This window comes from Miscanthus floridulus, chromosome 7 (assembly GCF_019320115.1).
Source record: "Miscanthus floridulus cultivar M001 chromosome 7, ASM1932011v1, whole genome shotgun sequence".
Classification (NCBI taxonomy): Eukaryota; Viridiplantae; Streptophyta; class Magnoliopsida; order Poales; family Poaceae; genus Miscanthus; species Miscanthus floridulus.
Window position 1 is genome coordinate 120,736,194 of NC_089586.1, and position 60,948 is coordinate 120,797,141.

The window sequence follows — 60,948 nt, forward strand, 5'->3', positions numbered from 1 at the left end:
TCAAGACACTTAGTGAGTGTGATCACATTTAGGATACATAGCCGTACTATTAAGAGGAGTGAAACTCGTATCAAAATGCGGTTATCAAAGTGCCACTAGATGCTCTATTTCATTGCATATGCATTTAGGATCTAGTAGAGTGCTAACACCCTTGAAAATGTTTGTGAAAATATGCTAACACATGTGCACAAGGTGATACACTTGGTGGTTGGCACATTTGAGCAAGGGTAAGATACTTCACCGGCGCCCTAGATAGAAAAGTTGGAGGTCATTGTAAGTGACCGGACGCTGGATCTAAATTGACCGGACGCTGGAAGTCTGGGTCCGGTCGAACTGACGGGTCAGCACAGTATCCAGGGTTTTGCAATCGGACGCTAAGGTGTGTCGGTCGAGGTGGACCGGACGCGTCCGGTCGAAGTTCGAAGAACCTGATTTGGAAGCTTACTGGAAACGACCGGACGCTGGGGGTTCAGGCGTCCGGGCTCCACTTATGACGGAAGCGTTCCGGTCGCTACTTAGCCGTTGCGATTCGAGTGGTTCCTCTTGAATGGACAATCGACACGTGGCTTACAATTTTTTTTCGGGGGTTGAGCCGACACGCTGGTGGGTCTAGAGTCCGGTCAGTCTGACCGGAGCGTCCGGTCAGCCCGCGTTGTGCCCAGTGAAGGGGTACAACGGCTCTATTTAATGGGGCTTCTATTTAAAGCCCCATGGCCGGCTCAAGCTCTAACTCTTGCACATTTTCATTGACATAGCAACCTTGTGAGCTTAGCCAAAGCACTCCCACTCATCTCCATCATTGATCCATCATCTTTGTGAGATTGGGAGAGAATCCAAGTGCATTGCTTGAGTGATTGCATCTAGAGGCACTTGGTATTCGTGTTGCGCTGCGGATTTCGCTTGTTACTCTTGGTGGTTGCCACCACCTAGACGGCTCGGTGCAGCGGTGGAGGATCGGCACGAGTTGGTGATTGTTCGTGGCCGCCTTCGGTGATTGTGAGGGGAGTTGTACCTTCCCCGGTGGAGTGTCGAAAGGTAACTCTAGTAAATTGCTCGTGTCATTGAGTTACCTCACTTGTGGGTAGGTTCTTGCGGTGTCCAATCGTGTGGACGAGGCTTGTGAAACACCTCTTAGCCGCCGAACCACCAAGTGTTGGTCGACACAACGGGGACTAGCGTGTTGGCAAGCACGTGAACCTCGGGAGAAAAATCGGTTGTCTCTTGTCGTTTGCATTCTCCTGGTGATTGGCTTAATCTTCATCTTGTGATTGGTTCATCCCCTACACGGCGGTATAATCACCCTACTCACTTATTTACATTCTTGCAAACTAGTTGATACAAGCTCTTTAGTGTAATTAGAATTGAGAGCTTGCTTTATTGTTTACATTCATCTAGTTGAGCTCTTTAGAGTAGCAAGTTTGAGAGCTCTTTGTGAGTAGTTACATAGCAAGTTTGGGTGCCTAAGTAATCATTGCAACTAGAATTGTTGGATAGGTGGCTTGCAACCCTTGTAGAGCTAGAGCAAGTTTGCATTACGCTATTTGTCATACTAATCAAATTGCTCTAGTTGATTTGTAGATTTTTAAATAGACTATTCACCCCCCTCTAACCATATTAGGACCTTTCACCGTCCACGCCCAATCCAACGGAAGCACGACGTCTTGGTTTCTCTCGGAGGCGTAGAGTTTAGTCCCACCTCGGCGACGCAACCAGGTGCAAGCGAACGAGCCCTATATAATTAAGCTCGGACCATCGTTGATCCATACTTACCTGGACGGGGTCGATGGGCGCTCATGAAGGCCCATGGCCTAGATCAGTGGGTGCGCTAGTCTACCATCTCCCCACCTCCAACTGGAGTGGGAGATTGGACGTCATAATTTGTGGTAGAGTGGGGCATACGTTCGCGCGGTTCCTGCCAGTTTTAAGTAATAAAAATGAATAAACAATCAAATTTGTGGTAGAGAGGGGCACACCTTCGCGCGGTCCCTGCCAATTTTAAGTAATAAAAATGAATAAACAGTCAAATTTGTGGTAGAGGGGGGCACACGTTCACACGGTCCCTGCCAGTTATAAGTAATAAAAATGAATAAACAGTCAATGAGGTGCATGACAAGTTCCTACCAGGCTGCCATCAACAGCTTGCAGCTCTGAAGCTGACCAGCTGATAAGTTCTGAAACTGATTTGTTGTGAGAGAAAAATATTATACCATGATAAACCAGGCTGATGGTTCTCTCGGCGACAAATGCTTCCATTTGCAAGCGTGCGTCCCAATACGTACGCTGGCTGATGGTTCTCTCGGCGACAAATGCTTCCATTTGCAAGCGTGCGTCCCAATACGTACGCTGGCTGTTTAGGAGGACTGGCACTTCGAACTTTCGAAGTGACAGGGGAGCCATTTGCAACTCTTAAGGGCTCCTTTGGACATAGGGAAGAAAAATTATGTGAATATGAGAAACATAGGAATATGGTAGGGTTGTAGATAACATAGGAATATGGTAGGGTTGTAGACCGCTCTTTGGATAGGTCATGGGAAAATCATAGGAATCCTAAAGGATTTTTAGCCATAATAAAGTTTTATGTTAACTAGCTGATCAGACATGGCATTTCTTCTAGATACAAGGACCGCCATTATCTAGCAGTAGCAGCACTGAGCTTCTCGTTCTTCATGCACAGGAATTATACCAAGAGCTCGGATGGGATGCTAGGAATCCTTTGGAATCAGCATACAAAGGAGTACATTCCTATAAACACTATTCATGTTTCCTGCGAACCAAACGATAGATAGGAACTAATCCTGCATGAACAGTATTCCTACAAAAAACCTTTACAAAACCTACAAGCCAAAGGAGCCTTAACTAGTTAACTAGCATAGAATTGGTCAGGACTGGAAGATCATCCAAACTTGGAAGATATGCGTGAATGCATATGAGAGTGACATACCTGTTCAGCTGGTATTAAAGTTGGCTGATAAGCCGACCTTGACTGATTTGTTGTGAGAGAAAAATACTGTAGATTCTAGTTGATAAGTTCAAGCGAACAGCCCTTATCAGTCATATTCAGGACTAATTCTACAGTGTGCTGTACTCAGTGTACTGCTGCCTGGGCAGCACGTATGTGCATATATCAGGCTATCGGATACAATGTTTGTGCATATGTTTCTGTCTTTCTGTTTCTGGCATCTTGTCAGTTGTATCTTTCGAACTGTCATCAGAGATCAGAGGGACGGCGATCCTGGCTACTTTGGCGCATCACCAGTCCCAGTGGCTCTGCACTACAAGCTGAGGCGATAGCTTGCCATGACCATGAGGGCCTGAAGCTGGCGTTGGAATGGGCAGTCTCTTTGCAGTTGACCCAGTCTGGCAAATGGTAAATGCCGAAGAGCTTTCATTAACATCGCCATTTGCCAACGGATGAAAGGTCACGGTATACACACATTTACAAAGAGATAAGGACCTGCATGAACCTAAGTCCGGACTGTACTGTGAGTATCATTTCCAGGTAATATTTGGAGCCGGGTTTTGGCACGACCAAATTAAAGCTCCTCGCCACACTGTGGTTCAGATTCAGATTTCGCAATCCATGTGAACGTGATCACGGTAAGTTGAATTCGAACTTCTTGACTCATGGTTAGAATCAGGAATTCAGGATGAAACCAGAGAGTTTTCCTGTTGTTGTATTTAGATTAGAACCGTGTGAACAACAAGAGTGAGATGCAAATAGGTAGAGTGAGATAGACTCTCTTTTTTTTTATAAGGACCGACGTATTAAACCTTAAAACAGAGTACAAAGATTTGGGAACGTTGGTCCCAAAGAACTGATTTGTAGCAACCTAGCTACGACAGGAGAGTCAACATAGTGAGATAGACTGACGGACGAAAGAACGGAGGAGTCATTTTTTTATTTTAATTTAATATATATATCCGGTGTGTATATGTGCACTCTTTTTTTTTGGATGCATTAGAAGAAAGTGCAATTAATAGAATAGCGCACGAAATTAGCTCGGCTATCAAAGCGTTTTATGTGCAAATTGTGCGATGGAAAGCAAATGCCCCGACTCGTATCTGATTGTAATCCTAACTTTTATTATTAATGAAAAAGCACCCTCCTCTCACCGGGAACCCTCCCATGTGCAAATTGAAACGTAGGCCCTGTTCGGCTTACCCTATATTCGGCTTGTTCAGTTTCTTTTTTCAGCTGAAATAGTGTTTTCTCTCACAATAATTCAGCCAGAACAGTGTTTTCAGCCAGTTTCAGCCAAGTTTCAGACCAGCGAACGGGCCGTAGCGTTTTGTTTCTTCTGCTTGAGCATTATGTTTAAGTATATATACAAGGTCTCCTTTCCTATTTCTATTTAGACAGTGGAGGCTAAAAAAAACCCAGCAAACTACCTATCAGACTATCTAAATTTGTTGACCCAACAAATCAGGCTTCCTCGGCGCGGGATGTGGCCATGCCGGCGCAGAAGGCGGCATGCGTTCCTCGGCGCGTTGGCAACCTCTGCACTGGCGTTCCCCGGCCACCTCTGCTCCGGCGTTCCCCGGCGCGCGGGAGGTCTTCCGCGAGCTCCCGACTAACTCTGCTCCAGCCATCTCTGTTCCGTTGAGAACACTGAAGAGGATGACATATGGGACCCACATGTATTCTCTACTATGACTAGTTTGTGTAGTCTGTCTTAGATGGCACTGATAGAGTTGGGAGCAAAATATAGGTACCAAGCAGACAAATAGGTAGTCTATTTTCGATAGTTCTGCTGGAGATGCTCTAAGGTCTCCTACCTGATTTGTTTGAAAAATATATATGTATTAAAATAAATAAAGATTATACACCTTGAAAGCTAGATTATCATGATAAAACCCAAGTTAAGGTTTATCAGGTCGAGCATATATTTTGGCATTGAATTAGATTAGGACGTCATGGATAATTCCGCTCCCAAATAGGCCTGAATGGAAAAACTCGTAACTTGCTAGCTCACTCGACTCGCTTGTTCGTGGCTCGGCTCGAGCTCAACTCGTTTGAATTTCGGTTAACTAGCAAGCCAGCTTGCGAGCCAAGATAATTCAAATGGCGACAATTAAAATAAGTTCATATATCTCTCGGTCTAGCCCAATACAGTAAAACCCTGAACAATACACCAGTCCACTCCCATTAAAAAAACATCCCATCCCCGCCGCCCCCTTCTGCGGAGCCGCACGCGCACGCACCAACACCGCACGGCGCGCCAGTCTACCTCGCCGCACGCAGCTCCTCTCCGTCTCTCCGAAGCTGCACGCTGCCGGGGCAAGCAACAACTCGCCATCTGCCTGGGTTGGACGGCGCCGGTGCAAGCTGCTGCCCGCTAGCTTCCTGGCGTCTCGTGCGGGGGCAGCATGCCCTGTGCTATGGTGCACACCTAGATCCAGCCAATGAAATTACACCATCGACGGTGAGCCTGGACTCGATGGATTGGGGATTAATTTCTTTATTGGATTTTGTATGTATTTTCTTTGGAACGGGGATTAGCGACTATTTTTTATTGGATTCTTATAACGACTAGTATATTGTCTGTGCTAACGCTACGGCGACATTTAGGGTAACTCATATTAAACATTCATTCATCAAACATGGTAAACAACCTATTATTACGAATTTGAAAAATATGGTAAATCTAAATCAATCTATTATACTTGATCAATGGTTATTGTCACCCTTTTGCTACAGCCATTTTCTGGTCACGGCTAGCAGGCCATTGATCTGACCAATTTCATCACGGCCATCTTCTGGTCACGGCTAGCAGGTCCCTCAAAAAAGCATCAATGGCCCCGTTCGCTTCGCTGAAAAAACAAGCCGAAACACTGTTCCGGCTGAATTGTTGTGAGAGAAAAAGCATTGTTCCGACTGAAAAAATAAACTGAAAAAAACGGATTATAAGAGAAGCGAACAGGGCCATTGATCTGACCAATTTCATGAACAATCACGGGTGGCTCATATGGCCAAGATGGGGGACAAACTGATTGTCGGCTTCAGGTTTCATGGAATGCATGTTACAACATGCTTTGTAGTATTTTTTCAAAAGTAAAACAGTGCCAAACAGAGAAGAAACCACCAAGGAGGTTGATGAATTCCATTGCAGAATCTGTTTTCTTTTCTCCAAGTCCAGCACTACGTCGTCCACCACCAACCTCCCTCCTCTCAGAAGTGCCATGTTGGTAGCATTCCCTTTCATAAATTCAAAAATTGAATTTAGCACAATACAAGAATGGAAGTACTATCATAAAAACTGAATCCGTAGTATCAGGATTTTTTTTAAAGGCATGCAAACAATCATGAAGGAACCTAATCGCAAACCAAAAATCACAAAACAAAAAAAAACATGAAGGAACCTAATTACAAGAATGGAAGTACTATCATAAAAAATAAATTCATAGTATCATGATTTTTTTGAAAGACGTGCAAACAATCATGAAAGAACTAATCGCAAAAAAAATCATGAAGGAGCCTAAGCCAGCAAACAAAGGAAATTAGCTAAACATGCAATCATTTAACTCAAGAGAGTGCCTTAACAGAAGGCAACAACTTGCTGTTCGTAACCTCTCAGAAACAAGTCTAAGCATCTCCAAAAATTTTCAAATATCCAGAACTCAAATAATTACTGTCCAAATAGATCTATGGAAAGCTAACCTAAATTGCTCTCCAAAATTTTCATATATACACTCAAATCAACAAAGAAAAGAGACCAACTCACCATGCTTTGCTTCTTAATCGCTGGACCAGGGCACCTATGTCTCATTCACCAAGACAATAACAAACATTTGTCCAGGTGAATTTCTATCTATTGGATAGGCTATGAGTGTGTGTTCGTTGACTGGTCAGCTACTGTTGCTTATTATGCTAAAAAAAGCTACTGTTGCTTATTGAAATAGGCATATACTTTCAGTCAAATGCATGTCAAAATTTTTATGGAATATTATGGCTGCTGCTATATTAGTTCATTGGAACTTAGAAATTGTATTATCTGGCAACTTAGAGATAAAAATCAAAGGCTTAACCAATGCTAGAGAATGTTCAGTAATCCAGACAGGAAACATGCCACACCATTCTAGTTTATTGTTTTGCCCAACTTTATATAAGGAATTACAATCAACAAGAATGCCCCTTGCAATAAGAATGTTTGTTATTCATCTTACAAATATGTGATACCTGAAGGTTTTCTGGTGTCAAAATGGCAACTGTGCTCATACAAAGCTCCAAGAAAACAGCCTATAAATACATGAAGCACGAAGCAGTGAAAAAAAAGATTAGTATCATTACCCACCTTGTATGTTTTTGCGACAAGCTAGATTGATGCCAGTGCTTAAGGGATACAAAGTGTCATCAAGATCTGAAAATGAAATACGAAAAAACATCATTATTTGATTGTACCACAAGATGAAGAAATAAACGCAGCAACAAATTTCTCTGGATTTTTAAGAGCAGGGAACACACCAAACAGCAAGCACTCATTAGTTTGGTCTTTCAAGAATAGCCTCCATTATCAACCTTCAAAATCCGCTCCTTTGGTACACCAACCTTCATAAAAGAACAAATATAGAATCTATCACTCATACTGCAAAGCTACTGCTTATATATAATAAAAAGGGAACAAATATCTTTCTTAGGTCCAGCATCTCCAGTGTTACAAAATATAGCCATTGCATCTCCAGAAGAGTATGCATGCTTTGACAGTTAAAGATGATTAATGAATCAGAAGATTATCTACTCCTGCTTCTACTACAGTTCACTGTTATTGTTACTCCCTGCCTCCCTCCCTCCTTCCCTCACTCCCCTCTAATTGTGCACGGCGCTCTTGTACTCCTAGCCTAGGTTGGCAGTGAAATATGGTTGAAGACATTTATAAACTTTAGATTTAGATAGCTGACCTCATTGTGCCAGATGTTGAATGCTTCATTGTCATCTTCAAAAAACACTAATCCACAACCTTTCTGCAGGTAATCCGTACCTAAATAAAACAGAATGAAAAATATATACTCAAACCTTGTAAAATCAAACAACTAAATACAGATGGGTAAATACAATTCGAGTCTGAAAGTCATGACTCTATTGATCTGGTCGTACAGCGAGTACATCCTCCTGCTCACACCCGCATCCCAAAAGAAAAACACTTTCAGTATAGATAACCTTTTAGACATGACTGAAGTTGCAGAACAAATCAATCAGCTGAAAGGTAAGTACATCTACACACAGCAATGAGAATCACATGTATTATAAATTTAGTGTGCCTGCATTTCTTTTCAACGAATGACATTTCTTCGATATTGATAAGGCACTATCATAACTATAGTAAATTTTAACAACCAGACCCAAAAGGGTCCTTGACCAGGACATATAACCAATCTCTCAAATTGTACAAAGGATGCAGTTGTCAGATTAATATATTGTACATGATACTTGTATCTATCATGCCTTCTGTCAAATCTCATGAGCAAATAAAAGTTGTTCATAACATAAAAAAATAGAGAAAATATTAGTGGCACCAGAGCAGGGTGTACCGTCGTAGTAGGGGACATGGTCAGAAGAGTTTATTGGCACTCATTCCTTTTCTGACTAACGACACTCATGTCGTCATGAGTTTGTAAGGCAAATCAGCAATAAACAAATAGGCATTTGATGAACATAGTGTAATATTGTCGTGTGTTTAGTTGCTTGTTTCTCTAGAAGCAAAGCTAATTAACTGGATGTATTCAGAGATATGACCAACAAAGAAAATAGAGATAGAAATTGAGTCACCATATTATAATATAACTACTATCTCAGTATTTTGCAACATACATCTAGAAAACATGAATAACCATGTAAAATGGCAACCAGCCCATCAGCTTCTTCAACAAAAATAGTGAAGCATTGAAACAACCAGAGATGCCGAGCAACCATGAACCCCGACAAGATGAAATTCATCCATAGGATAAGTAGCCATGAACCCCGACAATTATTGGTAGACAATATAAGGCAATGGTTTAGGGAGGCGAGGTTATTGAGAGTTTTCTGCTTTTGTTTCGATTAACCTAGCGAGGTTATTGATAGTTTTCTGCTTTTGTTTCGATTAACCATAGTCAATTTGGGTAAAAAGTATCCAGTTTATTCTAATATAAATTATTTTACTAAAATATTGCAGCAAATTAATGGAAATGGACATGCCAGAGGCTTACCTCTCAACTTCATCTATTATAGATAGCAGCATCATAGGTGTATCTTGATTGGTAGACTCCGTCAATTTTGATTGGAAAACTAATCCACGTAATGAGAAGGATCAACAAACACATAATACATCTGCTAATAAAATATCATATTAGCACTCAAGTTGTGTTAGATAAGGTAAGGCCATAGGAATCAGATTAATCTATAGTGTAAAACACTGGCAAGCGATGGAGACAAAGACCACTGCATTGTTTACCTGAAAAGGGCATCCGCTGCGTCAAAGGAATCTGACAATTCAAAGATTAATTTACCTAGCAGTTCACTAAACACAAGGGGAGATGGAGGAAGGAAGACGGTTGTCTCACATGGTAGAGGATGTTGATCTCGAGTGGTTGCGTGACGTCGAAAGCGCGTGTCGTCGTGGGCAGTTGTGGCGGCCGCCACCGTGGCCTTGTCCTCCACAAAGCTCAAGCCACCAACGCCCTCCTGAGCCCACGCCGCCGCCTGCTGAGCCTGCGCCGCCACATCCCGCACCGTTGCCGCATCTAGGGCCGGCGTCTGCCGTGCTGGCGGCCGGAGGCCGGCGGCCTCGCCTGGTGGCCGGCGCCCGGCTTGCCCTGGTGGGCGGCGTGGGGAGTGTGGGAGAGGAGGGATATTTAACTTTTTACCACTCTTATAGCCGACGGTACGATTTCAACGGTGGAGAGAAATAAGCTACAAAAATATCATTTTTCTCCCTAGCATGCCACTCACGCAAGCCACGATGGCGCTGAGTCATCAGCCAATGCAAAAAGACAATGCTGCCCTTCCCCTCTTACTTTCGCCTAGGCCACAGATTAAAGAATGGACGGCTCAGGATAGCTGCTGGTTGATATACGTATACTTGTATTTTCAAGACATTTCTTCTTTAATTTTCAAAGGGAAAAAGAGTGCATATGACGTCATCACGATGTCATGGCTAAGAGCAGAGTACGACGTGTGTACGATTCAGGCCAGCGTTCGGCATGCTCGTACGAGGCCGGTGAGGGGCTCCTCAGAGCCATGATCTTCCGCAGCGTGGCGGTGTTCGTGCTTCTGCTCATCGCCCCGCTGTCTTCGACGTTTTCTGCAGGTCGGCCTGCTCCGGAAGCCCACGGCGGAGCACCCCGACTATGCCCTGCCGCCGCAAGCCCTGGGGACCGGGACGCCCTCGTCGACGTATGTGGCAGAACCACCCGAAATAGCGTACTTACGAAGGCGCTCGTCTTCCATCAGACACTAAGCACCCCGAAAGTAACTACAGCGAGCGGTGTCCGTCGGGCACACCCTAAGGGAGAACCCGAAAGATCCACATTTTTCCCAAGGATCCAATAATGAAAACGAGTTACAACACAAGTCTATCTCATACATTAGAGTTTCTTGAAAAGTACATTATTACAATACCAAATACAGAGTGCGAAATAATAAACAACGGAATATTAAAAGATAACATCTAGCGATAAGATAACGAGGATTCCGTCTGAGCCCACCAGATGGATCCTCCACACAAGGAACTCTTCAAGCGTCACCTGCAACAGGGGTAAATAAACCCTGAGTACACAATGTACTCGCAAGACTTATCCGATAGTGGGAATACTTTCCCGACTCCAAGGAATATGCTAGGCTTTATGGTTTGCTGGTTCTCTTTTAGCAAAAGCAATACTAATAGTGAGTCCTTATTGATACATTATTATCATCAGCCGTATTAAGTTTTCATCTAGTCAATCTATATAAGCCTGTTCTACTTTCAAGCAAGAGTTGAGCAATCAGTTCCATTTCTTCTCCTTTCAACTTTCAATTCTTACTACGGTGCTAAACCGCAGACAAGCCGTACCGGATAACCCGGCGATTCGCGAATCAATGTGCCCAGCTGGGTGCCCCGAAGACACACGCCCTGCTTGTACCCCAGGCACAAGCAGGACTAACCCACCACTCTCCTGTCCCGGGTGTCCAGGTCCCCGTCCAAACTTGGACTCCAAGCCCCCACATCCTGAGTCCCGGACTCAGTGCGGTGCAAGGACCTCCACCACCTCCTCTTCCCATCAGTCGGTCCGGAAAGAGCCGGATCCGCGACAAGAGAGCAGCAAGCCTTCCCTGCGCCCATACCCAAGTATGTGCTCGGGACAATAATCTGTGACTTGCCTAGAGTCATATGCAACGACCGGTCCTTAATCGACACAGACAGGGAAAAAGTGTAACCGGGCTATGCCCTGTTGGCCGCAGGACACAACCCCTCACACCCACCAGTACCAAATCCACATCCCTGTCCGGTCACCATTTTCCTTTCCATTATTTCATCATGATATCATAGTTTAATCACCTATTTGCGAGTAACGACAGGTTACTCACGCTACCGACATCCTGAGCATAGCAGCTACTCGACCTGTACTAGTAGGACTCATGGTGGATATATTTATGCATGTAGCTTCCATAAAATGCCTGTAACGTAAATGCATATCATATAAATATATTCAGTGATCATTTAAAAATAGGGGTTATGCACCGGGGCTTGCCTTGGGCAGGCGCGGTGTCAGCAAAGTCAGTGACGTGCGGCTCCAGAACGTCCTCCTGCACGAGGATCTCCTCGTACTCTTCGACGACTTCGTCGTACTCATGCTCGTCGAAGGTCACGATCTCCAGTGGCTCGTCCTCTATATGCATGCAGTGATGATGATACAATAATTAATATATAGGCAACCGCAACTCTTAAAATAAGAATACATCTACCAAGCTACTAAGCTAACTCTAATGACTAATACGCAAAGTTACCTATTATTCCCACTAAACAAGTATGAAATATTTCATGTATTATCTTAGCAACTAAAGGCATCCTTATTGTTAATATCAATTTACTATATATATAATAAAACAAGGTGCACTAGCTACCATGCATCATAAAAATTCATTCTCTAAATAACCATAACGAGCATTTCAAAATAATAAAGTAATCCTAAAGGTATCACTGAACTATATGAACTAATTACACTAACAGATAGATCATGAATTTAGGAATCTAACAAAATTTATTTCACAATCAATAAATAAATTCAAATGAGCTCTAGAGATGAAGAAAATGATATTATTGGAGGAGGTTAATCACGCAATTGAACTTGTTGACTTGCACATGACTGTGGGTCTAGAATTACTAGATGAGACCGCGAGTCAAGAAAATAAGAAGAAGAATGAAGGAATTCTTACAGGCTAGCTACCTCAGAATTGAATGAAGTGCCACTTACGGTGATCGATGTGCGGAGGCAATGCAAGAGGAGAGACACCAGGGAGCTTAGCAAATGCTTGCCCTGCGTGGAGCGGAGCAGAGCCATATATAGCACTGATCGTGGGTGGTCATGAGTAGTCAGGAAGCATGAAACGAGTTGACAGGGTTGTCCTCTGGCTCCGTGCCGTGTGCGGTGGTGAGGTCTTGGTCATGAGAGAATTAATTCAATGATGGACTTTGAGTGATCTAGGACTTACGAGCACATCAGGACTGGAGTGAGCTTTGGGCTGAACGTGCTTGACGGTGGGGTGCTGGTTCATTCATGCAGGTCAAGGAATTAATGGGGAAGGAGACCACAGGTTAAGGAAACATTAGAGAATGAAAAGATCGATTATAGACTAGCTACCTCAGCTGATTATTGCAGCTCAGGAGAAATCGATAGACGCAGCTTTCACGGGTAAGAACAGAGAAACTTGATTCGAGAGAAGCAAGTGAGCAGCGGAGCGAAATAGCTCGACGTATCCTTTTAAAGACAGGAGATGCAGGAATGGAGAAGCAAAGACGCGACAGCGACGCGTCATAAGGTTAGTGGCTAAACTAGCTTGCTTAAAGATAATAAAGCGCCGCGGGAACGACGTGCTGCATGGATAAACAGCATTTTCCACCGGCTACGGTGATTGTTCCGTGGGTGAACAGTAACTTCTGCTCGTGAACAGTGGTTCCACGCGTGATCAGTGGTTTCCACGCGTGAACAGTGTTTCCTGCACTGCTACAGTGCCGACATATGGAAAATCTTCGCTGCTCCAGTTCTGACGTGAGGAAACTCTTCACTGCTACAGCTGACGTGAGGAAAGGGTGCGTGCACTGATAATTTAGCAAGGCGATTAGCAAGCGAAGTAAAGGCGGGATAATTAGAACAACGATAGATGACAGTGGCGCGTCGCGAGATTGATGGAGATATAAATCTTGCCAAGTGGTATGATAATAATTAGTGAATGACAATAATTTATCATTTGACTTTGTGGCTAAGGAGCTCTCACGTGGAGAGAGATGACGTGCTGGAAGGACAACTTGGACAAGGAATAAATTAGAGCTCAATTTGAGAATTAGTGCAATAAAATTTAATTTCTCATTTACCACATGCAATAATACATAAACATGATGCTCATGACATGGTTTAATATTTTGATTAAGGCGTAACACCGAGGGTGTTACAAATCTACCCCCCTAAAACAAAATCTCGACCCGAGATTCATGTGCCTAGTGTGAGAACAAGGTAGGAAATACATTTCGACGTAGCAACTAACTATCAGAACCATTAAGGAGATGGGGGTAATGCTTCAATAGGTAACTTTCTTGTTCCCACGTGGCTTCAGCCTCAGAATGATTTTGCCATTGTACCTTGTAAAACTTTATCACCCTGTTCCTGGTCACTCTCTCCTTCTCATCCAAAATTTTTATAGGATGCTCCACATAAGACAGATCAGGTTGGAGCAGAAGTCCTTCTATTTCTACAGATTCTTCAGGAACTCGTAGGCATTTCTTCAGTTGCGAGACGTAAATACATTGTGAACTGCCGAGAGAATTTCAGGGAGTTGGAGACGATAAGCAACGGGACCACACTGCTGCAACACCTTGTATGGACCCACATACCGAGGGGCTAACTTGCCATGGACACCAAACCGATGTACCCCTCTCAAAGGAGATACCTTGAGATACACATAATCTCCAGCTGCAAATTCCAAAGGTCTTCTTCGTTTGTCTGCGTAAGCCTTCTGTCGACTCTAAGCTGACTTCAAGTGTTCACGAATTATATTTACTTTCTCTCGAGCCTCCTTTATGAAATCCGGCCTGAAGTACCCATGGTCTCCTACCTCAACCCAGTTTAGTGGCGTCCTACACTTCTGTCCATATAAAGCTTCAAATGGTGCCATACGGATACTCTCCTGATAGCTGTTATTATAAGAAAATTCGGCTAGCTTCAAACACTGATCCCACTTCTCAAGAAAAGAGATGGTACAAGCCCGCAGCATATCCTCGAGCACCTGGTTCACCCTTTCAGTTTGACCATCAGTCTGGGGATGGTATGCCGAGCTTCTGAGAAGACGAGTACCCAAACACTCCTGGAGTTTCTCCCAAAAACGAGAGACAAAAACTGATCCTCTATCAGAGATGATGGTGAGAGGAACTCCATGTAGGGTCACAATCCGATCAAAGTATAACTCTGCATACTTCTTAGCATTGTATCTAGTGTCCACCGAAAGGAAGTGGGCAGACTTGGTGAGACGGTCCACAATGACCCAAATAGAATCAAAGCCCGAGGAGGTGCGGGGTAAACCCACAATGAAATCCAGGGAAATATCCTCCCATTTCCAAACAGGAATGGGCAAGGGCTGCAGATATCCAGGAGTACGCATATGATCTGCCTTGACTCTACCACAAGTGTCACACTCCGCAACGAACTGGGTGATATCTTGCTTCATGTAAGACCACCAGTACAGTTGGCATAGATCATGGTACATCTTGTTGCTACCAGGGTGGATAGATAGCTTGGAATGATGGGCTTCTTTTAAAATCTTTCTTTTCAGCTCTTCATTGGATGGAACCACCAGCCTATCCTTGTATCTCAAGACTCCCAGCTCATCAATGCTAAAATGAGGTCCACGTCCTTCAGCTAGCAACTTCTTAATGTGAGGAATCTCTTCGAGGTCTTCCTTTTGTTCCCGAATAATTTGCTCCAGCAGCTCTGAGGTCAAAGCAATCTGAGCTAGCACCTCTGTGTGGTGAAGTGACAAGGGTATATCCTCAACCTGATGCGACTTACGACTTAAGGCATCAGCTACCACATTGGCTTTTCCTGGATGATAGTGGACTTCCAAATTATAATCCTTGATCAACTCTAACCATCTCCTTTGCCTCATGTTTAACTCAGACTAAGTAAAAATATACTTAAGGCTCTTGTGGTCAGTGAAGATATGCACTTTGTTGCCCAACAAATAATGCCTCCAAATCTTCAGAGAGTGAACTACAGCAGCTAGCTCTAAATCATGGGTAGGGTAGTTCACCTTGTGCTTCTTCAGTTGGCGCAAAGCATAAGCTATCACACGCCCCTCTTGCATAAGCACACACCCCAATCCCGTCTTTGAGGCATCACAGTAAACATCAAAGGGCCTCTCAATATCAGGTTGAGCCAATACAGGAGCAGTGGTCAGAAAAGTCTTCAGGGACTGAAAAGCTTCTTCACAAGCTGGACCCCAAACAAACTTAGCTTCTTTCTGGAGCAGCTTAGTCATGGGCTGGGCTATCTTGGAGAAATCGGGGATGAAACGTCGATAGTATCCAGCTAGCCCAAGGAACTGACGGATCTGGTGCACAGACCTAGGAGACTTCCAATCTAACACATCTTGCACCTTGCTGGGATCTACAGAAACGCCCTCAGGTGTCAACACATGTCCCAAAAACTGCACTCGATCTAACCAAAACTCGCACTTGCTGAATTTAGCATATAGCTGGTGCTCTCTGAGTCGAGTCAGGACTATCCGGAGGTGACAGGTATGCTCTTCATCATTCTTGGAGTAGATCAAAATATCATCAATGAACACTACCACAAACTTATCCAACTCTGTCATGAAGACTGAGTTCATTAGGTACATGAAGAAAGCCGAGGCATTGGTGAGACCGAAAGACATCACTAGGTACTCATACAACCCATACCTAGTAGAGAAAGCTGTCCTTGGTATATCCTGTGGCATGATCTTGATCTGATGGTAGCCCGATCGGAGATCTATCTTCGAGAACACCTTGGCACCAGCTAACTGATCAAACAAAGCATCTATGTGGGGCAAAGGATACTTGTTCTTAACTGTTACCGCATTGAGGGGGCGGTAATCCACACACATCCGTGGAGTACCATCCTTCTTCTTCACGAAAATCGCTGGACAACCCCATGGTGAAGAACTTGGGCGGATGAAACCCTTGTCCATCAACTCCTCCAGTTGCTTCTTCATTTCTGCCAGTTCTCTCGGAGCCATGCGGTACGGACGCCTGGAGATAGGAGCAGTACCAGGCTCTAGCTCAATGGAGAATTCTACCTCACAGTCCGGTGGCAATCCAGGAAGATCTTCAGGGAAAACATCTGGAAACTCACATACTACTGGAATGGAGGTAAGATCAGGAACGGCTTCAGCATGGGCAGCAACAGGTAAGACCGGTTCTGAGGGTATGATGAGAGACATCCTATCCTCAGAAAATGGAAGCCATAACTCTACACTTCTTTTCTTCATATCCAATACTACCCCATACAACCGCAACCAGTTCATTCCAAGAATAGCATCAATGCCTTGCCCAGGCATTATCATGAACTGTAGACGGTAAGTGTGGGTGGCTAATACCAAACTTACTGTATTCATGCGGGTATTGATGAACATCTGAGAACCCGCAGTATGGATCTTATAGGCATACGGTATAGCCAATAGTGATAAGTTGTGCCGCTCTACAAACCCCATGCTCATAAAGGAATGCGATGCACCAGAATCGAACAACACCAAAGCTGGATGGGATTCGATGGTAAACATACCAGCCATAACTGTCTCCTGCTGCACAGCTTGCTGAGCATCCGTGAAGTGCACCTGACCAGATCTGCTGGGCAACTTCCTCTTGATGAAAGTCCTCTTAATCAGCCTGGAATTTGCAGACGGCTGAGCTGTCTGCTGCTGAGGACACTCCCTGGCATAGTGGCCATCCTTGCCACACTTGAAACAAGCACCAGGCTTGTTCCCGAATCCCTGACGAGGTGGAACCAGCTGTCCCTGAGTCTGCTGGGGCTACACCTGCTGCTGAGGTGCCTTGTACTGAGTAGCAGAAGTCTGTGATCTCTGCTGGGGTGACCGGTACGGAGGCCTGCCGGATGGTTGATAGGGCCCCCGCCTAACAATCTGCACCTTCTGAGTATGGGGATGGCTGGAGGATCCAGCTGCCACCCGCTTCCACTTCCAATCCGCTTGAGATGCCCGCTGGAAACCCTCAAGAGCAATGGCGGCGTTCATCAGAGCCCCAAAGGTCTGATAGTTCCCCAGGTACAGTTTCTCCTGAAGAGCAGGAGTGAGACCGTGAAAGAAGCGATCCCTCTTCTTGTCATCCGTGTCCACCTGACTACCAGCATACTGAGCCAAGTGGTTAAACTAGGTCACATACTCCATTACTATCCTGCTCCCCTGACGTAGCTCCATGAACTCGGTCACCTTCTGGTGGATAACACCAGCAGGTATGAAGAACTCGCGGAAAGCGGTGGAAAACTCCTGCCACGTCGTCGGGTGATCCGGCAGCTCTGCGGCCTGGAAAGTCTCCCACCAGGCACCTATGGACCCCAAAAGCAGCTGGGACGCAAAGTGCATCTTCTGCTCGTTGGCCACTCCGAGCAGCCGAAACTTCTGCTCCAGCGTGCGAAGCCAGTGCTCCGCCTCCAACGGATCGTCCGACGGTGTGAACGTGGGTGGGTGGGTTTTGAGGAAGTCCTGGTAAGAGGACTGTCCCTCAGGACGATGAGCACCACCCCCATTCCCACCGTTGCCTCTAGGGCCTCCACGGGCGAGACCCGCGAGGGCCTGTGCCATAATCTCCATGGCACGAGCTGTCTCCTGACGAGCAGCGGCTGACTCCTGGCGAGCAGCCAACAACTCCACCATGACCTCCGCGGCGGACAGCGGCGGAGGCGGTGGTGGAAAAGGCTGAGGAACCAAGGGTGGAACCTCCCGAGCTCCCTCGTTGCCACGCTCAAAGGCCTGAGCACTGTCACCATGGCCCTCGTTGGCCGCTTCCGAACTGGTGCTCCCACGTCCGGACCTCAGATTCATCTATAAGAGAGACGAACCATCCATTAGGACACCTTCTCGATCAGGATCCAGGGATTAAAGAAATGGCAGCACATTTTTTTAAGGCATTCATTAAGTTAGTCCTACCACTTTACTACTTTCATTATACGTGAAGGGGGATTCCTAGTTCAAGTAAGATGCTATTATATGATGCATGCTTCGACCTATACGTTCACTCAAGCCGGAATATAACGGCGTTCGTAAAATTTTCGGCACATCGCACACTCACTTTCCGTATACTAAGCGATTTCTTACGTCATGTAAGTCAGTGTACCTGCAGAAACTGATTAGATAAAACCAGTGCCGCTATCCTAGATATACCATATAGCTAGGGCTTATACTTAACTTAATCGTAGCCTACTTTTCGCAAAACTTTTGTTGGTCCACTTTTAGTTTTGTAAAAGAGTAAGGAACTCGTGACCATTATTGGCTCCGGTACCAACTGTGGCAGAACCACCCGAAATAGCGTACTTACGAAGGCGCTCGTCTTCCATCAGACACTAAGCACCCCGAAAGTAACTACAGCGAGCGGTGTCCGTCGGGCACACCCTAAGGGAGAACCCGAAAGATCCACATTTTTCCCAAGGATCCAATAATGAAAACGAGTTACAACACAAGTCTATCTCATACATTAGAGTTTCTTGAAAAGTACATTATTACAATACCAAATACAGAGTGCGAAATAATAAACAGCGGAATATTAAAAGATAACATCTAGCGATAAGATAACGAGGATTCCGTCTGAGCCCACCAGATGGATCCTCCACACAAGGAACTCTTTAAGCGTCACCTGCAACAGGGGTAAATAAACCCTGAGTACACAATGTACTCGCAAGACTTATCCGATAGTGGGAATACTTTCCCGACTCCAAGGAATATGCTAGGCTTTATGGTTTGCTGGTTCTCTTCTAGCAAAAGCAATACTAATAGTGAGTCCTTATTGATACATTATTATCATCAGCCGTATTAAGTTTTCATCTAGTCAATCTATATAAGCCTGTTCTACTTTCAAGCAAGAGTTGAGCAATCAGTTCCATTTCTTCTCCTTTCAACTTTCAGTTCTTACTACGGTGCTAAACCGCAGACAAGCCGTACCGGATAACCCGGCGATTCGCGAATCAATGTGCCCAGCTGGGTGCCCCGAAGACACACGCCCTGCTTGTACCCCAGGCACAAGCAGGACTAACCCACCACTCTCCTGTCCCGGGTGTCCAGGTCCCCGTCCAAACTTGGACTCCAAGCCCCCACATCCTGAGTCCCGGACTCAGTGCGGTGCAAGGACCTCCACCATCTCCTCTTCCCATCAGTCGGTCCGGAAAGAGCCGGATCCGCGACAAGAGAGCAGCAAGCCTTCCCTGCGCCCATACCCAAGTATGTGCTCGGGACAATAATCTGTGACTTGCCTAGAGTCATATGCAACGACCGGTCCTTAATCGACACAGACAGGGAAAAAGTGTAACCGGGCTATGCCCTGTTGGCCGCAGGACACAACCCCTCACACCCACCAGTACCAAATCCACATCCCTGTCCGGTCACCATTTTCCTTTCCATTATTTCATCATGATATCATAGTTTAATCACCTATTTGCGAGTAACGACAGGTTACTCACGCTACCGACATCCTGAGCATAGCAGCTACTCGACCTGTACTAGTAGGACTCATGGTGGATATATTTATGCATGTAGCTTCCATAAAATGCCTGTAACGTAAATGCATATCATATAAATATATTCAGTGATCATTTAAAAATAGGGGTTATGCACCGGGGCTTGCCTTGGGCAGGCGCGGTGTCAGCAAAGTCAGTGACGTGCGGCTCCAGAACGTCCTCCTGCACGAGGATCTCCTCGTACTCTTCGACGACTTCGTCGTACTCATGCTCGTCGAAGGTCACGATCTCCAGTGGCTCGTCCTCTATATGCATGCAGTGATGATGATACAATAATTAATATATAGGCAACCGCAACTCTTAAAATAAGAATACATCTACCAAGCTACTAAGCTAACTCTAATGACTAATACGCAAAGTTACCTATTATTCCCACTAAACAAGTATGAAATATTTCATGTATTATCTTAGCAACTAAAGGCATCCTTATTGTTAATATCAATTTACTATATATATAATAAAACAAGGTGCACTAGCTACCATGCATCATAAAAATTCATTCTCTAAATAACCATAACGAGCATTTCAAAATAATAAAGTAATCCTAAAGGTATCACTGAACTATACGAACTAATTACACTAACAGATAGATCATGAATTTAGGAATCTAACAAAATTTATTTCACAATCAATAAATAAATTCAAATGAGCTCTAGAGATGAAGAAAATGATATTATTGGAGGAGGTTAATCACGCAATTGAACTTGTTGACTTGCACATGACTGTGGGTCTAGAATTACTAGATGAGACCGCGAGTCAAGAAAATAAGAAGAATGAAGGAATTCTTACAGGCTAGCTACCTCAGAATTGAATGAAGTGCCACTTACGGTGATCGATGTGCGGAGGCAATGCAAGAGGAGAGACACCAGGGAGCTTAGCAAATGCTTGCCCTGCGTGGAGCGGAGCAGAGCCATATATAGCACTGATCGTGGGTGGTCATGAGTAGTCAGGAAGCATGAAACGAGTTGACAGGGTTGTCCTCTGGCTCCGTGCCGTGTGCGGTGGTGAGGTCTTGGTCATGAGAGAATTAATTCAATGATGGACTTTGAGTGATCTAGGACTTACGAGCACATCAGGACTGGAGTGAGCTTTGGGCTGAACGTGCTTGACGGTGGGGTGCTGGTTCATTCATGCAGGTCAAGGAATTAATGGGGAAGGAGACCACAGGTCAAGGAAACATTAGAGAATGAAAAGATCGATTATAGACTAGCTACCTCAGCTGATTATTGCAGCTCAGGAGAAATCGATAGACGCAGCTTTCACGGGTAAGAACAGAGAAACTTGATTCGAGAGAAGCAAGTGAGCAGCGGAGCGAAATAGCTCGACGTATCCTTTTAAAGACAGGAGATGCAGGAATGGAGAAGCAAAGACGCGACAGCGACGCGTCATAAGGTTAGTGGCTAAACTAGCTTGCTTAAAGATAATAAAGCGCCGCGGGAACGACGTGCTGCATGGATAAACAGCATTTTCCACCGGCTACGGTGATTGTTCCGTGGGTGAACAGTAACTTCTTCTCGTGAACAGTGGTTCCACGCGTGATCAGTGGTTTCCACGCGTGAACAGTGTTTCCTGCACTGCTACAGTGCCGACATATGGAAAATCTTCGCTGCTCCAGTTCTGACGTGAGGAAACTCTTCACTGCTACAGCTGACGTGAGGAAAGGGTGCGTGCACTGATAATTTAGCAAGGCGATTAGCAAGCGAAGTAAAGGCGGGATAATTAGAACAACGATAGATGACAGTGGCGCGTCGCGAGATTGATGGAGATATAAATCTTGCCAAGTGGTATGATAATAATTAGTGAATGACAATAATTTATCATTTGACTTTGTGGCTAAGGAGCTCTCACGTGGAGAGAGATGACGTGCTGGAAGGACAACTTGGACAAGGAATAAATTAGAGCTCAATTTGAGAATTAGTGCAATAAAATTTAATTTCTCATTTACCACATGCAATAATACATAAACATGATGCTCATGACATGGTTTAATATTTTGATTAAGGCGTAACACCGAGGGTGTTACAACGTACCCCTTGCCGAGATCGTCACGTCTGCCAGCTTCGCGGCGCACGTGGCCGCCGCGCTAGGTAGCGAGGCAGCCCTGGGGCGCACGTGCTCGAAGGCGTTCTGGAAGGATGAGAGCGAGCTTGGCCATAAGTCGACGGCAAGACCATCGAGTGGCTGCTGCAGCAGGCGCAGCCGGTCATCCTTGTGGCCACTGGCACCGGCATGCCCGCCGAAGCCGGCCGCGCTCGCCGAAGCCGAGGAAGGGCGGCGGAGCTTGGTCACACCCGCCAGAGCCGGAGATGGGCGGCGTGCCAGATCCGGACTGCAGCGCCTTCGTCGGAGGACGAGCCTGAGCCGTGGCCGAGCGTATATGACATGGCTCAAGAGCAAATCACGGCGTACGGATCGCCGAGATCATGGAGCCGCCCCGGTGCGCGACCACCATGCTAGTCTTGGGCGTCGGCGTCCTCAGGCAGCATGATGGGCGATGGCGGCCTAGAGAGGAGCAGGAAACGCGTGACGTTCCAGGACCTGAAGCCCGTGCGCGAGGAGGTCGAGGCCGCATAGCTCGGCGGCGCATGGCTGGCAATGGCGATGGTGTCGATCATCCGGTTGGAGCGCAGCATCTCTATGGCCCCCGCCGTGTCCTTGGCGGGTTCGTGGTCGACCCTGAGCGCTGGCACCACGTACTGCAAGGACGACGCCTACAAGGCTCGACTTCGAGGCGCACCACGCCGTCGAGGGCGCGGGGCTCTCCGTGTCTACGGCCGCGGCGAAGACGACAAGCACGCGGCGAGCACTGCGCGTCGCCGTGGACGGCAGCCCGGCGCACCGCGGCGTGGCCGAGCTCATCCCCTTCCCTGGTTGCGTGGTGATGGTTGAAGGTTGAAGGAGAATCTGACTTGTGGGTCCCGTGTGTCAGTGATGGGGGGAGGGAGAAGGGGGAGAACAGAGAAGCTAGGGGCCTGAGTGGTCATTTTACCTGAGGTTGCTGACTCGGATTCAAGCTGGATTGTGGTGCTAGTGTGCCACATAAGCAAAAGCGGCAAATGTGTATCGATTTTCTCTCTCTGCTGCTAAAACCGTATCGTCAATCCTTAGAATGTTATATGAGGAATCGTCATCCGTTATAATGGTAAAAAGTTAAATATCCCGGGGGAGGAGGGGTCGGGACCTCAAGGGAGATGATTTTTTTAAAATAATATTTTTTAATAATTAATTATAAATATAGCATTTGATTAAAAAAATATAAATGTAGAGGCCTATCTCGGCTTCTAGAATGTCGACACGTCCCTATCGACAATTCAGCTGCCGATAAGGTTCTAGAGAGGGCTGGCTCGTACGATAAAATGGGCCACACTGGATGGGGGCGATGAGACCCTGTCGGCTATGGGCTGGCTGATAGGCCACCGCCGCAATCCGTCCAGAGCGCCGCCGGAGAAGAGAATGATGCATTTAATTAGTGGCAGCAGAATGTGTCGTATCTGGCAGCGGCGGGTTGCGCGGTTTGGTAGGGAAGGTTCATTTGAGTATTTGCTCTTGCATCAAGCTTCTCTGCTTCTCTGTCCATGAAAGGCAAATTTCCGGGTTCTGGTCATCTTTTAGTGCTGTACAGAAGCAGTTTTTCTGTTAAGAAATCGAGATTCAACCTATTGGAAAATTTCTCCTGTACTACATCCATCCATATTTATGATTCTAGAAAAAACAAATTCTAGTTTTTCTATGGCAGTTTAGCTATAGCTGTCCTGTCACACCATCATATAAAAAACTGAAGACCATATATATATACAAGGCGAGCTTTGACCTAGTCAGAGTAACACAAATCTAGTGGAAATGCACGTGCGACTGAAAAATTCATATATATATATATATAGACTGCGCTAATTAACACCCAGGATACTAAATATTATTCAGTAACCGAGGCCATCCTGCTGCCCACGTTCGCGCAGATAGGAGGGCGCTGGTCGATTTTTTTTCCTTCTGTGCTCGTTTCCGACCGGTTTTATTTGCTTCCGTCTTTTTTTTTTTTTGCCTGTTTTTTCAGCCAATTTTTTTCTGAGTTTATGGCCGATTTTTTTCTTTTGCGTCTATTGCCCTCTCGCGCTGGTTACGGCAATTTTTTTCTATTTCCGATCAATTTCTTTTTGTTTCTGGCCGATTTTTTTTTGTTATCATTTTTTTCGCTAGGCCTCCAGGGATGCATATATTTGGCCATATTTTATTGCTATATACCAGGTTCCCTATAATGAATTACTTGTCAAAAATAACAATTAATTATGTAAACTATAAATAGTATTTCAATTTGATCAATACAAACATATCTTGTCAACAATAATAGTCTATGCTGCAAATCAAAAATAGTACTATTTCGTCTATCATAGTTACAAAGAATCTGTAGGCCTACTCTTTGGGACAACTTGAACAAAAAATCTATAGCAAAGAGGCAAGAAAGGAGATGCTTTATGAATTCCACAGCTTGATTCATATAAAAAATAAATAAATAAAAAACTCCACAGCTTGATCATGTCGAGGACACCTCTGGACGAGGGAGCCGGACAGATGAATAACTCTCAGTGGTAAGTCGCAGAGTGGATTCTAGTTCCTTGAGAAATTTAATTCCTTAACTCCTATGTCACTAACATCCACCTTTGTGTCCCGCACTTCACTATACCATGTCGCCTGCTCGCGTGACCGACTGTTAGTTGAGGGAGGGCTGCTGCATGTCCTCCGCTACACTTCCCTGCTTCATTCTGTCCTCCTCCCTGTTGAGTCCTGACCGATTTCCTCCATCATCCTACCAACCGCTATGTTGTCTATTTTCCCACCAAATTTGTATGACTGGCCAAGAGGAAACACAGGTTATGTTACAACATATATGTTCATTGAAATATACTCAAATTTAAAAGTCAGATACATGAGCACATTTAATTTGGGTATACAGAAAGCTCAATGGGAGATACTAAAATGCTAGGCAAGATTAAGACGAAGGCATAATTTGCATGTAAATAAGCTGCTAATCTGACTCAGTGGAATATGATAGATAGTTGCAAGGAAAAATAGCTTTGAATTTGCAAGTATTATTCAAGTGGCACCTCAGGTTTAGTTCTGAAAAAAAATATGTGTAGCAAATTAGCAATTGTCAGCACAGAAATCTTCTCTAGCCTCTGGATCAAGAACAATAAAATACACGCAGAGTCAGTATAAACCAAAAAGCTAAAAGGTTCATAAGATCGTGACTTGCAAGGAAACATCTTGAATCAGTGAAAAATAATGTTGAGTACCCATTGGCTTGGAAGTGAAGCGAGCACTTCAACTACGGTTGGCCACAAAATTTGGGCAAGCAAAATTTGAAATACATGTATGTTAATTTGTTCTCTAATTCTGTGTCAAGACATCAGTTCATATACATATAATTTTTAGAAAAAAAACCATACTCAAGCTTAGATTAGCTGTAAATGAATGTCTATAATTTTGTCAGGTCATTTTGAAAATACTAATTCCAGATTGCAAGAGATTAACATTATAGTACAGCCATAATCCCCTTTGCACCTCTGTTCTGTGGAGCCGGCGCAGAAGGTCGACCTGGTTAGGAGGGTAACCTCTGGTTGTAAAGGAACCTCGTACCTAAATGCGGAATCATCACATTAACATTCTAGACCTAGAGAGGAAAGCAGCTCCTAAACATAAAAAAGGCCACTAAAAATTGCAATCATGTACTGAACATTGTTATATGCTCTCAAATACAACCCTTTTTGGGTTGTTAGGCATCTTATCGACCAACTCCAACCCGAAACTGAAGGCATTGAGTAAGAATCTATTTAGAATACCGCATTTCAACTATCAATAGCTTAAATTTACAAGATGCACGAGAAATGGATTAAGGCTAGCTTAAATTTACAAGATGCACGAGAAAGGGATTAAGGCGAGTATAGGGGACCTGACGTACCGGAGGACTCCATCTGAGTAAGGCAAGCTTGGCATTCGACATGTGTGCAATCAAGATGTGGCAGCCCAGCAACCGGGCATTGCGCGTCCAAAAACAGAGCATAAAAAGTGAAAATAGAGGGTAAGTACCATTAGGGTACCACAAATTGTACAAATAAGGAAAAAAAGGAATTATCTTCAATACAACAAGAACACAGGGCGCATATAGATTACACACCAATGTTTCCGAAATAGTTGTCCCAAACAACAACCAGTCCACCACTGAAGGCTCTAACACCACAGGCATACACAGAAATGGCTTCTAGATATTCGGCATTGCATATAGAAAAAGAAAGGCATTGAAAGAACATGATAAATCAAAATTGGAGGGACCGGAAAGGAAAAGTAGTGATGAACAAATGAAGGCTAACTATTATATTTGCATGACAAAGGTAAGTTCAGATTTATTTATAACCTTTCCTATCATTACAGTGCTGCTTAAGCAATAATTCCATGGCTCTGAGATGTTTACTTATTTTAGAAAGATTAGTGAACTGGATTGATTAAAGAGCAAATTACTATTGTATGTATGATTCTTTATTCTAAAAATAGAAAGCGCGAGAAAACAGAGGATAGTTAGGAGATAACAACAACATGAATAACACACTAGCAACCCATTAGATTAAACAAGCAAAAGAAGAATAGAAAACTGGACAGGTGGACAGGTGTCAGAAATGTTGACTGTGAAAATAAAAAACGAGTAAGATGCATAACTGAACTGGTAAGAAAAATATTAGGCAAAAAGGTCCCTTACAGTAATCTGTAAATGATAGACACAAATAAGCTATATCTAGTAAGCTAAACAGCCGTCAGGCTCAATTCGTGCAACAAGGAAGAAAGAGAATTACCCAGGGGAGCAGACCATAGATCCATTTAATGGCAGATGAGATAATGCCGTGTTGCTGCAGCAGTGCTATACTGCTGTTTTGCATTGCATCTTCGTGCAAATATATTCCAGATCCATGAGCAAAAAATATCAGAATCAGACAATCTTCTTTAGGGTCTTCGATCTACACACAACAGGGTAAAGTCAGATCCCCATCCCCAACATTAAAAGGGACCAAAATTGGGGCATCGAATGTGAGTCTGGATGGATGGGTACCATACCACGGAATGGTTGGGGTGAGCGATTCTGCTCGTACGATCGTCGCGTTGCACGCCTGAAGGAGATGATGCCGATGGCGTCGCCTGAAATTGATCCACCATGGGCAGCGTTCTATGAGGCTGCGGATTAGGTGAGGCCGCCGCCGCCGCCACCGAATCAAAGCAGAGGGGCTCTGTCGACGGACGCTGTGGATGCCGTGGATACGACGCCGAATCCTCAAGTATGGCGAGGACGCCGCCGACGCCGAATCCCTCAGGCATGGTAGCTGCGGATAAGGCGCTACCACCGCCGCAGATTCACTCAACATAGGGATTGGAACAAGGTGAAGAGGTGGAGACGAGAAGACACTGCTGCCAGCTCGAGGCAACAAGATGGGTAGCAGCCGCGGGCCCAGGTGTAGCGGGCTCACCGGCGCCGAACAAGGGAGCAGGGGCGGCGGCGAGCTGAGGTCGTGCGGCGGGGACGGGGATGGGGACGGGGGCGGGGGCGAGCTCAGGCCGTGCGGCGGCGAGCTGGGCTCGTGCTGCTGCGGTGGTGGCGATCTAGGTTTGTGCGAAGAAACCGGCGTCTCCCATGATCTAAAAGTGGAACCAAAAAATAAAATTATTATTAATTAATAAATAAAAAACGGTGGTGGGTGCAGTACAAGAAAAAAAAGAGGGGGATGACGGACCAGCGCCCACCGATTGGGTGGCTCGGGGTCGGAGCGGGTGCGTCGGGCGGGCTAGGGTACTGATTATTATTCAGCACCCAGGGCAATATATATCATAGCTATATATATATATATATATATATATATATATATATAAAGAATACAAATATTGGACTTAGATCTTAAAATAAATATATAGACTAATAAAAGTTATCAAACCATAAATTTATTAATAGTCTAATAAATATATATCAAATCATGGTATGACGAACGGTCAATTTAACATAATATTTTCAAGATGCATTTTCTATAATTGTGAACGTTTTTTCTTTATTAATGTAATGCAAACTATTGATACAACACAACATAGAGTATATTTCTCTCCTACATAGCCTTGCATGTTCAACGCAGTCCAAATTATCATGCTTCGAATAGCTGTCGTTTCTTGCATAAAATCAAAGACTTAAAACATATATAAACCACAGGTTAGAAACATATAGATTACTGGTAGTATTGTTGTTTTCGCCCAATCACAATCTTCACTCGTAACCTCATGAATGACAACTCACATCTGATGCAACCACCTAGTTGCAGAGTTTCCATGAAATCAGCTCCGGATAATTAATATGTCGTTACAAATAATCGAAGCAATGGCCAGCCCTACGTCATCCTCCTGGTGAGAAATTAAACAAGAGAAGAAAGGAAGCAACCAACCCTATATTATATCATGTTGGCGGTGCTTTGCTGGGGACCAAAACTCAGTCACCTGCCTCTTGCCCCTTGTTTAACCGGCGATCTGATGTCCCGTTCCATCCACAACGCATAGCAAGAATATGATGGTGGCTCGTCTGAAAACCATTACAAATTAGTTAGTATTTATTAAATAAGAAATCAATCAAGCATTATTTTTTTAATCATTCCACGGGTCAGTAACATATAGATTACCGGTAGTATTGTTGCTTTTTCCAAATCACAATCTTCACTCGGTAGCCTGGTGAACAACAACTCACATCTGAAGCAACCACCTGGTTGCAGAGATTCAACGAAATCAACTCCTAATAATTAATATGCCAAACCATTTAGCATTACAAATAATTGAAGCAATGGTGAGCCCTACGTCATCCTCCTGGTGATAGCTAATAATGCAGAAATTAAATAAGAGAAGCAAGGAAGCAACCAACCCATTAATGTCATGTTGGCGGTGCTTTGTTGGGGATCAAAACTTGGTCACCTGCCTCTTGCCCATTGTTTAACCGGCGATCTGATGTCCTATTCCATCCACAACGTAGCAAGCATGTGATGACGGCTCAAATTAGTTAGCATTTATTCAATTTAAAAATCGATCAAGCATTATTTTTTATTAATAATCATTATATAGTTATTTATCAAGCTAAACCAAGATAACGAAGATCAAATTATTTTCACAAATACTTGACTCGTTCAAAAAATTCCATGCCTCGATGTTTTTCTCGTGTCAAACCAGTTCAAAGCTCAGTCTCACTGCAGCATGAGAGATTAGTCATGATGTCACCACTCACCACATAAGAAGAGACCGAAACGTTACTAATAAAAGGATGAAACGTTTGATCAAAGATGTATGTTATTAGGACTATAGGAGGATAGCATCTATTATTCTAATCAAGGGTTATTAGATAGAACACGGCATGACACACACTGCAGAGTTTAACAAAACAGGGTTGATTAACTGAAAGCAACGTACATGGAAGATAGAAAGTAACATGCATGGAAGATAGAACTATAGAAGGGACCTGCCCCGGAGCACGTCTTGCAGCTTCTAGTTCGTACGTTCCTGGTAGGCAAACATCATTTTCATGGCGGCAGCTTCTACTCTCCAGGCCAGCAGCAGCAAGGCGACACGCAAAGTAGCATCGGACTTCCCACATGAGGCGGTGCATGCACTTGGCATGGAAGGCTGGCATGACGGACGGATGAGCAGAAAACGAACATGAGGCGATGAGTCAGAGAGACAAAGGGAAGATGCAGGGAGGCTCACCAACGACCGGACAACGGCAGGAGCGGCAGATGGACATTGAGGTCGGTTGGGTCTTCACGTGCGATGGCGCTCTCTGGCTATGGCAGACGCGATCTCGCCGGGACCGTGTTCTCCACGTCACGGTGATACTCCTAGTGGCGCTGGCTTCCATCGGCAGCGTCATGGTGCGGGGGCCTGAGGCGGCGAAACTTCCTGGCCGTGTGAAGTGTGCGGCGGCGCGTTATTGCTTGCAGGTTGTGACGGCTTGATCATCTCAGACGCTGGACCGCAAAGCAAAGGAGTGGTGGCCTGACCGGTGTCGCAGAAGATGCCGGCTCGGCTTCGTCAAGGAGGCACGAAAAAAAAATACGTCGGCGGCGGCAAGGGCCGGCTCGCCCTCCACTAGGGAGACAGAAGGATGGAGAAGGAGGCGCCAGTTTTTTTCATTCATGGCCTCAACTTGCGCAGGCCCGGATTTAAAGAAGAGAACGTTTTCATTTAAGGCCCACGGGTCGTGGGCCTAAGGGGGGGAAGAGGCCTGGATGAAAAGGAAGAGAACGTAAAACTTGCTTCGGATAGTGCTTGAACGATTGTCAGTTCGTCAGTTACCGTCGCAGGTAATCTCCGCGCCGCACCTGTCAGCCACAGGCACCACCTATCCGATTCCCGTAGCCCCCTGCCCGGGCTCATCTCGACGCGGTAGCGTCACGCCGGCGTCGCCGCGATGCTCCTCCTCCCGGGGCGTCCAGTCCTCCCCTCGCCGGCGCTGCCATACTCCCCCTCGCCGTCCCCATCCCGTTTCCGCCCCCTCCCCTGCACCAGCAACGCCCCCACCTCGGCTTCCACCGCCGCGTCCGCCGACGCCACCGCCCCCTCGTCCTTCTCCGTCGAAGACTACCTCGTGAACAGGTGCAACCTCTACCCCAACGTGGCCGCGCGAGTGGCGCCGGAGCTCTCCGCCATCAGGTCTTCCTCGAAGCCCGACACCGTGCTCGCCTTCCTCGCCGACGCGCTCGAGCTCTCCCCGCCGCTCATTGCCGTCGCAGTGGCCCGCGACCCGACGATACTCACCTGCAGCGTGCCAAGGACGCTCGCGCCGCGCGCGGACGAGCTCCGCGCGCTCGGGTTCACCACGTACCAGATGGGCCTTTTCGTCGTGCGCTGCGGCGCGGCCGCGTTCCGCTCACGCGCGCTCGTCCCCAGTGTCCAGTTCTGGCTCCCGTATCTGCGTGGTCGCGTCGACAAGCTAGTCGCCGCGCTCAAGGGCAACCCGGGCCTCCTCACCGCCGACCTCCGGACGGTCAAGTCCACCATCGCGCTGCTCCAAGAGGAAGGCACCCTCACGGATGGCGACGTCGGCTGGTTCGCCATCTCCTACTGCTCCAAGCTGCTTGTCGCGAGCCCGGACGAGGTCGACACCGTTCTGGCCCGCGCCGATGAGTTCGGCGTGCCGCGCAAGACGCGGGCGTTCAAGGACGCGATCATCGCGGCATTCAGCGCCACTCCGGAGCGGCTCGCCTGGAAGGCCGCTTTCTTCAGGGACGAGCTCGGGTGGACGGAGGCGCAGGTGAAGACGGCGGCTGCGAAGATGCCGACGCTGCTGACGGTCTCCGCGGAGCGGATCCGGAGGAACTGGGAGTTCCTGACCACGGAGGTCGGGATGGACGCGGAGCGCGTCGCCAGCTTCCCGGCGCTGCTGAGGTACGACCTGGAGGGGCGGCTCGTGCCGCGGTTCCAGGTGATGAGGGTGCTGCAGGCGCGGCGGCTGTGGCGCGGCAGGGACTTCAACAATATTGCGGCCATCACGGAGGAGGATTTCGTGGCCAAGTTCATCAGGCCGTTTCTTGTCAAAGTCCCAAACTTGGCCAAGATCTACGAGGCCGCCGTTATCGAGAAGGAAGAACAGTAGCGGATAGTGTATCAATCAGTGAGATACTGGACAAACGGAGAGCTGATGATCCCTGTAGATAGCAAGGCATCTGCTGATATGCAACTCCGGTGTAGAGTTCAGTTTTGATAAAAGGATTAGATGCCTTTAATACAAGATTAGATAAAAGCATGAAACTGAAGAACTGTGTAAACTGACAAACAACTTTTGAACACTGTTGCTTCTATTGTGAACGTGTGGTACAACTGCCATTTTTCTATATAATTGTCTGCGTCATAATTTTATTTTTCAGCTACGCCATATTGATCTGATTGCATCAAACTTTACTTATTTCAGTTGGCATCAGTTCAATCACTGGGAAGATTTAATAGTGCAATGTGGTTTTGATTAGTTCTTGATATCCCAAATCCCAACGAAGAACGGACTGGTTGATATTCTTCGTATGAGCCCAAAATTAGGAGTACACATTGCGGTGTTCACTAATACTAATAGTACACTGACAGCAAAGCCGGCTTCCATTACTACAACTTGCAGATAAGCAGATTCTGTCAACGACTGTTAACTGCAAAATGGAGATGATGCGTAGCCAGGTTCAGGCTTTCAACCTCACACCTACTTCCTTTGGAGGGTTTCTGGTTCGGTAAATCAGCATGTCACTCGGGGCGCATTTAGTTGCCGAAATTTTTTGGTTTTGGCTACTGCAATACTTTCGTTTGTATTTGGCAATTAGTGTCTAATTATGGATTAATTAGGTTCGAAAGTTTCGTCTCGTGATTTCTCACCCAACTGTGCAATTAGTTTTGTTTTTCGTCTACATTTAGTACTTCATGTGCCGCAAGATTCAATGTGACAGTGAAAATTTTTTGGAACTAAACAGAGCCTCGGATGATTTTTTTGGCTCGCCTCACTCGATTTAATAGCCGTCGGATCTTGCACTCTCAACACACGCGATGATACTGTTGAAGGCTTCCAAGCGGTCGTGGGCCAGGGTGGTCGTGTCCCGTGCCTGGTTCGTGCGGGCAGTGGAGGCATGCAGGTGCCGCCGTGCGTACCGAGAAAGTCACGCGGTTAGCTGATGCTCTAAAATTTGAGTTACGCTGATATATAAAATGTGGTGAGAAAAAAACTAAAAAAAACGGTATTGCTAAAGGACACTCGCGTGTTTCTGTTGGAGAAAACACACGATTTGTCCTCCGTCGGATGGGGCATCGACGGCGCGCTTGTGCGGACTGTTTTCCACCCGCTCCGTCGCTGACATGTGGGACCCACTTTACTGTTCACTTTCGGATCGTCGCGCCTGCCGAGAAGTCTCCGCTCCACTCGGTCCACTCCTGTCCATTTCGCTTCCTCTCCCTTTCTCTCCCTCCTCCTTGGCGACGCCGAAGGCGACGGCGACGACGACGGCGTAGGTCTGCTCGGTCTTCTTCCTCGCTTTTTGATTCGAAGGGTGCATTGCGGCGGAGGTCAGCAGGTAGTACGGCTCCCTCTTCCCTTTATTTTGACCCATTTTGGTTGCGATTTGGTGGTGTGGATCTGGTGATTTCGATTGGATGGGCTCATGTTAGGGTTTGGTGGTGTGTGGATTCAGAGGGTTTATCGCACCGTTGGTGTGGATTAGGGTTTGTTGGATTAGCTGTCATTGTGCCTCTCTGTTGGTAGCTCGCTGACGTTTGTGGTGAGTGCTGCGGTGGTTGGTGCGCATCCCCTTTGATTTTGCAGCGTAGATTTGGAGTTGGATGGGTTTTTGTTTGGATTGTTAGCAGGTGGCGTGGATTTGTTTTCTGTGTTTCTCGGTTAGATTCTGTGTACCATGTATCCAATTGAACAATGGATGGCCATTACCTTATGTGAATTTAACTATTACCTGGTTCATTTGAGTCATCTTCTGGAGTGCTTGTTGCCACTTGTTGATCCCTTCAACTGTACTGAGATCATAGTTTTCTTCTGAGGTGTCATACATATCTTCAGTCCTGTTCCTGGAAGTATAGTGAATCTATAAGATATTTGTGATATCACACACATAAACCGGGTTCTAAAATGCTGCTTGAATCTAAGTAAAGTGAGCTGCCCTTTATTGGTCATGTTCTGTGTTATTACTTTTGTGGTCATATTCTGTTCCTTTAAGAAGCTTTTGGTAGGGAGTTGTTCGCTATTTTGATCAGTCTGATTGCAAATTAAGGTTTAGTTCTTTGGGGTTCAAAGGTTTAGATATGTCTGAACCCAGCAACCTGCTATGGTAGCCACTATTATATACTTGTGCCTTTACTCTAGACTAGTGTGGTTCAGGGTTCAGTGTTACCCTTGTATGCATTGTATGCTTGTGCTTGTGTTGTATACTTGTATCCATATGCTTGAGATATCATTGTTCATACTTATTATGTGTGTCCTCTCTGAACTCTAGTTTGGAGTTAGTTAGTTTGCCCTAAAATAAAAAATGTCCTGCATTGAAGTTATCTGTTAGTATTATTACCTACTGCTGATGAAAATAAGGCAAATTTTAGATTGAGTTTCACAATTTGCAATTACTGATAATGTAAATTGCACTTATAGGGCACTGCAATTATAGTTTTCAGCATATGTAGTATTATCCCTTATATGTAGTATTGTTGCAGTTGTCTTATGTGAACCTTGTAATGTGAGGATTGGGTTGATGTTAAGTACCTGTTTGGTTTTATGTGAACCTCCATTTGCAGTAGTCCTTATATAGAGTTTTGTTGTTACTGTGTCTTTATTTTGCTTGCGTATGCAAAGCTGCATTATTGAAGTTGTCACTGATTTCATAATCACAGTTTGCTAGTTGTGTAGCCATGGAGGATGAAGATCATGTTTATGATAGTAACGAGGATGAGTATGAATCGAGCTCTGATGATCTGAATGAGCTAGAGGTACTAAGTTTTTATGTGCAGTTGATGCTGATTTTGGAAGCTATATTGTGAAATATTTTGTCTGATATGGATTGTTTGGTTTTTTAAGGACTCAAATACCCAAGTTGATGGGGGTTATGATGCATGATCAATGGTGAAGACGTTCCAGCATCTGCAAGAGGCCTTTGCAGGGGTATTTGCGGAACTTAGTCTATTTTTCTCTGATTGTTTGATTCTCATCCTGTCTTTTTTAGTTTGCAAAGTTTGTTGACTCTAAAGGGAAAACAAGTTAGCGTGGTGTCCAGACACGTGCTGGAACGGTACATTCTGTCTTATGTTTATTATTTGTTGTGCTTCAAGTGGACTGAATAGACTAAGTTGTTTAATGTGTGTGTTTGTTGCATTGGTTTTCAGAGTACCAGGTCTGTGAGAGGGAGGGGTAGAGGGAGAGCGACTGGTACTAGAAGCACTTCTCAGAGAGCAGGGAGCAAGTTCAACAAGTATTTTTGTGAAATTATAGCCCAGTTGGATGATCGTAAGAAGGGCATAGTCAGGGATCGTGGATTTGGCATCTTACTGTAGTATGATGGTTGTTCGGCACCTAAGGGATTTATTCAATGGATCACTGATCAGTTGGACTTGAACTGTAGTGATTTTCTTGTAGGAGGGAAAATAATCCCCTTATCTACATTGTCAGCCCATCTGTTCTTGGGCCTCCCAATGGAAGGTGAAGATATCAGGCAGGCTTATTCTGAATCCACAAAGAGCCAGTTCCTTTCAGCAATCAAAGAGTCCTCTCTACCCCTTATCAAGACGTTTGGCCAGAAGCTGCTTAGAGATACCTTATGTGATGATGATGTTTTCCGGTACTTCATGGTGGTTGCACTATCAACGTTCCTTTGTGCAAATTCCAGCACCCTTCCCAGCCCTTTTTATTTGCCCCCCTTGATTGATGTTTCTAAGGAGAGGGTCATGGGGTGGAACTGGTCCAAGCTTGTATATGATTGGATTTTTTTCTTCTATTTTGAACTACAAAAAGAAGAGAAGAAGCACCATTGGGGGTTGTCGATATTTCCTTGCTGTATGTCTTTTTTTCCTTACTGCCTTCATTTATTCTGTCATTTGTGTTTGATCTGGATTTGATTTTAGTGATGTTGTTTGAAATGTTTTGTAGGGTTACTATCTTGATTTCATCAACTTTGGAGAGAGTAATCGGTTACCCCGAAGTCTGCCAAGGATCCAGCATTGGAAGGGGTCCATGATCAAGAATTTTCTTCTTTTGATCATGTTTGCGGTGACATTTATGGAAAGCGGCCGGTAAGTTCTTGGTAGAAGATGTTGAATATGTTGTTTCAGTTTGTGATTTGTCCAAGGTGGTGCCCTCTTTTGTCATTTATGTCCATAGTAAATTATATATGTAGAACTCATAATATGAATGGCTGCTGATGTTATTGAGATAAAGTACATACGTTTATACTTGTGTTTTGTTGTGTAGTCTTGTTAGTCTTGTATTGAGTTTATATATTTTTGAGATCACTGTCTGAGCTAGGATATGTTTCGTGCAGGTGAAATCAATTGATGACACATGCTATGCAGGAGAATACCTGCCGGAAGATGCTACCAAAGCATTGCTTAAACTTTTAGATAAGCATTGTCATTTTCTTCTAGCAGATGTGGGTTCCTTGTCATTTATTTTTTGCTGACTGTTCATGTAAATTCAATTTTGACATGGTTGACATTGTACTATTATCTTGTCTATACAGGACAAATTACACGTGTGTAGGCTTTACGAAGATCATTAGGCAAAGCATGGTTACAGTAGCCCTGACCTTCTTGTTGCCGAGATGTTCACGTACATGCATCGTGCATACCCTGGTGTTGGTTATGATGCACGTGCTGAGGCTCAGAATCCTGATGATGGAGTTCATCATAATGTTGCTAGTGCTCATGATGCTGCGAGGTCTAGTACCAGGGTGCCCTCTCTAGCACATGATAATGTTGACTATGGTGCCTCTGCCCTGTGTCCGCCTTCTCTAGGTCACGGTACTGTTCCACGAGATGGTTTGGATGAAAGAGTGGCTGGTGCTCCAAGTAATGCAGCTGTCAGAGCAGTTGATCCATCTGGGGTTGTACATGAGACTAAGACTAAAGAAGCATCTGTGACAGAGAAGATCGAATCAGATGGTCTGTATGATGATGTTGTTGGTACTCAGTTTTGTACTTCACCGGCAACTGAGATCATCTCCTCAAACAACTCTTCTGCTCATGGTACAATTTGTTTTTGATGAACGGTTTTTTATTATTTTAGCATTGAATTGAAATGATTCTTTATTATCTAAAAAATTTATTTTCTTTCTTTGTGATTTGTTTTTTTTGTAGAATCAGGTGAAAGGAATTTGAAGAGGAAACAAAATCCATCATCTCCATCTGTTGAGATTCTTGGTTCACAGGACCCAGCAGGTCAACGTACCTGAAGTTCTTTTTTTATTTGTTGTTGCATTGAATTAAATTCTGTATTTCATTTGTTTGAGCTTGGATTGAAAGACTTGTTTATCCTTGGTTTGTGGATTTATTGATTTGCAGAGTCAGTTGCAAGGAAAGGGAAGAGGAAAAGAGACACTTCATCGCCATCAGTTGGAACTGTCTGTTCACAAGACTCAGCATCTCGTGGTACTGTTTGGATTTAAGTAACTTGTGTACTTGCTTGTACTGTTATGCTCATTTTTTTTGTGGAATTAGGTGCAAGGAAAGCGAAGAAGACAGTGAATGCATCTTCCCCTTTAACTAAAGTTCTCCATTCGAATGTGCCATCATCTCAAGGTATGTTAATTTTCTGTAAGACAGTTTCAGGATTAGAGTTCATTTCTTCATATTGTGGCAATATATATCTTTTGGGTATTTACTTTTATAATTTTTGGTTGTGTTGTAGGTACAAGGACCAGCAAGAGGAACAAGAACTTATCTCCATCTCCTATTCCTACCGGTGTGGCTTTGAGGACTCGGTTTGTTGCATATAAAAAGACTTCCAAGTCCCCTATTAGTCGCAAGAAAGATGGAAAGGGAAGTACATCAAAGGATCCAGTTATTGTCGAGGAAGCTACAGCGCAGACCTCTAAATCTCCAACGAAAAAGCAGGCCTCTAAGTCTCCAAGTAAAAGGTAGCAGCAAGGCAAAGCATCTAGGCAATCTGCTTCGACCCCCTTGGCTCATACCGTTGATGAAGTGGAGATAGCTAGATCAGCTGCTGCATCTGCCCCGTTGATTGATAAGGTCGATGAGGCCCCAGGTTTGTGTCGCTTTTGATAATAAATGTTTACCAAATCTATGATATATATGAAAGTGTGTGCATTTTTATACCGTTGGTTGATAAGTCTGTGCATTTTTGTACCGGTGTTGTATCTGGTGATGCTTCTGATGCAGCAAAGAAGGCGCAAGATTGTTCTAGTGCTGATTTGGTTGGAAATGCTGCTGCTGCTGTGGATGTTCAGGGTTAGTTCCTATGTTTTGGAAGTTGCATTCTTTTTATTAATAAATTGCACCTTTGTATTCATGCAATTATAGTGTTTGAACTGTGCAACCTGTCTTTATGAATTATGACCTCTGTTATTTTTGCAGTGTTTTGATTTACTTGTATTTGATTATTCATGTCCCTGACTTTAATCATCCAAATTTGTAGTTTCTCCTGTAAGTTCGTTTTAGCTGGATGCTATGTTGACCACATTTTTTTTGTTGATTAATCAGGAAAATGGAAAGGTCCTATTAAGAAGGCTCCGTTCTTTAATAGTCCCGGTGTCCCTCCTTTTCGAATACTTGAAGATGAGGATGATCTAGGCAATTTTGTTGAAGATCCTAGCCTGAGGCGTCCTGTTGGTTCAAATTCTTCTTCAGTACCTTTTGAGCCAATTGAGTTGGTTCCCAGGACTGATTTACGCAAGGCTCCTGCGTCTCAGGCAGTCTTTTCCATGGTGAGAATCTTTTATAATTTTTTCCTTGTTGAATTTTGCAGTTCAAGTGAGGTGATTTGTCAATTATCTTTCCATAAAAAACAAATTGTTACTTGTTTTCTTTCAATTGTGTCGTTCAGCCGAACTAATTTGTCTTTTGTCCTTTCTTAGAAAAAAAATTATCCCTTGTCATTGTTGAATTGTGCTGTTTAGGTGATCTCCTTTGTCCTTTGTGTTTCCATAAAAATAGAAATTGTCACTTGTCTTTTTTTAATTGTATCGTTCAGCCAAGCTCATTTGTCTATTGTGATTCCATAGAGAAAAAATTGTCACTTGTCTTTTTTGAATTGTGTCGTTCAGGCGATCTGTACTACAAGTCAGGCGTGATAATTTCTCTATTGTCCTTTGATAGTAAAAAATTATATCTTGTCCTTGTTGAATTGTTTGGTTTAGGCCACCTCATTGACTTTTTACATTGTGCTTCTTAGCTAAGAATCAGTTTTCCCCCATTGACTTGTTATATTGTGTTGATTATTTTCTATACTCTTTACTTGTTGGTGCTACAAGTAAGTTAATTAAATTCCAAATATTAGGTGCAGTTTAAACCATCATCTACTTCACAGGAGACTCAAGGTGTTCATATATTGCATGATGGATTTCGTGGAAATGTAAGTTGTAGTTAATGCTATTGTTCCAGTTAACTTTGCAGCCTTGTTTTGTTTTCATAGGTTTAACTCATATTTGTTCTACTTGTTCTTTTTTTAGCTTCAATCTGAGAGCACCTTCTTCTTCAACTTTGCCTCTGGATCTCAAGGTTGGACATTTGTTAATAAGATGAGTGAGATTCCATCTTCTTTAAGTGTTAATGTGAGCAATGAGGAACCTGTTGAAGCCGAAAGAAATGAGAATGTTGGAAATGTAAGCATCTTTGTTTGAATGGAGTTTATTGTTTTGCCTCAGCTTCAAATTTTGAATTTTTATGCCTGTCTTATCTTATGTGTTATCTTATTTCCTGGTATTTCTTGGCGACTAATACTGTTTTTTTATCTAGGACTGTATTCGTATGGAATCTGTTCGTTTTACTGAATATTCTGACAGCGACGACGAGCCAGTTGGTCCTCTGCCTCTAGCTGCAATCACTCCTGGGGGAAAGCAATATAATTTTTATTATTAAAACAAATGGGACTGTATATTATTTGAATGGGACTATATATTATTTTATGTAAATGTGTGGAACACTTTTAATCTTTGTCTGATGGCGTGTACAATGGAACTATACATATTGTTTGTATTTTGTATGTTTGACGGTGAATTTGATCAACTACTGTGATATATTATATATGTTTGTATGTAATATGGTATTTTGCTGTCCTTTTCGAACAATTTGATGTGTTTGTTGTTTATTGGTTTTGCAGGAACATATTGCAACACCTGTTGCAAACCTTGCAGATGTTTCAGTTGTTGGCGGCTGTTCTGGAAAAGGTTTGAGAAGCAATGGTTTATCCAATGACTCTGATTCATTTTCAAGCCAAGTTCCTTGGTGCTCTTCTAGTGCAAAGCTTGCTGTTCACCGTACAAGGAGGGGTTTCATACCGAGCAAATATCAGTTGAGTCCTTTTGTGAAGCCTCACTCGAAGATTACTGTGTCCAAACTTGAACCTGACTTGTATGGCATTGTCTTGAGGATGGCAGATAGCAATGAGCACTCGAAGTAAGTTATGTTCGCTTAATTCCTCCTCTCTTTTCTACATTGGTGATTAAATTTTGTCAATTTGCAGCTAGCAGAGATGTAATGGACGTTATTTTATTCTTATTTTAGCCTTACAGTAATTGATTATGGGCATGTGATTGTTAAGTTAAGTGTCTTTGCAAGCTCTCTTAAACCTGAAGGAAATGTTCACTACTTCGTAGTGAATGCTCTGTGCAAGTTGTTATTTCATAAGAATAACCCCAAGAATTCTTACAAACATTATTTCTTCTCGAAAGTTGGTGTAAGTATCTTTTGTTTTCATCAATCAATTCTATGTCCGGATGATATGAAATAAATATTGACTAGTCTGTTATGGTGTAGGATTATTTAATTGGGAATCATGGCCCTAATGATAGCAAGGAGAAGGAGCTACATGAAAATGCAGTCAAATGTTTTAGGGGGGCGTCTCGCGCAAGGCCATTGTCATAGAGCCAATATGTAAGTTAGCAATCTTTGTATAATTGATTGCTTATTTAGGGCTTGATTGATACTTATATTTGTCCATTATGTATTTTCATGTCAGATGTACTTTCCAATTCTATTCCTTGATTAGTGGTACGTGGTGGTTGTTTATTTTAGTTTGAGAAAGATTGCAATCTTGGATTGTTGTACACTATGTTATGGAGGAGGCTCACCTATTGAGAAAGTTGTTCATGATGAATTCATAAGTAGGAGCAGCACATTGGCAAATACATTGTGATTATCCTTTGCAGTTTTTTCCATGTACCCATAATTGTTACATGTGTTGCAATTGTGCCGTCTTTTTAGGTACAGAACTTGTCTGTAATCTGGAAAGAATCTGGTCATCCTGACTCTAGGTTCCATGGATATTGTGTTTACTTTACAGATGTGCCTCAGCAGCATGAGGAGTATGCGTAATACACTTTTTTTTTAAAAAACACATGCATGATACCCTTTTTGGTTCTCATTGTCTTCTGGTTTGTTTTTCTTGTATCTTTGTGTCAGCTTGATCAATGATAGTGGTATTTTTGCTATGAAAAACCTTGAGGCTTAGGCTATCAATGTTGATATGATGGACAAGTTCAATGAAGCTGATATTTGCCACCTTCGCATCAAATATGTCAATGACATGCTTTCCAGTCCATTCAATTCTGCGGATGAAGGACGATTTAAAGTCCAGGAATTTGATGAAGTGGTAATACTAGTTGCAATGTCCATCTGTCTTATTATGCCATCATGCTTTTGAAATGATTGTTATTTTGGAAATTTTTCTTTTCAGGTCTATGAAAAGTACTACAAGTCAGCATGAGCTGCATGTTTTGTCTAGACTTGTGTCATTTAGTGTGTAGGTTCATAGTATTAGTGCATGCTAATCTGTAAGTGAGGAATTGCCTAATATCACTTCTGTTGGTGCTATAGTAGTTGTAAAGATAAATCTACAGTGAAGAATCTAAACTGCGGTGGTTTTATATTATTTTAGTTGGGAGCTTGATGTGAAATGTTCTTTTTTCCATATTCGTAGTTGTTATCTTCCTCTGTTTCTTGGGGTTTTTTTGTCAAATCTGTTTTAGTCTACTAACCTATTATAGCAAAGACAAGTGCAAGAATTTTGCTACAGGATATGGTGGTGCTTATCCCAAGATCGTATGCTGAAGTGTAGTGCCATATGATGAAGTTTGTACAGGTACTGCAAATGCTAGTTTATAAATTGCAAAAATGCTTACTATAAATTGCTAGTACTTGGTACTGTAATTGTAGTTCTCATCATTTGCAATTAGAGGTCCAGGCATAATTTAAAGTAGGTTTTCAGAATATCCTACTGATTACAAGAATGACATAATTAATTTTGCCACTACAATTGACATCAAGTCTTTCTATGTAATCATCATGATGAACTTGGTTCTGTTGGAGCTGTTGTTGTCTCCTTTCTTCCCTTTTTCTGAGGCTTCACTGGGGATCCTGTGAACAATAATTGGTTGTAAATGCATTTAAGTTCTAGTTTTTGGTTTCAAATCATTATGTAATTTTGTAGTGCAGTGTTACCTGTTGTACTGTCCTTGTCTTTGGGTTTCTTGTTTTTCTTTCTTTCTGCAGCCGCCATCTTTCTTTGTGCAGCTGCCATCTTTCTTTCTGTGATCGCCTTCTTTCTTTCTTCAGCCGCCTTCTTCCTTTCTTCAGCTACCTTCTTCTTTTCTTCAGCTGCCTTCTTCTTCTTCTCTTGCTCCAACCTTTTCCTCTCAAAATATTCTATTCTTGTCCTGAATCTCTTTGGGATTTCTGGCCTTTCCTTTGTCTTTATTCTTTCTGGGTCCTGAATGTCTATCTCTGATTCATCACTTTCTTCTGGATCCGCCATACTATAGCCATCTTCCATCACTTATTCTTGTTGCCTGCTGTGTCCTTCCTCATGACCTTGTTGCTGATTGTTACCATCAATTGTTTGTTAGGTGCCAAAAAGCACATCCAGTTTGACATCTAGCTTACTAAACTTGGACAAAAGGTACTCCATTGATTTCTCAGTTTTCGATCCTTTTGAATTCAGGATTGCCGACTTCCTGGACAGCACATTGAACCTCAGCAATGCACTTGTTGCAATGGTCTCCTCTTGCTCTCTTCTAACATGCACTCTTGTGCTCTTCTTTCTCCACCTGTCCTTTATGTATTTTTCTAGAATTGTGCTTATTTCCTTCTCAATGATCACTTTTAGGATATGTGAGCAAAGAATTCCATCTTTGCTGAACTTTGCACAGATGCAGCTGAATTCTTCATTTCCCTCTATCAGATCAGTCTAAACTGTATATCTCCTGATTCTGTGCACATTGTGGATTTGGTTGCTCTTGGGCCAGACCTCAAAAGTTTTCCTTTCCTCAGTCTCCTTGTAGCTTAACATTGTTGTTGCCTTCAGCTGTACCTAGAACTTCCTGAATATATTCCGGTTGTACAGCTCAGCGGCTTGCTGTTCAATTGTGTACCCAAAAATGAATTCCTTGGGTGTTTTCTGGTTGCTGTAGCTTTCTTCTAGCCTCTCGTTTTTATTGATTGTTTCAATAACACGGTCGTATTCTCGTATGAAGCCCATCATGCTATATGTTGGTCCAACATTGTCCTTCATCCTTGAGTTTATGGACTCGCTTCTAGATGTGGTTTGGATGAATGGGAAGAAGTCATGCTTGAAGTAGACAGGAATGAACCTGTGCCTCGTTTGCCACATTTTAGTCATGTACTTGTTATTCTGTAGATTCTTGTCTTCGATCATCTTCACCCACAATGTTTCAAACTCTTCAATTGTGAGGCTATTGTTTATTATATCCTCATATAGGCCTTCATGTTGTGAGAAGACCTTTGTGTTTCTGTTGTAACACTTGCTCTTGATATGGAACAGGTAGTTTCTATGAGTTGCATTGCTAAATACTAGCTGAATTGCAGATTTCATCGCTTTGTCCTGGTCAGTTATTATCGTCACTGGGTGCTTCCCTCCCATCGCTTCCAAGAATGTTTCAAAGACCCACAGAAAAGTTTCTATGGTCTCATCATGCAGGAAGGCGTAGCCAAACAAATAACTTTGTGCGTGCCCCGTTATGCCCACGAATGGAGAGAAGGGAAGGTTGTATCTATTTGTCATGAAGGTGGTGTCGAAGCTTATACATTCACCATACTCTTTGTAATACTCGATTGAGCAACCGTCTGCCCAAAACAGGTTTCTGACTCTCCTTTCTTCATCCAGGTCCAACTTGTAGAAGAAGGACGGATCTTCAGTCTGCCTCTTTCTAAAGTAATCCAGCACCTTTGTCATGCCTGAAGCCTTGATCTCTCTGTTGATTTTTGTCCTGAAGTTGCTGATGTCCTTCTTCTTCTTCGGTAGGGCTGTGGGTCCTCCTCTAAGGTATGACAGTATGCTCACCATTTGTCTTGTCGGGATGTTGTTGTCATTTAGCGTCCTAATCAGCCCCTTCTCCATATCAGTCATGTATTTGTGCCCTGAGAACAGTGTGTCTCGGTCTCCAGGTCGTAGTTCATGGTTGTGATCCAAATCTTGATGCATTATGAACCATGGACCTCCTGCCCATTCCTCCCTCAGTGTTATTGTACAAGGGCACTCTGATTTTCTCTAGACACTGGTGTTCCTTTTGGTTGATGTCTTCTTTCTAATCTGCTTATCTACATCTGCTTCTTCTTCTTCAGTGGACTTTTGTTGATGTGCTTTGCCTGAATGGGTGCATTTTAGTTCTACTTTTATAATCTCGTTGTCTCTCTTCTTAGCTGTTGTCCTCATTGAATGTTTTACAGCAAATTTGAAGCCAGCCAGAAAAGCATAGAACCTGCAGAAGTGTTCGGCAGCTGCTCTACTCTCAAACTTCTATAGCGGCTGAGGTGTGTATGCGCTGTCAATGGGCCCATTATTTCCTTCTGATGCAGCAATCTGCTCTGCGATGATGAATTCATCAATCTCCTCTTCTGTCAGGAATTGGTTGTCATTGGAATTGTGTTCATCTTCTGTTGCAGTTGACGCAGCCTCTGTGGTTCTTGATATTGGTGCATTGATGCTGCTGAAGCCATTTTCTGACGCTGTGAGTTCCTGTTCATGTAAATATGTTATTAGCAGTGTGTAGTTTTTTAGATCATTGGAGTTTTGCATTTGCAAACATTCACTGTGCACTGAAATAGGTGTAGAAAAGAATAATTATTTTTTTTGTTTACCTCATCAATGTGCATGTTGTTGAATATGTCAATTTGCCAATGATGATTTTCATTTTCAGGTATGTCCTGGAGAAAGCTTGGTATTTCTTCATCATAGTGACCACCAAAATCCTGTGTTGTACACAGATAAGTCAATTCTTCTTTGTTTGATGGCCGTAGTGCATTACTTGTATTCAAGCAATTTTGCTAATGCATGTGTGGCAAATTATTGTGTTTGTGGACATGTACCTGGTATGCCATCCTTGAGTCTGATATTGATGAATCTAGTTGGGGTGCTAAGGTTTCTTCAAGAGCATTCATGTCATTTGCAATTAGCATGTCTGTTAACGATCCTTGTGTCGCTTCATGTACCTGTAATAATTATTTTAGAAATTGCACTTGTTCTAAGCTGAGATTACACAATCTAGCACTAGTAATTTTGCACATGTTTGTTTTGTAATTATGTACCTGCATGGTACCCCTTTTGTGTGATCAATGTCTTCTTGTGAGCTCATAATTTGCTCAAGCATAAGCTCAGTCAAGCCACCCTGCATGGAAATAAATTTCTGTTCTTTTAAGAACATGTATCTGTTCAGATTCTATCAATCTCAGCAATGATTTGCTCACCTTTTTGATTGTGTATGGGTTGAAAAGGTGACTTGAACTAGTTGTGCCTCCAAATATCTGAAAAGGATCTGAGTGTGCTGTCATCATAGCTTTAGTGTTAATTGAGTTGGATAATGTTGCATAGTCATCGAATCTGCTTGTTGTCATGTACAGCCTGTTCTGCTTCATTCAAAAACTAGATTTGATTAATTATTGTTTCTGCATTTGTAGCAGATCATGGAGAAAAGTACATAATTTTGCAAATTCATATTAGGAGATGCATTATGTGTACCATGTATCCAATTGAACAAATGGATGGCCATTGCCTTATGTGAAGAGAACTAGTACCTGGTTCATCTGAGCCATGTTCTCCGGTGCTTGTTGCCACTTGTTGATCCCTTCAACTGTACTGAGATCATAGTTTTGTTGTGAGGTGTCCTCCATATTTTGAAATCTGTTTTTATCAAGAGCTGAGCTGAGCAAGCAGAGATACTGACATATGTGTAATTCGATCTGTTGCAGGGACAGTTTTGTAGAGCACTGATTGCAAGGATCTAAGAACTGGAAGTAGCAGAGTACACTAAAACATGTGTCCAGTCTAGGGATTATCAAAGATTGTTCAAAAAGGTAATGTAACCACTATTCTACTCTTTTTATCTGCTGAATTGCAATCTAAAGAAGGAAAAATTGTTTGCACAGATTGATTTCAGACCATGACTTGTTTGATGATGCCATATTGCAGGGATCTAACTCAGCAGATGAATGGATGTCTGTTGTACTGACCTTATTGATGTTGAGGTGAGTCTTGCCTCCTTGGATCTTGAGATTTCCCATGTTCCCTCATGCTTTGATCTGGTTTCTCCCCTTTTTGCCCTGCTGTGCGTGAGGAGAGTAGAGCTCCTCCTCACGAACAGATCGGTCGATCTGTTTCTGTGTGCGTTTGTTTCTCCACCAAGTTGGAGGGTGTTTTAATGGACTAAGTTGTTTCCTATCGGACTGATGGGTTTGGGCTTTTTTTGGCAGGTTTATGGGCTACAACAGTAAACAACTACAACCAGAACAGATCTGCCCTGTTTTTTTTTTGCCTTGTTGACACAGATTTGTACTAAGATTACAACAAATACAATTGGATACATGGTACACAGAATCGTGTGTGTGTGTGTTTTTTTTTTTTTTTTGCGTGAAACACTTGAACGTGCCCCCTTGAAACACGTGAGTTTCAGGTAGACAAAAAAAAAAAAAAATAGTTCTGAATAAGCTAGCGATACGTGCGGCAGGATGCACAAGCCGACCAGGTGCAGGTGCCGTGCGGCAGGATGCATGGCGATGTGGCGTGGTACTAGACTACTAGACCAGAGACTAGGGACCTGCTGTCGCCGCCAATCACCTCGCTGCATGGACCCATGCATGCAGAGTCGCAAAATTATTTGGATCTTAATGATCATATTTTACTATTTCTATTTAGTTGTAACTTTTATGTTTAATTACTGTAAATTGACTATCCTTAAATATAAGAATGGTCAAAATTACTCGAACAGATATTTAATTATTTTTTTGCTTTTTTTATTTTCTGTATGTTTTATTTGATTCTCCTTTAAAAATTTTAATTTGGTTTTCATAGAAATAATCTGACTCATCTTTTTGTTTTATTTGATTTTTTTTAATCTTTCAATTTGACTTTTATAGAAATAATCTAGATATTTTTTTTATTTTATGGTCATGTTCGCTTCTCTTGTAATCCGTACTTTCCAGCTTGTTTTTTCAATCGGAATAATATTTTTCTCTTACAACAAATTGTCCGGAACAATATTTCAACTTATTCTTTCAGCGAAGCCAACGGGGCCTATATGTTCTATCGTTTGTACTAATTTTGATCATTTGATCCGAATCCTGCGGTATGAGAATCGAGTGTTTGGTGCCACTGATCACTCGATTCTGCCGTCTGACCACTTTTTCAGTTAATCGAGTGTTTTTCAGGCATCTCTCACTCGAGCGCCACCAGGTTCTAAATCACTCGAGTACAAAGTAGACAGCCCCTTCTGGTTTCCGTGTTTGCACAAAAGTGCTTTAGTAGCACATTCAGTTTTTTTAACTTCCCGTGAGAGCAAATTTAAGCTGGTTAAAGAAAATCCTCTCATCGACAGATTCAAGGATTTTCTCAGCCTGCAAGATTGAGATTTTCTACCTTAATGACAATGCCCTAGGGAGGTCATACCATACCCCCAGCAGGTCAAGTTTGTTTGTTTGTTTGTTTTTATAATGTGTGTGTGGTTTCCGTGTTTGCGCCAGCAAAGTGAAAAATAGTTGATCAAGTGAGCGGCTTTGTTGTTGTTAGTAATACATACTCCATAACGTGAGCACGGAGTTTTAGTTGAAATGTACATGTGGGGCAGTAATCAGTAGGTTATAACTTCCCGATGCCTTCTCACATGTACATATAATTTCTGATTTGCAAAGTAACACGGTACACCAAACACTAAGCCAGGCTTGCCCAATTCATAATTTCATATTTCATATATGCTTAAAACCGTTGACCAACCAAATGAAACTGGATACGACCTGGACAGGGCAATGGAGTCTGATGAGTTCTAGCATTCACTTAAGAATTACCAATACCATGACAAACAAAGCAACAAAATGCATTTGAAGCACGCATGCCCTGTAGCTCAAGAATTTGCGGTGCAAGCGAAATAAATGAAAACAAAAGGCTACACCACGGAGATAAGTTACAAGTTTACAACGAGAAGAGTCGTCACATCACATAACGATGAAAGAGAAGGCAGGTTAATACTAAACCGTAGACAAGTAAGAGAGCACAACTGCGGCTACATACGTTAAATGGGACTACGCTAGCGGACCCTTATAGCATTAAAACATATAACATAATTACAATTCTCTAGATCTTTACTGAAAGAACAAAACAGCAGGGGTCTTCTCAGATCTATGGAGCAGCTGCTTAATGTTAACTTCCATGTACAGCACAGGTTATATACCACATACTACAAGCTAAAAGATATTATGAGCAAGGACTGAAGCACTTCACACAATTTCTCGATCTCAGGTAGACAAGTAGATGCAGGAAGGATTACATTTTCAATCTAGCATGCTCTAGAGGCAATTACATATCTACATATTTCCCTGTGCCAGATGGCCAATAAGATCTTCAGTGATTCCTCAATTCAATAACCAATTAACCATATTTGTTTGGAAACACATCCAAAAAAGACAGCAGAGGACAGTTTCAGTTTGAAACTAATGTGTAGAATTCCAACAAAAAGAAAGTGAATTAGACAATGCAAGAGTCAGTCACCTTGCGATGAAAGAAAAAGGAGTGAAAATTCTTCCAAACATATCCAAAATTCTTGAGTCCAGTCCAGCTCCACGAGAAACAACATGGGTGCTTTTGTGTCAAACTCAAAAAGAATAAAAACAGTTTCTTTTTTTTTCCTTTTCATAACTGCTGGATCAAGCCTCTGAGATCTTGGTCACTGATCACTGTAGCAATTCCAACTCTTGCTGGTGCTGCAACTGTAGCAAAAGTTGTTTTGCCATAGCAGTGCTCTAGAGATACACATTCCTAGCTTGAAAGTGTGCAACGAGCAAGGGTGAGTCACACAATCATGGAAGATTAAAGTCTTCCAAAATTATCCAATCTTCAGTCCAACTCCAGCCAGACAATATGAGATGTTTTTGGTCAACCAAGAGTTTGCTATACAATTAACAGTAGCAGCATGAAGGTAGGAGTGAGAACAATCCATTTTTTAACACAACATGTGGCTACAGAGAACATAAAACAAAATATGCTCACACACAATTAAACACCAACAGAGTATTGAAGAAGCAGCTTAAACAATCATCTCCATCATATTAGAATCCTTTAGATTTTGGAGCAGGAGCTTAAGATCAGAATTCAACACAAACATTTGTTTCTCCAACACAGTGTAGGTGTGGTACAACAAGAATGAAACTGCTGGACTCTGTAAACTGATGAAATACTCTTGAATATGGCACTCCTATTGCTATTGGCGAAACCAGCACTTAGGTCTAGGGGGGAGGGGAGGGGGGAGATGTCAATAGGGGGCCATTTACTATTTAATTACATGGTAGATTAAAGGGTATAATATTAAAACATAAAACAGCAAAGTTAAGGGGCGGGGGGGCTCCAGCCCCTCCCTTGCTTCACCACTGGCTATTGGTGGTGTAGTACAATTAAACTGAGGTATTGCCATTTTTACCAGAATTGTCTGCTTCAACTTCTCTGGCATTCTATGTTGTTCTGATTGCATTGGAATTTACTTGCTTCAGCTGGCTTTAGTTCAATGACTTACAGGTTCGCTCTTGCATTTATGTCCGTGGCTAGTAATCCATACTCTATACAGGGGGGTGAGGAATGAAAAAAAAGGTATACACTAAAACCAGCTGCTCAGCAATTGAACTATCAACCAGCTTCTCAAAGACAATAAACAGATATCGCCAAGTAATCATTCCATTGAAGAACTGAAACTAAACATATAATTAGTGAGGAGTTAAGTATTTCATACAACTGCACACTAAAAAAGTTAGGCAAGCAACAGCATGAAAAAGAATTTCATAGCATGCACCTGGGGCAGTTCAAATAATTTCACTGTGCCAGATGATAAAATATATTCTGTTGTTACTGAGACGAATGGGTAAGTTCGTTAGAAACAACTATGGAAAGAGGACAGCTACAATTTGGAACTACGGTGAAAAGTTATGTTTTAACAATGTATTGACTATTGACTATTGAAACCAGCAAACATATAGAATTAGGGCATCATCACGAGGGAGTGAAAATATTAGCAACCAATCTAGTACATCTAATAAATCGATAAGGAATTCATAAATCGAAACCAGCCGAATCTAAAGATTCGCCAGCTAAAATAAAAGAATTCAAAAGCATGCCTATAACAAGACTGGAAGAATCACTATTTATTCAAACAAGTAGCATGCAAAATGAGTAAGCCATGTGAAGGGGCGAACGAAAAGCAGCAGATACCCAAACTTTGGGGCTTCCAAAAGCATGTGATGCTACCAAGGTACAATCTTAATCATAGCATGATGAATCTATCCACAAGAAAACCAAACTTAAATGAGAATGATTTAACATGTCAAAAGATGTCTCCATTTCAGGCAGTCATGGTTGGATTACAGGAGGAACCTGGCCTGCACAAGCAGCAGCATAAGCATCTGCAAGCCCTGGAGCACTGTTCTTGCAAGGATCAATAAACCTCTTGATAAACTTTTTCTCAGTCAGAGCAACGGCTGTGTAAAAGTCAACATCTTTCTCAACCAAGCCCTTCACCTTAAGAGCTTTTAGGACATAATGCCGGGGCATAAGACGCCTTGGCAAGCTATAGGTGAGCACTGCTGGCCTACGCACTATGTACTCGGGCTCCAGACCAACCTTCGTCTTCAGAAAATCCACCACGCGACTCAGCCTGCCCTCTGAAAAATTCAGAACGTTTGGCCACTTACGCACAGCAGCGCCCAGCTCAGCCTGAGAGCATCCAATAGTCTTCTTCAAGAAATCTGACCTTGCACTGATCTTCCGAGGGCTAATATTGCGGATGGACATGAGGGCGTGCTTGAACATCGCAGAATCGCGTGGCACACCAAACAAGTCGGCACACTCCAAAATTTCCTTGACACGGCCTAGCTCCAATGCGAGCATGCTCGGGGTGGCCAAAAGGATCTTAGCAATATCAGAATCAGTTAGGCCAGACTGTCGCAGGAATGCCATATTGGGTTTGACAACACGCTCGAGATTTTGAGTGAGCAGGTACATGCTCCTCCTGAGGGCGGTGTGCAAATTGTCGTAGGAGCCCAAGAAAGAGAGGTAGAATGCGAGCCGGGGGATCAAGCCGGGCAAGACTAAGATGGTGGGGGCGATGGAAATGAGGCGGGAGATCTGGGGTGGGGAAAGGCCGACGTCGCGGAGCTGGGCGATGCGGGGGGTTAGGGTTATGTCCACCTTGTGGCAGAGGAACCGCGGGTCCCTGGAGATTGCGGCGGCGACCTCGGCTTTGGAGACGCCGATTCCGGCGAGGAAGGCCCGGACGGCGTCAGGATTGTCTGGCGACTTGAGACTGGGCAGGTACCTAGAGGCCCTGCCGGCCTGCTCTGGCGTCAGGCCGCAGCTGGTGGTGAGGTAGTCCTCGACGACGAACTGAGAGGAGGGAGTGGTGTTGGTGGTGCTGTAGAGAAAGAAACGGTGGAGGGGGAGGGAGGATGCGGCGGGGAGAGGCGAGGCGGCGCGGACAGCGGAAAGGAGGTGGCCTCCGAGGCGGAGCATCGTTATTCGCCGGCGCCGTGTCGTTGCGGCGGCCGACGCTGTGGTCTGCGACTCTCCTCCGGCCAATGTGGTAGACGGAAGACGTTTCGGTTTTGTTACTGGGCCGGCCCAATCAACAAACTACAAAGTCCAGTCCAACCACGATTTCACAGTTTGAGTTCGCGAAACACTCGAGAGTCGAGATTCAGCGGCAGCGGCAGCGGCATGCAGAATTATGAACTTGGAACAGAATTTAGACAACTGAACCCACGTCTCCTCTAGATGGCTACATGTTGTTGATAGTTGATACCTCTGCGATCTTGACGAACTCATGTCTAACTGCTGCGGATCAGCAGCGGAGATAATCACAGTTTCACTATTTGAGTTCGCCAAACAGTGCCAGCGGCATGGAGAATTACGAACTTGGAACAATTTATAACTGAATCCACGTCTCCAAGATGGCTACATGTTGTTGATACCTCTGCCGATCTTGACGAACTCATGTCTAACTGCTGCAGCAGCAGCGGAGGTAGTCGCCACGGCGCTCCTAGCGTCCCGACGCACCACATCCGAACGCACCTCGGGCCCTGTCCGAGTGTGCCGCCCTCCATGAAAAGAAACCACGTCCGCCGTCCCACGGAACAGTAGACTCACGTCCGAGTGTCCCGCCCCCCACGAAAGAAACCACACCTGTCGCCCCACGGAACAGTAGACTCGTTTCGATCCCGGCGACCCGTCCCACGCTCGCGCGCGGCCCGACCTCCCGCCGCGCAGCCCGTCCCCCTGCCATCCCGTCGCGCCGCCCATCCCCCCGCCACGCCCACGCTAGGTGTGTCGCATCCACACCGCGCTCCCATCAGAAGTATTACTTGCTTGCAACATCAAACAAAGCGTAATGTGAGATGCAACATCAGAACAAAACGACTGCAACAACAGAACAAAGCTACTACAATACGAGATGCAAGATCAGAAAAAAGAAACTAATAAAACAAAAAAATATTACTTGTTGCAACACCATAAAAGCTACTGCAACAAAACTGAACAAAAAGCAAATGCGAGAAAGCAACGTCAGAAAAAAAAGACTAATACAACAAAGAAAAATTACTTGTTGCAACAGCAAAACAAAGCTACCACACCAATAAGAAACAAAGCGCAATGCGAGAAAGCAACATCAGAAAAAAAAAAGACTAATGCAACAAAGAAAAATTACTTGTTGCAACAGCAAAACAAAGCTACTGCAACAACAAGAAACAAAGCGCAAATGCAAAATGCAACATCAAAAGAAAAAAAGACTAATGCAACAAAGAAAAATTGCTTATTGCAACAGCAAAACAACACTATTGCAACAACAAGAAACAAAGCGTAATGCAAGATGTAACATCAGAAAAAAAAAGACTAATGCAATAAAGAAATATTACTTGTTGCAACACCAAAACAAGCCTACTGCAACAGAGCTCGTCGGAACCCTAGCCACCGCCGCGTCCCTCAGATCCAGATCTAGAGGAGGAGGAGGATAGCTCAGATCTAGAGGAGGAGGTGGAGGAGGAGGGCTCAGATCCAGAGAAGGACCCACCTACCTTGCCAGAAGAAGCCGTCGCCGCCCCTCCTCTCCGGTGGCATGGAGGTCGCGAAGGGAGGGGCGGCTCGCCAGAAGCCGCGGTCGTCGCCCTCCTCTCCGGTGACATGGAGGTCGCGGAGGGAGGGAGGGAGGGGCGGCTCGCCGGAAGCCGCGGTCATCGCCCTCCTCTCCGGTGGCATGGAGGTCACGGAGAGAGGGAGGGATCGAGGGAGGGGTGGCGGCACGCGAGCGCTGCGTGCCGCAGAAACGACGCGCGACGCAGCAACGAGAGAGTGGGTGCGGAGGGGCGGGGAGGAGGAGCGGGAGAGCAGAGCGGCGAAAGACTGAGTGTGGCGGGTCATGGGACAGGATGGGAGGGAGTCGAGCGGATAAGGGGCGCCACACGGTCGAGTCGTTCGTGTGCGGGTCTGTTCGGACATGACGGACGGTAGCATTATTGAACAAAAATTGGCCACCTTTTGCTTCAAAAAATGCAACTCTGGGTAGGACGCGGCGACCAAAATATTGGCCCTGATTTGGCTCAGGTAGTTTTGTTGATTTTAACAATAATTTATATATTTGAATCTAAATATCTCTCAAACTATTTATCGGATTCGTGAACCGCTTTCTTGTAGAAACATGATTCCTTCCTCAAAGAGTGTATCTTCGAAAGGTGTGTGGGGATGTGGTTGCATGGGACTAGAAGGGGTCAGTCGTCCGGACACATGATTTATAAGTAGAAGAAACGCGATAGGTGTATCATAACAGTGGAAAATAAACTAAATTGATAGTCGGTGGATCCAATGGCACGTAACACTGTCGGGTCAACTAAAAACCCGGCAATGGTGTCATAATTAGTCTGTTCGGTTGGCTGGTTCGTATCATTGCTGATTCGTGAAGAAGTACTGCTGGCCGGTTTGTGTGAGAGAAAAATACTGTTCCGGCTAGAAATTTACGATCGTTTACGACAAGCCACAGCTAAACGAACAGGCTGAATGTCGTTGCCGGGTCAAGCCAAAAAGTGGCAGCAAAATACCACTACCGGGTGGTAAACTGAACCGGTAGTGATATCCCAACTATCACTTCCGATCTGTGGATAAAGCCGGTATAAGTATAACGATCTCCAAACATTAACCCGTCCTGGACTTACGACCCGGTGGTGAAGCACAATCACTGCCAGCTTTAGCGTACCCAACGAGGATGGTTCGACACATAGTGTAATTTTTGTGCTAAACCAGAGATTAATATAGTTTAAGTGGCAAACGGGTAGAAACCAATTGTAATTATATGCCTACACCGCTACAGATTAAACTATGATTGCACACCCTCAATTAAATTACCTCCGTCATAGAAAAAAAATACAAAAATACAATTCTAGATCCATTCTTGATTAAAGTGACTAAAATTTGACCAAATAAATAGGTAAAAATATCAGATATTAATGTGACGCCAAATAAATATACTATGAAAATATATCTCATGGCAAATCGAAAGATACTTATTTGATATGATAAATACTGATATGTTTTTTTATATATTGTTAGTCAAACTTAAGATATTTTAATTTCGTATTTGTGCTAGAATTGCATTCTTTTGTGGACTCGGGAATATAAGCAAACTAAAAAAAGCAACAACTTGTGGAGTAGATACATCGCGTTAGAATTCATTAGATCTTTCAAGTTTCAAGGTTCTATCTAAAACTAGGTAATAGTTACTAACTGGGCCGCCTCACCTTGTATAGAATATATATATGGAAAATAATACCTTTTAAATCCAGCATGCTTCTAGGGGCAACAGATATAGTGTTCTGCTAGATGATAAAAACTTCTTTTTTTCTATATTCCTAAGCGGAATGACTAATATTGTTTGAAAACACATAAAATAGGATGCCTACAATTTGGTGAAATTTTGTGCTCCAATAAAGTGATGAAACTAGCACGCTCAAGTCTCAACGAAGCAGGCGTCACATTGATATTATTAACAAGCAGTCCTTTATTACTAAATAGATAGGAGATATTGCTATAAAGCCATACTAAATGCAACATATCAATCGCAGCTAGCAGCACATCTATATAACACTAATAACAGGATCAGACGAACACTTCTTTACACGAGCAAGCAACATGCAAAGACGAGCAACAGATAACTAAACTACCCAATTCAGGAATCCCAAATGCTTCAGCGATGCTATCAAGGGACATGCTTAATGACAGCCTTAGTAATAAGATTCACTAGAAACCCAAACTAAAGTGAGCATGGTTTGATATATATGATAGCTTGTCAACAGATGCCTGCTAGAAACGCAGAATGGGAATTCAGCATCTCCATTTCAAACTGTCATGGTTGGAACTCAGGACGAACTTTTTTGTTGTTGCTCTGCATAAGCAGCGGCATAGCCATCTGCAAGCCCTGGAACCCTATCCTTGTGAGGTTCAATAAACCTCTTGACAAATATCTCCTCGACAAGAGAAACCGCAGCAAAAAAGTCGAGATCTTTCTTCACCAACCCCTTCTCCTTCAGAACCTTTAGGACATAATGCCGTGGCATCAGCCGCCTCTCGATGCTATAGGTGAACAATGCTGGCCTATGCACAATGTACTCGGCCTTCAGACCTACCTCCATCTTCAGGAATTCCACAGTACAATTCAGCTTGCCATCAGACAGAGTCAGGATTTTTGTCGAGGACTGCAATGCCCAGCTCATTGTCAGAGCATCCAAGAACCTTCTTCAAGAAATCCAGCTTTGCATCGATCCTCTCAGGCTTGATGTCGTTGATGGCACGGAGAACATGTTTGAACATAGCTGAGTAGCGTGGCACACCAAGCTTATCGGCGCGCGCCACAACTTCCTTGAGACGCCCTGGCTCCAATAAGATCAAAAAGGTGAACTTGGTAATATCAGAGTGTGTTAGGCCGCACTGCCGCAGGAACACCATGTTGGGTTTGACCACACACTCCGGGTCTCGCGCGAGGAGGAAAGGCGTCTTTCTGAGGGCGCTATACACCTTGTCGTAGGAGCTGTTTGAATAATTCCTGAACACATAGTCTATACTTAGCTATTGGCTAATCTTAGCTAGGATAGAGATCAAGCTGACTAGCGCTGTGGCTGTGCTAGTTGCGTGGCTAGCGCGCACGGTGACCAAGCTGTGCATGTCCTGCGGCACGTCGTGACTGAACTGACTCGGCCATTGCTGGCCATGTAAACCTGCATGTAATGACTTCTTAATGCAAGTTCAATCAACAGAAAAGTTGCTGCTTTGCAGCACCAAAATCACTTGTGTTCCACCTGTGTTCGCGTGCGTTCATCCACTCTCTCTTGCTCTCGTTGTGATCGGGATTCTGTCAATTGGCATCGGAGCCATGTCACGCCACCACCATGTCGCAGTCGCCCAACAAGAAGGTGCTCCCTGGTGATGGCTCTGGCGAGAAGAAGAGCCCTCCGTCCTCACGCTCGCCACGACGTCGCGGCCGCTCTCACTCGTGCCGATCGCGCACCCGGGACGCCAGGCCGCGCATCATCGAGAGGCCGTCCGCCAACGTCGCGTGGCCGATGCTCACACGGACTAACTATCCGGAATGGGCATTGGTGATGATGGTGAATTTCCAGACGCCTCTACCACGGCGTCGGGGAGGAGCGCGACGACGTCGACGACCACGACGACCGACAGGCGATGGCGGGTCTCCTGCGCTCGGTGCCCTCCGAGCTCTGGAACACTCTCGCCAGGAAGGACACGGTGAAGGAGGCCTGGGATGCGGTCAAGAACATGTGGATCGGGGACGAGAGCGCGCGCGAGGCCAGCGTGCAGCAGCTCCGCCGGGACTTTGGCAACATCACCTTCAAGGAAGGCGAGTCCGTCGACGAGTTCGGCATCCGCATCACCAACCTCGCCAACAATCTTCACCCCCTCGGCGACAACATCACCGACGCTGAGGTAGTAAAGAAGTTGTTGCAGGTGGTGCCTGATTTGCTGAATCAGGCAGCGATCTCCCTCGAGATGTTCCTCGACCTGAACAACGTCACGGTTGAGGAGGTGATCAGGAGGCTATGCGTCTTCGAGGAGCGCACCAAGCCAAAGCAGGTCACGGACGCCATGGGGCGCCTGATGCTCTACGAGGAGGACTGGGAGGCCCGCCGCAAGGCACGTTGTGAGCAGGAGAACTCCGGCAACAGCGCAGGCTCCAGCAACCGCGGGAAGCGCCGAGGGCTCGGACACAGGCACGGCGGTGCAGGATCGTCATCGCGTGATGGCCGTGACAGCCAGAACGTGGGCGGCGAGAACGCTGGTGCCGGGAGGCCACCACCTGGCGATCACTGCAAGAACAACGGCAAAACTGGCCACTGGGCCAAAGACTGCCGCAGGAAGAAAAAGGACGCGGCCCACGTCGCGCAAGTCGAAGAAGAAGGGGCGCTGATGTACATCGTAGCGGAAACTGAGGTAACCACGCCACCCAAGTCCCCTTCACTTCCAAGGCCGGCGCCGCCTACTGTCGATCCACAGACCCGGGTCCACCTCGACGAACGCAAGGTCCTCCTCCACCTCAACAGCGAGGAAGTGGAGGCCGTGGGACCTCGCCGCTGGGTGCTCGACACCGGCGCGACGAACCACATGAAGGGGTCACGGAACGTCTTAGCCGAGCTAAACACCGGCGTCACTGGAACTGTCAAGTTCGGTGACAGGTCGGTGGTCGCCATCGAAGGAAAGGGTCTTCGCCTGCAAGTCCGGGGAACATCGTCGCCTTGATGGGGTCTACTACATCCCGCGCCTCACCACGAACATCGTCAGCCTCGGCCAGATGGATGAGGACGGGTTCAAGGTCGACATCGAGTCCGGAATCCTACGCCTCTACGATCTGCGGCGACAACTCCTCGCGAAGGTGCACCGCTCCCCAAGCCGGCTCTACTACCTTGACATGAACATCGCGGCCCCGGTGTGCCTTACCGCTCGTGTCGGCGATGTCGCCTGGCACTAGCATGAGCGGTACAGGCACCTCAACTTCCAGTCGCTGCGCAAGCTGGGACGGGAGGATCTGGTGCAGGGCCTGCTGGCGATCGATCACGTTGATCAAGTCTGTGAAGACTGTGTCTTGGTGAAGCAGAAGCGCACGCCGTTCCCCAAGGCTGCGAAGTACCACGCTAAAGAGGAGCTCAGGCTGATCCATGGTGACCTCTGTGGCCCGATCTCGCCACTGACCCCGGCTGGGAACATCTACTTCTTGTTGCTGGTCGACGACATGAGCCGCTTCATGTGGCTCACGCTCCTACGCACGAAGGCAGATGCATTGGTCGCGATCATGCCATTCCAGGCCCGCATCGAGCGGGAGACTGGAAAGAAGCTGAAGGTCCTCCGAACCGACAATGGTGGTGAGTTCACCTCAGTAGAATTTGGTGAACATTGCATAGGTGAAGGGATCAAGCGCCACTTCTCGGCACCGTACTCGCCGTAGCAAAACGGTGTCGTGGAGCGCCGGAACCAAATGATTGTGGGGATGGCAAGAAGCATCCTGCGCGCACGCGGCATGCCCGACCACTTCTGGGGTGAGGCGGTGCACACCGCTGTGTTCCTCCTCAACTGAGCGCTGACCAGCGCGCTCAACCGGAAGACCCCGTACCAAGCGTGGGACGGGAAGAAGCCGCTTGTGCACTTTCCTTAAGGTGTTCGGGTGTGTCGCCTACATCAAGCGCCTCCGTCCGCACCTCACCAAGCTTGACGATCGTGGACAAAAGGTGGTCTTCATCGGCTACGAGGGCAGGTCGAAGGCGTACCACTTCTACGACCCCACCACAGAGCGCGTCCACATCTCCCGCGATGTAGTCTTCGACGAGAGCACGTGCTGGGACTAGGGAGACGCCTCAACCGGCGCCAACAAGGAGCCCTTCACCGTGGAGTGCGAGTACGAGGTCCGGCGTCAACCCGCTGCGGCACCACCCCCAAGCTCGACATCGCCTGCACCCACACCATCACCGAAACTGCCCGTACCGGCCTCACCGTCACCCGCCTCTCCGATCGCCCCCACGGGGATGCAGGTCGAGTTCGCGACGCCGCTCAGCACTGACCCAAACCTTGATGCTGATGACGATGAGGAGGAGGAGCACCGGTACCGGACGCTGGACAACATCCTTGGCACGGATGCAGTGCCCGGGCTGGCGCACCGTGATGCTGTGGAGACCGAGCTGCACGGTGTCAGCGTGGAAGAGCCCAAATCGTTGAAGGAAGCAGACGTTGACCCAAATTGGGCTGCCGCGATGGAGGAGATGAAGTCCATCCACGACAACGACACTTGGCCACTGGTGGAGCTCCCGCGCGGACATCGTGTCATTGGTTTGAAGTGGGTGTACAAAGTCAAGCGTGACGAGAACAGCGGCATCGTCAAGTACAAAGCCCATCTCATCGCCAAGGGCTACGTACAGTGCCCCGGCATCGACTTCGAGGAGGTGTTCACCCTCGTCGCCCGTCTGGAGTCGGTGCGGCTGCTCCTCGCCATCACCGTGCACTACGGGTGGTCCATCCATCACATGGACATGAAATCAACATTCTTGAATGGTGAACTCCAGGAGGAGGTATATGTTCAGCAGCCGCCCGAGTTCATCGACGACAAGCACAAGCACAAGGTGCTCTGACTCCACAAGGTGTTGTACGGTCTACGTCAAGCTCCACGAGCATGGAACCAGAAGCTCGACGCCTCTCTCATGGCGCTCGGCTTCAGTTGCTGCATCAACGAGCATGGGATGTACACCCGTGGAAAAGGAGGAGGGCGCCTGATCGTAGGAGTGTACGTCGATGACTTAATCATAACCGGTGGCGATGCAGGTGTTGTGTCCAAGTTCAAGGCGCAGATGAGGAGCACCTTCCGCATGAGTGACCTTGGGCCACTCTCCTACTACCTCAGCCTGGAGGTCTCGCAGGGAGCTGACGGGATCACGCTTCGGCAAGGTGCTTACACCGCCAAGATACTAGAAAAGGCGGGGATGGCTGCTTGCAATCCTAGCGCCACTCCCGTGGAGCTTAAGCTGAAGCTGCTCAAGGAGGGCACAACGTCGAACGTGGACGCCACCGAGTACCGCAGCGTAATCGGGAGCCTCAGGTATATATGTAACTCCAGATCTGATCTGGCGTTTGTGGTGGGCTACCTGAGCCGGTTCATGGAGGCGCCGCGTTAAGAGCACATGGCGGCCGTCAAGCGTGTCCTCCGCTATGTGGCGGGCACGATGCACTAGGGAGTGCATTATCACCCCGGAGGGAAGAAAGAAGCCGCGCCAATGCTGCTGGGCTACTCCGACAGCGACCTTGCAGGTGACATCAACGATCGGAAGAGCACCAGCGGGCTCATGTTCTTCCTAGCCGGTGGGCCAATTGCATGGCAGTCAGCAAAGCAAAGGGTGGTCGTGCTGTCCTCATGCGAGGCAGAGTACATAGCGGCCGCGGGAGCTGCGTGCGAGGGGGTTTGGTCGGCTCGCCTGCTAGCTGAGCTCATCGGCGGCAAAATCCTCGTGGCCAAGGTCATGGTGGACAACAAATCCGCCCTCGCACTGATGAAGAATCCTGTGCATCACGATCGGAGTAAGCACATTGATATTAAGTTCCATTTCATCTGGGAGTGCTGCGACAACAAGCTCATCGACGTCGAGTTCATCGGCACCGAGCTGCAGCTGAGCGACATCCTCACCAAGGGGCTTGGCCATGTTCGCTTCCAAGAACTCCGTCACGGGATCGGCATGGTAAAG

At 45.0% G+C, this 60,948-nt stretch overlaps 7 protein-coding genes, 2 long non-coding RNA genes and 1 other non-coding gene across 11 annotated transcripts; 4 read left to right on the forward strand and 6 right to left on the reverse strand.

The window, feature by feature from the left end:
- The first annotated feature begins 1,762 nt into the window (after positions 1 to 1,762).
- Positions 1,763 to 1,916, forward strand: LOC136468136 (U1 spliceosomal RNA). Its single transcript, XR_010761677.1, has one exon. It is a non-coding gene; the product is annotated as a U1 spliceosomal RNA (small nuclear RNA).
- Positions 1,917 to 6,000: 4,084 nt separating this feature from the next.
- Positions 6,001 to 9,809, reverse strand: LOC136464507 (uncharacterized). Of its 2 annotated transcripts, XR_010761200.1 has the most exons (6): positions 9,538 to 9,809; positions 9,184 to 9,304; positions 7,897 to 7,976; positions 7,463 to 7,546; positions 7,293 to 7,358; positions 6,001 to 6,196 (listed from the first exon to the last, which is right to left on the reverse strand). It is a non-coding gene; the product is annotated as an uncharacterized lncRNA (long non-coding RNA). The 2 variants fall into 2 exon arrangements; XR_010761199.1 differs by lacking the exon at positions 9,538 to 9,809 and having other exon boundaries at positions 9,184 to 9,312.
- A 14,584-nt stretch (positions 9,810 to 24,393) lies between these two features.
- Positions 24,394 to 27,728, reverse strand: LOC136467757 (uncharacterized). The gene is made up of 4 exons (XR_010761626.1): positions 27,714 to 27,728; positions 27,043 to 27,618; positions 25,898 to 26,945; positions 24,394 to 24,789 (listed from the first exon to the last, which is right to left on the reverse strand). It is a non-coding gene; the product is annotated as an uncharacterized lncRNA (long non-coding RNA).
- A 2,566-nt stretch (positions 27,729 to 30,294) lies between these two features.
- LOC136464508 (uncharacterized) lies at positions 30,295 to 31,804 on the forward strand. The gene has a single exon (XM_066463452.1). It carries the CDS (start codon positions 30,410 to 30,412, stop codon positions 31,592 to 31,594), a length of 1,185 nt encoding a protein of 394 aa, XP_066319549.1. The 5' UTR covers positions 30,295 to 30,409; the 3' UTR covers positions 31,595 to 31,804.
- Positions 31,805 to 41,977: 10,173 nt separating this feature from the next.
- On the reverse strand, positions 41,978 to 42,466 carry LOC136466141 (protein PXR1-like). Its single transcript, XM_066464597.1, has 2 exons — positions 42,136 to 42,466; positions 41,978 to 42,051 (listed from the first exon to the last, which is right to left on the reverse strand). The coding sequence occupies exons 1-2, from the start codon at positions 42,464 to 42,466 to the stop codon at positions 41,978 to 41,980; spliced, it is 405 nt and encodes a 134-aa protein (XP_066320694.1).
- Positions 42,467 to 43,003: 537 nt separating this feature from the next.
- LOC136466142 (protein FAR1-RELATED SEQUENCE 5-like) lies at positions 43,004 to 44,059 on the reverse strand. Its single transcript, XM_066464598.1, has one exon. The coding sequence runs from the start codon at positions 44,057 to 44,059 to the stop codon at positions 43,004 to 43,006; it is 1,056 nt and encodes a 351-aa protein (XP_066320695.1).
- Positions 44,060 to 44,298: 239 nt separating this feature from the next.
- LOC136464509 (uncharacterized) lies at positions 44,299 to 45,080 on the reverse strand. Its single transcript, XM_066463453.1, has 3 exons — positions 45,019 to 45,080; positions 44,791 to 44,901; positions 44,299 to 44,668 (listed from the first exon to the last, which is right to left on the reverse strand). The coding sequence occupies exons 1-3, from the start codon at positions 45,028 to 45,030 to the stop codon at positions 44,450 to 44,452; spliced, it is 342 nt and encodes a 113-aa protein (XP_066319550.1). The 5' UTR covers positions 45,031 to 45,080; the 3' UTR covers positions 44,299 to 44,449.
- A 3,363-nt stretch (positions 45,081 to 48,443) lies between these two features.
- Positions 48,444 to 51,741, reverse strand: LOC136464510 (transcription termination factor MTERF6, chloroplastic/mitochondrial-like). Its single transcript, XM_066463454.1, has 2 exons — positions 48,686 to 51,741; positions 48,444 to 48,536 (listed from the first exon to the last, which is right to left on the reverse strand). The coding sequence occupies exon 1, from the start codon at positions 51,686 to 51,688 to the stop codon at positions 50,531 to 50,533; it is 1,158 nt and encodes a 385-aa protein (XP_066319551.1). The 5' UTR covers positions 51,689 to 51,741; the 3' UTR covers positions 48,444 to 48,536; positions 48,686 to 50,530.
- A 5,155-nt stretch (positions 51,742 to 56,896) lies between these two features.
- Positions 56,897 to 57,967, forward strand: LOC136466143 (uncharacterized). Its single transcript, XM_066464599.1, has one exon. The coding sequence runs from the start codon at positions 56,897 to 56,899 to the stop codon at positions 57,965 to 57,967; it is 1,071 nt and encodes a 356-aa protein (XP_066320696.1).
- Positions 57,968 to 59,913: 1,946 nt separating this feature from the next.
- Positions 59,914 to 60,384, forward strand: LOC136466144 (uncharacterized mitochondrial protein AtMg00810-like). Its single transcript, XM_066464600.1, has one exon. It carries the CDS (start codon positions 59,914 to 59,916, stop codon positions 60,382 to 60,384), a length of 471 nt encoding a protein of 156 aa, XP_066320697.1.
- The last annotated feature ends 564 nt before the right edge of the window (positions 60,385 to 60,948 follow it).

Bases quoted from the DNA above. Each gene is read 5' to 3' on its own strand.
- LOC136466143 (XM_066464599.1), top strand. From the start codon at position 56,897: ATGGCGGGTCTCCTGCGCTCGGTGCCCTCCGAGCTCTGGAACACTCTC.
- LOC136466142 (XM_066464598.1), bottom strand. From the start codon at position 44,059: ATGACTGATATGGAGAAGGGGCTGATTAGGACGCTAAATGACAACAAC.
- LOC136464510 (XM_066463454.1), bottom strand. From the start codon at position 51,688: ATGCTCCGCCTCGGAGGCCACCTCCTTTCCGCTGTCCGCGCCGCCTCG.
- LOC136464509 (XM_066463453.1), bottom strand. The intron at 44,669-44,790 runs GTAAACAAAAAA...TTACATGAACAG, and splicing joins ACAACATGCACATTGATGAG to GAACTCACAGCGTCAGAAAA.
- LOC136464508 (XM_066463452.1), top strand. From the start codon at position 30,410: ATGCTCCTCCTCCCGGGGCGTCCAGTCCTCCCCTCGCCGGCGCTGCCA.
- LOC136466141 (XM_066464597.1), bottom strand. From the start codon at position 42,466: ATGGAAGATGGCTATAGTATGGCGGATCCAGAAGAAAGTGATGAATCA. The intron at 42,052-42,135 runs GTAACACTGCAC...TATTGTTCACAG, and splicing joins AGACAAGGACAGTACAACAG to GATCCCCAGTGAAGCCTCAG.
- LOC136466144 (XM_066464600.1), top strand. From the start codon at position 59,914: ATGGCGCTCGGCTTCAGTTGCTGCATCAACGAGCATGGGATGTACACC.